Source organism: Corythoichthys intestinalis, chromosome 5 (genome assembly GCF_030265065.1).
Source record: "Corythoichthys intestinalis isolate RoL2023-P3 chromosome 5, ASM3026506v1, whole genome shotgun sequence".
Classification (NCBI taxonomy): Eukaryota; Metazoa; Chordata; class Actinopteri; order Syngnathiformes; family Syngnathidae; genus Corythoichthys; species Corythoichthys intestinalis.
Genome location: NC_080399.1, coordinates 35264759 through 35336847, shown reverse-complemented (window position 1 = coordinate 35336847; position 72089 = coordinate 35264759). Strand labels below are relative to the sequence as shown.

The window sequence follows — 72089 nt, the reverse complement described above, 5'->3', positions numbered from 1 at the left end:
GGTGCAAGGGCAGAAAATGCTATTTCAGCCTGTGTTTTCCGCCATATACATCTTCAAATAATTAATTGGTTGCAATATAAAATGTAATGTTTATTGATAAGGCTACAGTGGGACGGATAATTTTCTCCAGGTTATTTTGCACCTGTCCGCACTAAGTTTTAGGTGCATTTCAGGGCGCTTTCACATTAGACCAAGAGGACTAGTCTCCAGTTGGAGAGCTACCTCACAACAACATTTGCAAATGACTTGTTGAAAAGGTTCAGCATTCACACTGCGGCAACTAAACTTTCCGAGTAGCATCACGTGGATGAAATGTGAACTCATTTATTGGACAAATAGACGAGGAAATACCTCCCTCCTGAAGGGGGGGGGGGGGGGGGGCATGGATCTGCACAACTTGGTGCTGTACTTGGAAACGGCACATAATGTGATTAGCATAGCAAGTCACCTCTTGGCCAATGGCAGGGTCGCTCCCTTCTGGCTCAATACCGAGCAAAGTGGAATATATAAAAATGCATAGTAGAAAATTAAACCACAAAAAGTAACCCTAGGGTACCCCTAGTCACACAAGCAGGTGATCGCTCTCATTTTCAGTAATTTTTGGACTGTCAAATTGTCGCTAATTCCAGGACAGCAAGACTTACTAAACAGCCACCTCGAGAGTCTCCGCCTGTCACTGGCCACTGTCACTTTTACATGGTATGTTCAGGAACAGCATACAAAACACAACCGCCACATTAGAACCTGATTCTGCGTATCAAATGCAACTGATTAGCGCAGCATAACAACATTTGGCCATGGTATCATCCGTCATTTTGCCATTGTTAATTTTGAATAGCGTGCAAGCTGTACTTCCGCTTCCGAGGATGTGTGTAGCGCAGTATCACAGCTCCAAGCCGTGACAACACACATAAAGTAGCAAAGCGCACCCTGCTTCCGTTGCATTCACAAGCGAAGCAGGTTGCGCTTAATTGACTGAGACCCACAATTTTTGAGCGGACCAGAGTTCGGTTGTTTGGCCCGACTAGTGTTCTGATACGAATTCACATTTACAAAACAAAGCGTACTATCTGAGAAAAAGAACTCCCGTCCATTTAAAATGGGACCAAACTGTGCTAGTGTGAAAGCATCCTAAAGCCCCCCCCCCCCCCCCCCCCCCAGCTTATGCAAGGTATGCCTGTATTTGTGTAGACTAAAGCCTGAGTTATACTCCCGCGTTGCGGTGACGGCGCAGTGACTACGGCGTCATTCGACATTCGATAGTTCTGCGGTGAGGGAACGCGTTGCTCTGTAATTCACCGCCAAGCCACTAGAGGGATGTGGCGTTATGTTTGTAGGGTTTTGGGGCATGCTTGTTGACTTCCACTAGTCGGAGAAAAAAATAATGCAAGATGGAACTCTTGAAAGTTAATATTCTGCTCATCAACACTGAATAAATATTGAACATACAAATGTTGAGGGGCAGGCGACGCAGAAGACGGTTTCGAGGCAGTCTGGCCGACTTTTGATGCCGCACAAAGAGTTTTAGACTCGGGTGGAGAGAGCTAGCTGTGGCGGCTAGCTTCAAACTGGCATCGAGCACTGCGTTCAAGGTCTGCAAAGCCCTCCAGCCCGATTTGTTTGCCGTGTCCTACAACCAGCCAGTGGGAAGCTATAGCAGATTTCTGGCGCCTATGGAACTTCCCAAACTGCGTTGGGAGCCTTGATTTTAACGTTATTATAAAAAGCACCGAGGCACTCTCAATCAGTGATGATGTATCGTGTGTGAACTGTCTGTTATTGAAAATTAAAGATCAAAACAACTCTTTTGACACCAAATCTGTGCTTTATTCTTCATATACTTGAAGTGTGACACATAAATAAGTCACAGACTCACAGCAAACATATGTACACAATAAATGATGAAGTGCACCAACCAAAAATACGACATAAAGTGATAAAAAATTGGCAGTTTTTGGCCGACTGGGTCATCGCTTCGTGTGGCCACTTGATTCCAAACACACACGTCTCGGTGGTTCTTCCATTTTTTTTTTTTTTTTTTCCAATCGCCAACCTTGCCATTTGGCAATCACAATAATGTCTTGCTCCCGTCGGCATGGTCCATTTTTGCGTGCAGAAAATAATGTTTGATTCCATTCTACAATGGCGGTGATTTCGCGCTAAACCGGAAACAACAGTCTGAGCGGACCAATCACAGTCCGTTTTCGCCACGTCATACACGTCTACGCGACGCGAAGGTTAGAAAATTCGAGGGCGCGCATCAGGCTACGGCGTAGGGTCGTAACTTGGGTCTTCCTTGACGGCGCAGGTCTGACGCGGAAGTATAACTCGGCCTTAAGCATGCGTAGAAAGAAGCAGACTCGTGTGTGACGTGATCATCCGCACGGTTTACTGTACCTCTGAACTGGAAAGTCATTCCTCACCGGCAGGAAATTGTGTAATTACTACACACCTTCAAGACCAGAATTTGGGAACTCCGATTTGTGAGCATTGTTTTTTTTTCTTTTGAGAACGCATTTGAACGCATCACGCAGGAGCGACTGTGAAGGGAGGGCATGCTCGGCTTTTACGAGCAAGCACAGAGTTGTGATTGAAATAAAACTGTAGAACAGGCTTCCTCCTGGGGTGACAGCCATGCACACCAATTTGATGTAGAGTGCGGCGTATGGTCTGAGCACTAACAGGCTGACCCCCCCCACCTCTTCAATCTCAGCAGCAATGCTGACAGCACTCCTGTAACGAGTGCATGACATTTTGGAGGGAAAATAACAAGCTCAATTTGGACATTTAGGGATGTACGAGGTTTCTAAAGAGTGTACTCACTTTTGTTGCCAGGGGTTTGGATATTAATGGCTATATTTTGAGTTATTTTGAGGGGGAAATGAATGAACTCTATTATATAAGCTGCACACAGACTACTTTTCATTGTGTCAAAGTGTCATTTTTTCAGTGTTGTCACATGAAAAGATATACTTAAATTTATCTGCAGAAATGCAAGGGGTGTACTCACTTTTGTGATACACTGTAAATGATGAGTATGATATCGTAGTTTTATTCACCCAACCATTTTGTACAGGTGCCACTACGGTTGTAAGGGGGCAATAGATTGGACATCATAGAAGTGAGTCACTAACCGTCAAAATATAGTTGTTTTAGAGGAATCTCGCCATATGAAAATGAATCTCCAGACCCTGGAAAAAATGCTGAAAAAGAACAAATTGCGGCAGAGACTAAATGATTTATTATTAGAATTATGATTATGTTGCTGCAACACATGCTAACTACGAAGCTAGTAGTACTCAGTACATCTAATGTTTATGTTCAATTTGACTACCCAATTATGTGTTTTGCCTCACAGCTGAGACATCATTAACTTTGCTCAGCATAGTTATACAACGATAAAGAAATGCAAAACACTCATATACTTTAGGTCAAACACGAGCTTCTTACGCTAAATATATAAATGCAAGTGTTAAAGTTTTTTGTTCGTTTGCAGGTGGACAACAGTTAGGCACGCGAAGACAACTTGATTTGCCTACAACACTGACTGTGCGTTGATTGACATACCTATATCGACACTACGTGCATTGTACTTTTTACACATGCAGCCTAAAGTTGTGGATGACTTTGATGATGGAAGCTTCCAGTTATGCTCCACCTTCGTTTGTTGTCGTAACTTTATAAATTGTGGTTTATAGACCTGTTTGGCATATGCACTAATTCTTATAAATAAAACAATGGAATTATGTTGTCTAAAAGTTTTACTGTGATCAATATCTTCAATAAAAAAGAATAACATATTACTTGTGTTTACATGGATGATGAGCTCATAATACTCTAATTATAATCTAACAAGGTGAAAAATACCTTGTAGTATTTCTTTGTAACAACAAAATCCGTTGCAGCATTCTGCATTCGACAACTGTCATATTATTTGTAATTTTGTCTCATTTTGGTCACTCACGTGGCCGGCGTATCAAACTACACCTTATATTAACACAGGCTGCACACATTGTTAGAATTTTGTCCACGAATGATCAAATAAGTGATAAGAACATACAGTGGGGCAAATAAGTATTTAGTCGACCACCAACTGTGCAAGTTCTCCTACTTGAAAAGATTAGAGAGGCCTGTAATTGTCAACATGGGTAAATCTCAACCATGAGAGACAGAATGTGGGGGGGGGAAACAAACAGAAATCACATTGTTTGATTTTTAGATAATTTATATCCAAATTAAAGTGGAAAATAAGTATTTGGTCACCTACAAACAAGATTTCTGGCTGTCAAAGAGGTCTAACTTCTTCTCATGAGGTCTAACGAGGCTCCACTCATTACCTGTATTAATGGCACCTGTTTTAACTCATAATAGGTATAAAAGACACTTGTCCACCACCCTCAGTCAGTCACACTCCAAACTCCACTATGGCCAAGACCAAAGAGCTGTCGATGGACTCCAGAAACAAAATTGTAGACCTGCACCAGGCTGGGAAGACTGAATCTGCAATAGGTAAAACGCTTGGTGTAAAGAAATCAACTGTGGGAGCAATTATTAGAAAATGGAAGACATACAAGACCACAGATAATCTCCCTCGATCTGGGGCTCCATTCAAGATGTCACCACGTGGCGTCAAAATGATAACAAGAAAGGTGAGCAAACCTCCCAGAACCACATGGGGGGACCTAATGAATGATCTTCAGAGAGCTGGGACCACAGTAACAAAGGCTACTATCAGTAACACAATGCGCCGCCAGGGACTCAAATCCTGCACTGCCAGACGTGTCCCCCTGCTGAAGCCAGTACACGTCCAGGCCCGTCTGCGGTTCGCTAGAGAGCATTTGGATGATCCAGAAGAGGACTGGGAGAATGTGTTATGGTCAGATGAAACCAAAATAGAACTTTTTGGTAGAAACACAGGTTCTCATGTTTCGAGGAAAAAGCAAACTGAATTGCATCTGAAGAACACCATACCCACTGTGAAGCATGGGGGTGGAAACATCCTGCTTTGGGACTGTTTTTCTGCAAAGGGACAAGGACGACTGATCTGTGTAAAGCACAGGTGTCAAACCGATTCCAGAAATGGCCAAGTGGGTGCAGGTTTGCTTTCCAACCAATGAAAGGACACCTTTTCACCAATTAGATCTTTTACATGTGTAATCAGTTAAACTTTGTCAGGTGCTGCTTTTTTCAGCAGGAAGTTCATTGGTTAAGCTCTCTGCGTTGTATCGGTTAGAACAAAATCCAGCACCCGCTTGGCCCTTTCTGGAATCGGTTTGACACCTGTGGTGTAAAGGAAAGAATGAATGGGGCCATGTATCGAGGGATTTTGAGTGAAAATCTCCTTCCATCAGCAAGGGCATTGAAGATGAGATGTGGCTGGGTCTTTCAGCATGACAACGATCCCAAACACACAGCTAGGGCAACAAAGACGTATTTAGAGGTCCTGGAGTGGCCTAGCCAGTCTCCAGATCTCAACCGCATAAAAAATCTGTGGATTGAGTTGAAAGTCCGTGTTGCCCAACAACAGCCCCAAAACATCACTGCTCTAGAGGAGATCTGCATGGAGGAATGGGCCAAAATACCAGCAACAGTGCGTGAAAAGCTTGTGAAGAGTTACAGAAAACGTTTGGCCTCCGTTATTGCCAACAAAGGGTACATAACAAAATATTGAGATGAACTTTTGGTATTGACCAAATACCTATTTTCCACCATGATTTGCAAATAAATTCTTTAAAAATCAAACAATGTGATTTTCTATTTTTTTCCCCCCATTCCATCTCTCATGGTTGAGGTTGACCCACGTTGACAATTACAGGCCTCTCTAATATTTTCAAGTGGGAGAACTTGCACAATTAGTGGTTGACTAAATACTTATTTGCCCCACTGTATATACAATCTTTTAGTTGGAAGCGAGCTCCATAAATTACTTTATTGTCACTTGCTCACTTCGGTTTAAGGCGTCCACACTGGCGCTTTGTCGGTGGTCGGTGATCAAAACATTCCATTTCCAACCATATACAGTGCCCTCCATAATTATTGGCACCCCTGGTTAAGATGTGTTTTTTAATTTCTAATATTTTTTTTTAATTCAAATAATATGGGACCTTAATGGGGAAAAAAGGGAAAAATCCAACCTTCAATACAAGTGCATTCATTCAGTGGGGAAAAAATCCCACATAAAGAAAATATTTGACATCAAATAATGTGTGTCACAATTATTAGCACCTATGGTGTTAATACTTTGTACAACCCCCTTTTGCCAACAAAACAAGGTCTGGGGACTGAGATGGCCATGGGAGGAGCTTGATTTTGTGTCTGGTGAACCATTTCTGTGTAGATTTGGCCATATGTTTAGGGTCATTGTCTTGCTGAAAGACCCAGTGACAACCCATCTTCAGCTTTCGGGCAGAGGGCAACAGATTTTGATTTAAAATGTCCTAGTATTTCAAAGCATTCATGATGCCATGCGCCCTAAAAAGGTTCCCACGGCCTTTGGAAGCGAAACAGCCCCACAGCATCACTGACTCATCCACATACTTCACAGTGGGTATGGGGTGCTTTTTCAGCATGCGCATCTTTCGTGGCACCCACTTAGAGTGTTTGTTGCCAAAAAGCTCAATCTTGGTCTCAAAAAAATCTCAACTGGGACCCAGTTGAAGCCTGGGACCGTGTGCTTTGGTCAGATGAGACTTTGTTTCAGACCTTGTTTTGTTGGCAAAAGGGAGTTGTACAAAGTATCAACACCAGGGGTGCTAATAATTGTGACACACTTTATTTGATGTCAAATAATTTTTTCTTTATGTGGGATTTTTCCCCACTGAATGAATGCACCTGTATTGAAGGTTGGATTTTTCTCTTTTTTTCCTTTAAGGTCCCATATTATTTGAATCAAAAAAAATTATTAGAAATTAAAAACCACATCTTAACCAGGGACGCCAATAATTATGGAGGGCACTGTATATCACCGCTTCCAGTTGACATAACGACGCACAGCACAGAAAGTCCCAGAGCTTCATCTACGTCGTGCTGAATCCATTTGGAGATTCGGTGGGTTCCTCTGGTTTGATTTTGAGACACGTTGTGCGAAACGGCACTTGTACACAAATGGTTGGGTGAATAAAACTACTATATCGTACCCATCACTTACTTCATTTTGTCAAGAAAAAGTATACGATACCTTCACAAAGTCAGGGATAAGGTTGCCGTTGAGTGCAACATTTACACCGGCTGGTGGTGCGTCCCCTCTTGCCATCCCTGTAGACCGATTGATGGGTGCGTGGGTGGTCCAGGGGACCACCCTGGATCCCGGGGTGGGGGGGACGATGGCTCCTTTGCTGGGCTGCGGGAGGAGGGATGCCCCCCCCCCCGCCTTCCCTCCCTCCCCGGGCTGGCTGGGGCCCGTGGCCCTGGGTTGGCGTCCGCGTGGCATATCCGCTCGTCTGCGTGGCTGTTGCGTGCTTGGTGGGGCTCGCGTGTGGCTCGATGTGATTGGGCGCGCTCGGGTGGGGGGTCCCGGTGCCGGGACTGGCAATGAGGCGGCGTAGGGTCGGTCCCCAACGGGTTTACACTCACAAGGGATTCACACAATTACAGGGTTTTAGATCACAGAGCTGAATTGTGTACACTCTACCCCTTTCAATCACTTAGTTTATAGACTCCCCCACCCCCGTGCCCCTCTTTCCCTGGCCAACAGGCCTCCCACATGTCGTCAACCGGAAATACATTTAGCTGACGATAGCACCAACATGTTAGTAGTTAGTGTAGGCGTTCAATGTATTTGTTGTTGTTTGTGTTTCTTTTCTTTCTTCTCTTGTGTTATTTTTCTTCTGTTCCCCCATAACCCCTTCCTGTCCGCTGCTTTGTCATAATAAACGAGGTATTTTGAATGATCACAATGGCAGTATGTTATACTCTCAATCAAACATTAAAACTGTTCAGACCAACCGGGCACTTTTAGGCTACGTTCATACAACAGGTCTTAATGCACGAATCCGATTTATTGTCATATCTGTTTTTTTGGCGTGCCCGTTCAGACTGCCTTTGTCCATTGAGCCCGTTCAAGTATTACGCATGTGCACTAATTCGCAGTCTGACACGCGCTGAGTAAGAAGACCCGCATGCGCAGAAGCTCAAAACAAATGACTACACATGCTGGCTGTCCTCCGTCATTCCAGAGCGATCATATTTTGATTTCCAAAAAGAGGACACAAATAACAGACATTAACAATCCCCGTTTAGTTTCATTTTCAAAGTTTATATGGACCGATAGAACGCATACACACACACACGCCTTGACGTGTCTGCCTGAAATGACGTGGGTGCTCAGTTTGCCCGGCCATGTGTGCAATAATGAAATATTGTTCATTCAGCGCACAGAATGAAAATCAAAAATTGTAAGGCTTATCCTTTTCTTCATTTTATTTTTTATGACTGTGGTCAAGCCCGCTTCGTGCTTAAAAGCAGAGTTCAAACTAGGCACTAATGCCAACATCAATGCCGTCCTCCGTGCCTCTTGCTATTTGCTGACGTAATTGCTGCATGGATTCCGATTTGGGAGTCGTGACAGTTCAGACTGCCAGTCACGTTCTGAAAAAATGTGGCCCAGATCTGATTTAAACCACATACGAAAGTGACCCAGATCGGATTTGAAATGGTCCACTTCTATGCGACTTGTCACGTTCAGACCATCAAGTTAATGCCTCACTCGAGTCGGAAAAACACGAAAAAATGGATTCGTGCATTAATACCTGTCCTATGAACCTAGCCTTAGACTTCCATTCTCCGTGTGAAACAGCTGAACAGGACAGGTTTAAAAAAATAAAAATAAAAAATAGATATATTTTTTTTTACCTTCAGGAATAGGTTTCATGTTTTGTTGAGGAAAAAAAAAGGTTTCATCATTTTTTTGTTTTTTTTTTTTTATTAGTGGCGGGAATGGGCTTCCATAGATAACAAATCACTGTTAAAAAAAAAAGATGTGAAAGATGATAAAGATGTCAAATTAAAGCCCAGCTTGTACTTCCTTTTAATAATTGAATGATTATTCTAAAGCTACATTTACACCGGCCGCAAAATATCGCGTGACAACGAGTAACGCGTGTGATGCCGACGCCAAAAGCACTTTTGTGTTCACACCAACGTCGCAAGAAGTCAAAGCCACAACAGAAACAGCTGAAACACTGAATACCATCCTCTCCCTGATGTGAGCGGACTTTCTGGCAACAACGCAACACAAGAGGCCACTGCAGTGCGGGAAGCATTCACCGCCTATTTCACAAATGAAGGTGTATTACAGTAGCAAGACTAAATTATTTTAGGGCTGTCAAACGATCAAAATTTTTAATAGTTAATTACATCTTTAAAATTAATTAATCGTAATTAATCGCAATTAATCGCAATTCAAACCATCTATAAAATATGCCATATTTTTCCGTAAATTGTTGTTAAAATGGAAAGATAAGACACAAGATGGATATATACATTCAACATGTGGTACATAGGGACTGTATTTGTTTATTATAACAATAAATTAACAAGATGGCATTAACATTATTAACATTCTGTTAAAGCGATCCATGGATAGAAAGACTTGTAGTTCTTAAAAGATATATGTTAGTACAAGTTATAGAAATTTTATATTAAAACCCATCTTAATGTTTTCGTTTTAATAAAATTTGTAAAAATTTCAATCAAAAAATAAACTAGTAGCCCGTCATTGTTGATGTCAATAATTACTTACACAATGCTTATGGGTGCTGAAGCCTATGAAATCAGTCGCACCCAAGCGCCAGCAGAGGGCGGCAAAACTCCATAAAACACAATTAACATGTGGGCATTTGGCCTGGCATCCTGGACCTCCTCCTGATCGTCGCATTCGGTCGCCAGCCGCCTGGCGTCCAGGGCGTCCTTCAGACTGTTCTGCTCGGACGTCCCGCATCCTGCATCCTGGACGCCCGCCTGATCGTCCGTTCGATCGTCTTCCACTTACACCCCGACCGCACGACCCGACCGTTCCATTCTGTTGATTCGGGTTGCGCCTGGCGTCCTGTGTGGGTGAATTCTAGGAGGACCTGTGTGGTGACCCTTTATTTTGGAACATAATTCACCCACGGAAGTTGTGTATACGTTTGGCCGAGCGCGTTACCGGCTGCGTCGCAGTCACGTGACAGATACTTAATAGCCGTGCGCGTTCCGGCTGAGTTCAGAGTTCCTACCAAGTGACAAGAGACACATGAGCCGCCGAGCCCGGCAACAAGACTCCATCCAGCGTCCTACCGCCACGAGGTATTATAATTGAATATATGATTGAAACAACAAATGTATTCCGTTTAACCACCTGCTAAGAGGTTAAGTACATAAAAATGTTTGTGTGGATAAATATTATAATCAAGTCTTTATATGCTTGTGACAGTTTTCAGCTAATTTGTTTTTTAAACAAACCTCTGACAATGTAATTTTCAATATGTAAATGGAAAAATGCAATGTGTGAGCCATTTCTTCAACTACACTGTGAAATAATTTTTGGTCAAGATTTAATTAAGTCTGATTGTAATTTGGCTCCTTTGATACACCATACATAATAGACCAGACTGCAAGAGATCAATTTGGTACTAATTAAACTATAATTCCCCACTGCAAAATACACACAATATAATAGTTGTAGAAGAAAAATTCACAGTAAAAAATTTTTTTTTTAAATAACTACTCAGAGCTCCCATGTGCCTTCACATCACAAACTCAAACGCAAGCTGATGCAACTTTAATTGAAGCTCTTGCTGCTTCATCTTTGGAAGTGTGTCGAGAAGCTCTTGTATTGCCAGAAGACAGTGGTTTATTTTGTGAGTTGGTGCATTGTTTCCGTGGAATTTGATGGCTTGGAGAATCTCATTCTCCAGGTCTCTCACGGAGTCTCCCACCTTACGCTTTTTACCTGTATTAATAAAAAGAGGTGGTTCATGCCATTACAACACAATCATAGCATGTCCAAGACAAACATCAGTTACGTCGATTAATGAACTTTATACATACATATATATACACATACATACATACATACTTTGTGGTGTGACTGAAATTGATAGAGGTCTTTCTCAATGCTACAAATTTATCAAGGAACGCCATTAATGTCTTGTATTTTCACGTCTTCCACGTCGGCGCCAAACCAGCCGCTGCTCCGCTCAATTATTGTAAACAAATGAAGCATAGCCGTTTTACCGTTTTGTCCAAGTTGTAGTATGTTTTTGGCTCTAAGTACTGTAGCCCGTAATTTAGCGCTTGGTACCTATTTTGCTTTAGCTGCGGCGTTAAATACTTACCAGAAACATTGAGCGCATCGCTTATTTCCCTCCAGGTGGCATCCTTCTTGTTCGGTCTTTATATGTGGGCAACGTGGTGTTGTAAAGGACAGTATGGTCACTCACAGCAATTATCAAAGCGCCTTCCATTTTACTGAATAGTTCGAAATGTTTGGACTTGTGTTCATTGGAAGTAGCGGCAGGTTTCAAAACCACTGTTGGAAATATCTACAGCATGACATGCAGTCATACATTTAAGCTAAAAAATGATAAAACAAATCCTTTATTACGGTTACTTTGGATAATTCCATCACTATTTTATTATTCTATTTTATCATTATTCAAAAATAATCATAACAACAAAAATAAGGCTGTGATACACGCAGGCAGACAACAACATAACCAGCATTGGTTTATAGCATCAACTCCAGGCGAAGTTAAGATCAATTCCGCATGGAAAGGCAACAAAGCAGATAACATATTTACAGTACATTCTTCCATTTGTCTTGATGTTAACCTGTACTGTTTTAATTTGGTGCAGTGCACATAACCGCTATTGAAGCAATACTGAAGATACCCTCGTATTGCTAACGTGGAACTCATCCAGATGTTGGCTGACATCACCTTGAGTAGGGCTAATTATTATTTCTCTGCAGCACGGTAGCAAATGGATGCAAATTGTACTATACTGATGTTGATTTGATACCAAGATACTGCATTTGCATTTTAAGGAAGGAACGGCATCAGACTGTTTGAAAATTTATTACATCATTACTTCATTCCATCAGATGAAAAACAAATCACTTGTACAAACAGCACCTTGAGCAGTTGTCAAGGTGCTAATTTGGAGGGCTTAAACTCAGCAACATTTTTCAGCTTCTGTCCCAGTGGACGTATAAACACACAATTCTCCAAATTGGAAGTGCAATAATTTAATGCAATGACACATTATATAAGGTCACTACCATAAGTAATAATATTTGGTTGTTATACAAAAAGCATCTTAAAGCCATTAGTAAATTAGAAAGCAATTTAAAGCCCAAAGTACTATTTTGTTTAGAAATAATTTTGAACACGATGTATTTTTGACAACATCATTTAACAATTTAATGGTTTAGGCTGTTTGACCTCCATTACACTGGGTAACAATTTGTGAGAAAAACATTCAGTTGAGTTGGATTTTTATGCTGATTACAACTACATCGGGATGCTAATCCAAAATTGCAATCATTTTTTTCCCCTTGCACATCAAGTTCTTTCTCCTCAGTTTACCCACTTACAATGTTGTTAATACTGTGTTATCAACACAGTTACTGAATGCTGTCATTAACATGCAGTAATAGTGTTAAATAAACATTGCAGTCATGCCCGTTTCCTTAATGTCATTGTTTCTTTTTTGTTCAAAAAATAAAAATAAAAAAGTACACATGTTAAGTAGGGATGCACCGAAATGAAAATTCTTGTTTGAAACCAAAAACCAAATGAGAAAACAGATGCGACCGAAAAGTCTAACAACTGTTTAAAATATATATTGTTTTAAATTTATCCTTTTTATATTAATGGAAAGATAACCACACCTTGCCATGGGCTCACTAAGGAGGTCAGGTGCGTAGGCAGTTGGGTGGCAGCCAAAGGAGGGGTGATTGGCGGTCCGATCCCCAGCTGCAGAAGTTGGCTGTTGAGACGTGAATGTCACTTCTCTGGTTGGAAAGGAGCCAGCGCGACTGCGTGAGGTTGAGAAGTTCCGACTCGATGCGGTCCGGCTCACCTTTACGCACAGCTCGACATCTGGTACCACTCCTGGGTGGTTGGTCACTCTTCCACTCTGGAGTTGCCCACAGTGGGAGGTGACGAGAAGGTGTGGGCATACTTATTGTTATTATACACCTACTTGCTGCCTGTACATTTGGGTTCAACCCGATAGACGAGAGGGTAGCCTCTGTCTGCCTTCAGGTGGGGGGACGGGTCCTAACCGTTGTTTGTGCTTATGCACCAAACAGCAGCTCAGAGTACACACCCATTTCTGAGTCCTTGGAGGTGGTCCTGGAGAGTGCCTTCTCTTGGGACTCCCTCATTCTGCTGGGGGACTTCACTGCTCACGTGGGCAATGACGGGATGGGCATTATTGGCAAGAACCCCACCCCCCCGATCAGAACCCAAGCGGTGCTCTCTCAATAATGAACACCATGTTCAGGCATAAGGGTGTCCATTAGCGTTTTCACACTTGTAGGAAGTAGGGACCAAGAACTCAGGTTTTAGTTTCATTGTCTAAGGTAGGGACTTTCAGTGGGGCCTTAGGAACTCGATTACGTTAGTGTTTGGTGAATTACTGAAATCAGGAGCTACGCTCCTTTCATACTCGCGCGTCTCGAGAAGCCGCCATATCTAAAAACACTTACCTGTACTAAATCTGTGTGCTGCTCCAGTCTCGTCGTTAGATGCTGGATTGACTCGCCACTGAAAACTACTCCCTTTGAACATGCAAGAATTACCGCCCTGTCCTCGACGTTCATTTATTTCATTGTTTTACGTTCAGCTTAGTTTTCAAAGTGAGTGTGACAAGTAAATAATACGTCACTAGCGCAGACACAAACGTCACAGCAGTTCATATCAGGCACAGGACCCATGTCTGAAAATGACTGCCTGATGTTGGATAGTCCCTATTACTGGAGGATAGTTACAGGAACTAAGAACTCAGGTTCCCGCGGTCCGAAAGCGCCTCATATGTGCACTTTGCACCAGAACACCCTACACCGCAGTTCAATGTTTGATTTTGTAGTCGTATCACCGGACTTGCGACCGCAATTTCTTTGATACTCAAGTGAAGAGAGGGGTGGAGCTGTCAACCAATCACTACCTGGTGGTGAGTTGGCTCTGACAGTGGAGGAAGATGCCGGTCCGGTCCAGCAGACTCAAAGGTTTTGTGAGAGTTTGCGGGGAATGCCTAGTGGAGTCCCGTGTCCAAAAGAATTTCAACTCCTATCTCTCGCAAAGCTTCTTCTATGTCCACAAAGAGACGGTGGACATTGAGTCCGAGTGGACATTGTTCCGCGCCTCTATTGCCTAGGCGGCTGACCAAAACTGCAGCCTTCGGGGGTCAATGCCCGTCGTGGCGGCAACTCCAGAAAAGGCTGGTAGACACCAGCGGAGAGGGATGCCGTCAAGCTGAAGAAGGAGTCCTATCACACCTTTTTGGCCTGCGGCACTCTAGAGGCAGCTGATGGGTACCGGCTGGCCAAGCGGCACGAGCCTCTGGCGGTTACCGAGGCAAAAACCTTGGCATGGTAGGAGTCCGGGGTGGGCTATGGAGAATGGCTTCTGGGTGGCTTTAAAGAAATTTTGTTCCTCCATCCGGCGTCTCAGGAGGGGAAAGCAGTGCACCACCAACACTGTTTGTAGTGTGGATGGAGCACTGCTGACGTCGACCTGGGATGTCGTTAGTCTGTGGGCCAAATACTTTGAAGACCTCCTCAACTCCACCGACACGCCTTCCTATGAGGAAGCAGAGCCTGAAGCGGGTCCTTCTATCTCTGGGGTTGAAGTCCCTGAGTGGTTAAAAAGCTCAGCTCAGGGTGAATGAGATCCGCCAGGACTTTCTAAAGCCACTGGATTTTGTAGGGTTGTCATGGTTTATATTTTTAGTCACATTTTGGCCGAAAACTTTAGGCCTCCAAATCTCTGGTGCATCTCCAGTATACTATTGTTCATATCATTTAAGAAAACGAGGATCCTATAGTTCTAAAAATTGACGTGTAAGAGAAAAAACTGAGCTCAGCATTCAACCAGCTGTCCTATCTAACTCAACATAATTGGGTTCCCCAGTGTTATTTAAAATTCTTGTACAAGCAACAGGAAAATAAAATACATTTTGTTCACATTTGCTCAAAATGACATTTCAGTAGTACTGTCATGGAAAAAGCTGCAGTCAAAAGCACAGGAAGGTGGCCCCAAATAGACAATTACGACGTCACTGATTCAAAAGTCAATGAGACCCCACCTACAAGTTATTCAGCCGCATCCAGTTTTTTGACATCTAACAACTACAAGTAGAATTCGGTTCTTTCATTCAGTCACATATTTCATTAATTGTTTTTTTTATTTTCAGCCCGAAACACAGCAGAAATACTACTACAATCCATACTCTTCACGTTCTCCACTCTCTGCACTCCAGGACTATTTTCATCATGTTAACTACTCACAGAATTCTCCAACTGGCCACTACTACACCTGCACCATGTGTCGTATTCTGCAAGTCATTTTTTACTGAGATGGCAGTGAATGAACATGCTTCATTTGACAGCGATAACTGTCCAAATAATTTTGAAATGGATTGGACGTGTATCGCTGCTTATGATGGCATTCTCGCTTATCTCCATTGTGTCGTCCGCAGCAGTGTCTTCCATCTGTACAGCCGCTCCTTGTATATTTGACCTGTGTTAGCATAAGCGCTCACAATAAAACCCCTCACCACAGTGCTCAATACCGGCCGCCCAAGCCAAGCAGCCTGACAGTGTAGGACTTGGTCGGGGACGTCATGTAGCCCAAGAAATGGTGGCGCTGTGCTCCTTGGCCTTCATCCGCAGTGCTGCTATGCTGGAAGACTTGCGGTCCGGATCTACGTTGAGGTCATAGCCGTTTATCCCTCCAACCATTCCAGCTCCTCCAAACAGACCGCCCATCTGCGTCTGTCCCATGTGACTGCTTCCTGGGCTGGGCACACCGAGGAAGTCGGGGACCCCTCCATGACTATGAGGATGAGGGGGCATACAAGGGGGGACACTATCACAAGGCACAATGCAACCTGGTACCGGAGAGGCACCGCTGCTGCCGCTGATCCATGAAGGGTTTTGAATCTGAAAACGAAGAGGAGAAACTGCGAGGTTATAATAAGGTGTTGAATGCATACTGTAAAAAATATAACTTCCTCCTCAGGATCGAAGCACCGTACCGGACAGTTCTGGGCCACTTTCACTCCTTGTTTTGATGGGATTTGCTGCAAATCATCCCATCTAAATAGGAAGTGACAACTAACCTTTGTGGACCCTAAACTGTAAGCATCTAACGATACGTGAAATCGCGAAACAAAGCCACAATTCTGCTGTGTGGTGTAAGACAATCGTGACACAATCTTAAGCACAGTTCGCACCAAGTATCTTTCAGTTGCAAACTCACAAATGCCTGCCTGCCTCCCTGTCTGCATTGAACTAGACTTTCGGAAAAGCAGAGCATGAGAGTAATCCAGGTAAAAACACCTTCATTTTCATCTTGCGGGGGTTTCGCTTAGCGATAAAAAAAAATGACAGCCAAGTGGTTTCACTAAGAAGGGATGGCTTTTACTGACCATGTAACTTACAGTATTTTTAACAATAAATGGCAGTTGTAACTCGCTATTTTCTTCCAAGAACCTTAATACTGCTCTCCTAAAACTAATTAAACGGTATTATATGAATACAATGTGATCATGGTGAGTCAATCAACCTCTTCCCAAAAAGATCTATTCAAGTCATCTGATGGAAATTCTTCTAGTTTTAATATCGCAATATATATATCACAAAACCCCAAAAAGTCGCAAAGTAAATTTTTCCCGATATCGTTCAGCCATAACAGCAAGTCAAATTAATTATCCAAAAAATGTAAAGTTCAACTAACTTTTTTCATAAAGAGTACACCTACTTCTCTAATTACCTGTGCGTAGCTCTCAGGCCGAGTTAGAAGCGGAAGCTCGTAAGCCGTCGAGAAATGCGTTCGAACCTGTTGCATTTGGCCAAAGCGTTCCCTCTTTCTCCACTTGGCTCTGCGGTTTTGGAACCACACCTGCAAAGAAAGCAATTCATCACATGTGGACCAGGTCACCTGTCGACTGAATGCATTGGCATGCAGCCAAAGACATCACCATAGCGTATTGGTGTCCAAACTACGGTCCGCTGCCCCGTTTCTACAGGCCCGTGGCAAATTTAAATATATCATTGAATATGGCCGGCACAAGAAGCTTAAATTCATCCAACATTTTCTTGCACTTCTCAGCTTTAACGCTGAATGGAGGAAGTCACATAAACAGCGCCTCTCCATTAGCTCAGAGGTCAAAACCTGATGTGTTGAAATGAAAAATATAGGAGAATATCTAGTTTTTGTTTTTTAATAGAGAAATAAAAGATGGAATAAACGTTTTAAAAATGAGATTTTTTGTTTTTTTTTTTGTTTTTGTCTTTTCATTTTATAAAGGTCATAAACATTTTTATTTGAAAAAAAAAAAAGTTGAGATTTTTTTTTTTTTAACTATTAGCTCATTCATTTATTGGTAATCTCATTGCAATTCACTTGGAAATGTCACAATACAGAAATACTCGCTTACCATCTTGTACTTGACATAGAAAATCTGTTGAAATGGTCCGAGCTCGTATCTGAGAAATTGTACAAAATGCTGTATAATATATACAGTGCCTTGCAAAAATATTCGGCCCCCTTGAACCTTGCAACATTTCGCCACATTTCAGGCTTCAAAAATAAAGATATAAAATTTTAATTTTTTGTCAAGAATCAACAACAAGTGGGACACAATCGTGAAGTGGAACAAAATTTATTGGATAATTTAAACTTTTTTAACAAATAAAAAACTGAAAAGTGGGGCGTGCAATATTATTCGGCCTCCTTGCGTTAATACTTTGTAGCGCCACCTTTTGCTCCAATTACAGCTGCAAGTTGCTTGGGGTATGTTTCTATCAATTTTGCACATCGAGAGACTGACATTCTTGCCCATTCTTCCTTGCAAAACAGCTCGAGCTCAGTGAGGTTGGATGGAGAGTGTTTGTGAACAGCAGTCTTCAGCTCTTTCCACAGATTCTCGATTGGATTCAGGTCTGGACTTTGACTTGGCCATTCTAACACCTGGATACGTTTATTTTTGAACCATTCCATTGTAGATTTGGCTTTATGTTTTGGATCATTGTCCTGTTGGAAGATAAATCTCCGTCCCAGTCTCAGGTCTTGTGCAGATACCAGCAGGTTTTCTTCCAGAATGTTCCTGTATTTGGCTGCATCCATCTTCCCGTCAATTTTAACCATCTTCCCTGTCCCTGCTGAAGAAAAGCAGGCCCAAACCATGATGCTGCCACCACCATGTTTGACTCTGGGGATGGTGTGTTCACGGTGATGAGCTGTGTTGCTTTTACGCCAAACATATCGTTTTGCATTGTGGCCAAAAAGTTCAATTTTGGTTTCATCTGACCAGAGCACCTTCTTCCACATGTTTGGTGTGTCTCCCAGGTGGCTTGTGGCAAACTTTAAATGAGACTTTTTATGGATATCTTTGAGAAATGGCTTTCTTCTTGCCACTCTTCCATAAAGGCCAGATTTGTGCAGTGTACGACTGATTGTTGTCCTATGGACAGACTCTCCCACCTCAGCTGTAGATCTCTGCAGTTCATCCAGAGTGATCATGGGCCTCTTGGCTGCATCTCTGATCAGTTTTCTCCTTGTTTGAGAAGAAAGTTTGGAAGGACGGCCGCGTCTTGGTAGATTTGCAGTGGTCTGATGCTCCTTCCATTTCAATGTGATGGCTTGCACAGTGTTTCTTGAGATGTTTAAAGCTTGGGAAATCTTTTTGTATCCAAATCCGGCTTTAAACTTCTCCACAACTGTATATCGGACCTGCCTGCTGTGTTCCTTGGTTTTCATAATGCTCTCTGCACTGTAAACAGAACCCTGAGACTATCACAGAGCAGGTGCATTTATACGGAGACTTGATTACACACAGGTGGATTCTATTCATCATCATCGGTCATTTAGGACAACATTGGATCATTCAGAGATCCTCACTGAACTTCTGGAGTGAGTTTGCTGCACTGAAAGTAAAGGGGCCGAATAATATTGCACGCCCCACTTTTCAGTTTTTTATTTGTTAAAAAAGTTTAAATCATCCAATAAATGTTGTTCCACTTCACGATTGTGTCCCACTTGTTGTTGATTCTTGACAAAAAAATTAAATTTCACATTTTTATGTTTGAAGCCTGAAATGTGGCGAAAGGTTGCAAGATTCAAGGGGGCCGAATACTTTTGCAAGGCACTGTAATGTATAGCTTTGTATTGTACTTAAATTTCTTTCAAATGAGTACTATATCTGTAAATCTACCAATATATCCTGCGACAATATATATTGTAATAATGGCAAACAGGGTTGAATTGTAATTAAATTTCCTTCAAAAGAATCTGTGAATCTGTGTTCAAACCTTACCAATATATCTTGCAAAGTTTTTGAAGACAGTTGGCCAATTTTTGTAGTTTGAAAGTAGCAATAAACCCTTTAGTTTATGAGCATTGAGAAGCACAAACTTGAGCCTTCAAAGACATGATTTTGGAGTTAGCAACTCAACGATTTTGAGGGATATTAATTAATTAATTTCACTTTTTTTTTTTTTTAATTTATTTTTTGCCTGAACATTATTAAGCACTGGTCCTTATTTGAAACTGTCTTTGTATTACGCAGGAAAACATGTTCTTCTGACCACAAATACAGTCCCCGACAAAAGTCTTGTCGCCTATCCATTTTGTAGAAACAATTGCTAATAAAATGACTTTTTATTATTCAATTGGTTTCGGAAATTGCTCATATGAAACCTAATACCCTCCCAAATGATGTTGAATGTACAAAAATATATTTGTTTCACTGAAAAAAAGATTTTTTATTTAGTGAAGACATAAAGGTCAAATTTTGGCAAGACAAAAGTTTTGTCGCCTACAGAAAGCAGTGTGAAAATAGAACAAAAAATGTACTTCAAATACAAAAATATATTGCATAACATTAGTGAATTTAGTGGTGCTGTGAGATCCAAATTTAATATTTTGTACGACTTCCATGGGCTTGAAGGACTGCATCCATGCAGTCCGGCAAGGATTCATACAATTTGTTGATGAAGTCATCAGGAACATCAAAGAAAGCCGTCTTGCATGCCTCCCAGAGTTCATCAACATTCTTGGGTTTTGTCTTCCATGCTTCCTCTATTATCATGTTCATGTCTGGTGACTGGGCTGGCCAGTCCTGGAGGATCTTGATCTTCTTTGCCTTGAGGAACTTTGAGGTAGAGATTGAAGTATGCGATGGAGCACCATCCTGCTGCAGAATTTTGTCCCTTTTTATGGTTAGGAATGTAAGAGGCAGCTATGATTTGTTGACATTTCAGACTATTTATTTCCTTCCACCCTGCAGATCTTTTCTAAACCCCACACTGGGTGTAGCCCCAGACCATGATTTTGCCACCACGGGTCTTGGCTTTCATATGAGCCATTTTTGAAACCAATTGAATAATTAAAAGTCAGGTTATTAGCAATTTTTTCAAAAAAATGGATAAGCGAAAAGGCTTTTCCAGGGACTGTAGATTGATTTATTTAAAAGAGGAATAGGTATGGACTCCTGTGGCACATATCTTTTTTTTTTTAAGCATATCTTAAAAATGACAATATGAAATCTTACACAGACGTTCCACAGGTCAGCTGGCAAGAATAGTCTTCCAAAGTTGTAAAGCGATAGAGATGGTTGTGACTACCCCCCAATGTGAGAGGCTGTTGGCCTTTGAATTAAATCATATGTTTGCAAGAGGGCTTGGAGTCTGTTTCATCCCTTGAGGTTTGGTAGGGCTGGGGGTGAATTTTGTTTGATGTTGGCCACATTTTTTGTTTTGGTTTGTTCTCAAAACATTACATTTGTATTTGTAAATAGCACATCATTTAATACACAGGGCTCTGATTGAATGGCTTCACACTTGTCTCCAAATACTGTTGGATTTATTCTGTGACCATGCTTGTAAGTCAAAATGGTCATGTCTCAAATCATTTTTCAAATGGCATTCACTTCAAATGGCATGGATGTATATGAGTTACCAAGGGAAAAAAAGCAATCCGCTGTAGGGAAAAGTGAGGTTGGTTGCCCCAGTTTTTCTTTTACATGATCATTTTCTCAACTATTCTCTTTGAATAGTAATTCATTTATGACAGATAAACTTAATATCTTGGTTTGAATTTGGAATCTTTTTTTCTTTCAACAATTTTCTTCTTACAGTAAATTATTATTCATGAAAGACATCCTGTCACTTTGCACAAACCATCCCCATTGCAGGGTTAGTTGTCACTTCTTATTTCGATTGGAGGATTTTCAGCAAATTCCATCAAAATAAGGGGTAAAAGTGACCCAGTACGGTCCGGTACAGTGCTTCGATCCTGAAAAGGCTGCCAGTGACACACACGCATCTCCAAGAAGAAAACAATCTACTGACATCAGATTTACAGCCACAAGTGCTAATAACAAGTCTAATCCGTTTCCACCGATATTTATTACCTATTTATTCCACTGATTCTGTCCACCAGTTCCATCTCAATGTATCTTACGAGTTGCGTCGATGTGTGCAATCGTAGCAAACCACCCAGAACTCAGTTGTCCTTTCAACTGGCTGACAGACCGACATGTGATCAGTATGGATAGTTCGCAATGATTAGTTCAAATGCACAAGTGTTTTCTGCAACAACAAATAAAGGAAAAACAAACCAGTGCGGTAACGAGTTAATTGATATATTCATTTTATTTTATTTGCTTTGATGGGGAGGTTCAGAACATCTTACATGTTAATGTGCACATTTGGACTTATTTTTGTTCATTTATTTTAGGTTACTTATTTTATTTACTATTATTATCATTTACGATTATATTACTATATTATTTATTTACTACTTTATTAACAGGCAATATTTGTGTTGTCTTTACAACATACTCCATTTCAATGTGCATAATGTAATATCTATATCATTTTTAAAAAGTCAATGTTTACCTTATCTTCAATCTTAATGTACCTCCTATGTTTTAGGATATGTTCTATAGCAGTGTTTTTCAACCGCAGAGATCGTCAGGTGTACCGCGAGCAATGGCGCCACCAGGAGGGTGGCCAGGGGTGGCCACGGCCCCACCTATAAATTTTTTGGCCACCCTACTGGCCACCCCAGAGGCCAGTATAACAGTGGGGCGAGAAGTGGGATGTTGAGGGTTCTGCAGCACCCTCTGGTGTTAAACCGAGGCTTATTGGACCTTTTATTTTTTAAATGTGTTCATGTGTCATTGCCGTCTAGCTGCAGGGAATTGCGTTATAGACCCTACTCACGTGACGTCACAGCCACGCCCCCGCGCCATGTTGTCCGTATACTCGTCATGTTAATGCATTAGCGCTTCGTAAATTCCTCCTATTATGGCGTGTTTTTCTGCTCGTTAACAATAATAATCAAAATGGTGAAGTCGTGTGTGGCGGTCGGTTGCAAAAACAGAGAAGATAGACGGAGAGACTTGAAGTTTTAACGTATTCCGAGAGACCCGGAGAGGAGAGCGAGATTGACTGCTGCAATTCGACGAGAAAACTGGGCTCCAAACGACTACCACAGATTATGTAGTAGTCATTTTATATCTGGTAAAATGCATTTAATATATATTTAGAGGGTTTTGGGCTGACAACCACAATTAACGTCATTGCTAGGCTAATCGTCGACAACATACACTCAGACGTTGTGAATGAACTACCTGAAAATATATAAGGGGATAATCAGACAGTTGTCATACAATTAATTTACAATTTCACTATTGAGGTCAAAAGCCAAAAAATAAATTCAACTAGGGACAATCTGGACTAGTGCTATCGCACTTCATATTTATTACATATTATATATGTATGTAGTTAGAGTGCTATCGCCAAACCATATAAACATTCAAAGCCCTAGCTCCATTGACAAATGACATGAAATACATTAGACTTGACAGTGGATGTTGGCAAGAACAAAAGATTTTGAATTGAAAATTTCGTAACTCACCTTCCCGAGCACAAGATTCCTGCCGAATTTTCGTGTACGAGGACCTGTTTCACCCAACCAGCAACGTAGCATTTATAAGCCTCCAAACTCTTAAAGTTTTTCAAACTTTCGTGAGAATAGGCTGATTTTGTGTGGACAAGATAGTTGTAAATATCAGGGTCAGGCAAAGACGGCAAAGACAGCGGGTCGAAAAACATCGATTAAGGCATCAAATATGGATCTGGCGAATGGATGGACTGAAGCTTTTCCACATAACGCCTTTTATGCAACGCATCCAATGAGTTTACGGCGTCAGATAACACCGGGGCTTCCATGAATTGCTCTATAACTTGCACGACTAATTGAAAACAATGAGAATAGGTCTAAAAAATACGGACAATATGGCGGCCGGATACAGCGACACGTCATTTTGTGACGTAGGTGAGTAGGGTCTATAGTACACGGGTGTTTTTATTTCCAATACAAAAACTCCAACACACACTGTCGGTGAAATAGAATGCTATCTTTGTAGTAGCCTACAGTAGTAGTAGTACGTAAACTATCAAGCATGTATAGAGAAAAGGCGCAATCACGACAAATGTGGACCAAAACGGCTCTTCTTGGATGGGAAAAAATAAAAAAGCTGTGAGTCACTTCCAGCGCCGCTGCAGTATAGTGTCAGATTGTAGTAGCTGTGGAACTCAAAATGTTGACTGTACTGTTTAGGACTATGCACATCAAATCATTAGTAACATTTAATATAGCACAATACACCAAAGTATATCAGTAAGCGTGTGCTTAAGTCTTTCTGATCGTTTTCTTCTGGCTTTTTTACTGCAACAACATAATAAAAACCTGAAATTATGGCTCTTAGTTTTGGTGAGCCACCCCAAGATTTTAAGTGGCCCCATCCGGCCACCCCTATGAACAATTTCTGGAGGCGCCACTAGCCGCGAGAAATTATCGAATGTTGCATTTATATATATTCATTCATTCATTCATTTTCCATGCCGCTTATTCCTCACGAGGGTCGCGGAGGTATAATATATAAATTTGTAATGTCCATAACTGTGTACGGGCCCTTGATGTTGCCATCAAACTGCAGAGTGGTGACGTAGCGGGAAGCAAGCAAGGAGGGAGGGAGTCTCAGGGAGAACGGTGTGAGAGCCAAGTTCACGGTCGCATGTTGCGGATGCCGCTGTTATTTTTTTTATTATTTTCCATTGTTGCCACCATAAAGTGAGTAAGTCATCACTGACTCCTCTCCTTTCTATTTCTCCATTCGGGGCTATTACAATATTGTTTTTTTACGTCGGCGGGCAGAGCTGCAGTAGAAGGAAGGAAGGAGTTGGTGGAAAGTTTGAGAGTTCTCGGTCGTGTGCAGATGAGCGGAGTATCGCTCGTGTCGCGTTCAAAAACTGCTCGGATTTCTAGCCATCAATGACCTTGCTGTCCTCGACAATGTGGACCCCAGCACGTCTTCTGCACATCATTTGGTTAGACTCGTCATGTGTCGATGTAGTCCAAAGTGTGCTTTCTATTATATCCATATGTGATGACCGTCAATCTTCCCCCTGTGTTTTATTCCAACGCATTGTTGAGAACAGCAAGGTGGCTAATGGCTAAAAATCCGAGCAGTTCTTGAACGCGAAACTAGCAGCAATCTCAAAACAGTGCCAAGGTGCCAAGCAAGTTTAAACGTCATCTCCAAACGAAACACTTGTCGCTTCAAAACAAGTCCATGGACTATTTTGTTTGCCTTCGTGAAAACACAGAGAAACAGGCAACTTGATAAAAACTACAAAGGTAAATGAAAAAGCCCTCAAAGCCAGTTACCTTGTTGCTAAATCCAGAAAGTCCCACACTGTGACAGACACATTTAATACTACCTGCCTGCAAAGCCATTGTCTGTGAGATGCTCGTCCCTGATGTGGTTAAAGACATTGCTCAAGTCTCCCTTTCTGATAATTCTGAGCTTTGTCAAACCTAACTGCTATAAAAAAATAATAATAATAATAAAAACAGAGACTGAGAGCGGTTGAAGAATAAGGATATCGACTCTGTGTTTATATAAACAGGCTCAAGTTTCACACTGAGTAAGTATACATATTGAGAAATTATTTTAAATTCTAAATATACTGTGCAGAAAATTATTTTGGAACATTTTTAGTTTGTGGTGTGCTGCGGGATTTTTTCCAATGTAAAAACGTGCCTTGAGTCAAAAAAGGTTGAAAAACACTGTTCTATAGTACCATAGTTAAAATTAGGCTTTTGCATTTAGATTTGAGGAAATGAGGGTAAACAATATGAGGATATGGAGGTTTGGATTACTGTTCTTTTTATTAACTAATATATTGCACATCATTGAAATAAATAAAATTTCCAATGAAAATCAGGTTCTCATACAGTTAGGAAATAAGTATTTGAACACCCAGCAATTTTGAAGAATGATGAGTACCATCCCAAGAACACCATCCCTACTGTGAAGCATTGGGGTGGTAGCATCATGCTTCGGGGGTGTTTTTCTGCACATGGGACTGGACGAATGCACTGTATTAAGGAGAAGATGACCGGGGTCATGTATTGTGAGATTTTGGGGAATAACCTCCTTTCCTCAGTTAGAGCATTGAAAATGGCTCATGTGTAAATATTTCTACTTTTTCTACTATTCGTTGATTCAATAACTTGATTGTTTTATGGTCTGATACAGAATGTTTTATGGTCTGATACAGATTTAAATTGTAGAATATTCTGATTGGGTATCATTCCTTATCAATGTTTTTCTCAAATTGTTTTTTCTATTCCTTGCAAAATATCTACATTTAAATGATACTAATGGGTCCTCTGATTTTTGTCCTAATCCCACCTCTTGTGTCGCCTTTCCCTCCCTCTATGAAGTGACTCATTTTCCTCCCACCTCTTTTTTAAGTCAAAGAAGTGAAGCTGCTATATTGGAAAGTGAGATGGGAGAATGTTCCAACTGGAGTTTGTTTTCAGTTCGTGTTTAATTTCCTGATGCCAAAGCCAGTGGCTTTCCGTGGCCAACCCCTTTGACCTCTCAGAGGCGTGTGGACCAAGGGAGCCCATCAAAAACACACATGCATTTGCATACTGTGTCATTTACAAAAGTCACAATCTATTACCGGCAAAGTTTGAATGCTGTCAACTTAAAAAAAAAAAAAAAAAAGGAAAAAAAAAAGAAAATAAGAAAATAAAGAGCACCCCTCGTCTTGGTTTCGTGTTCTAAGTGAGTCATGTGCTGCTTTGTCTTTGAACGGCAGAAAAAAGGGGACGTGAGCCAAATAGTTTGGAAAAGAGATCATTCAAGGCGCAAGTGTTATGAAGTCATATTTGCCTGTCCAATGCCACACCTTCGAAAGTGGTTGTTCTCAACAAGAACTTACTGAGTTCTCATTATTCTCATACCAGACGATATTAACTCTTTGGCTGCCATTGACAGCGATAACTGTCTAATCCATTTGGACTGAAAGGGGCTTTGTATCAATGCCGGTACTATCTCAGCCAATCACATGTGAGCATCCAAAATGCCCACCCATGCTTTGTCATAATAAAAAGGTATTTTGAATGATCACAATGGGAGTATGTCAGACTCTCCATGTGAAACATTAAAACTGTTCAGAATCCGGGCACTTAGACTTCCATTCTCTGTGTCAAACAGCTGAACAGGACAGGTTTAAAAAAAAAAAAAAAAAAAATGCCCACCCATCCTCCTTACGTCATTAGCCACATTTACATGCTGACTTTTATTCATACCGATTCAAATCATTCCGAATGGAAATTTCACATCAGCTGTTTACATGTCACTTCATCTATTCCGATCCAGCGTTTACATGTGACTGCCTTTATTCCGAAAGGACGTTTGACAACTGCCGTCTGACATGCACAGATTAATCAAAACAAAGCGTCACGTTGCAAAACATGGAGCTCGATCGTCAGATCAGCTGCTGTTTTAACTTTTCGAGTGGAAACAAAACTTCAGAATGATACGCCGTTCATGTAAAAAGTTGTGTGGGTGCGCTGTGCGTGTGCTTGGAAGCCATGTTGCAAGTGACGTTACTTACGTCACCGAGAGACGTCACCACGTCAGTACGGAGCATGCGCAGAAAGAACGCAACCAGACACCATTCCGCTTCCCTGTTTACATGATATAATTTTACTTCTAATCGGTTTGGGAAAAGGAATATTCCACCCCTGTGAATCGGAATGAAATTCCATTCGGTTTGGGCCTGTTCATTCCGAATGAGGTTTTTATATGGAACACATTTATTCGGTTTGAACAAATACTCCGATTGTAATTGGAATATTTGGCTCCATGTAAACGTGGCAATTGTCACATGCACCCATGCTCAAGTTTATCAGTTTGTACAATACAGCAGGGGTTTTCAACCCAGTCCTCAAGGCACACTGTGGGTCCTGGTTTTTGTTCCAGCCGATCCAGCAGAGACAGTTGAACCAATGAGGCTTCTGCTAAAACAAGCCACACCTGACTGCAATCAACTGATTGCACTTGTAAAACACCAGATTGGGGAAAAAGTGTTGTCATCTTGTTTGGTAAGAATGAAATCCTGCACCCACAGTGTGCCTTAGTGGAATAGGTTGGGAACCCCTGCAATACAGTATGTGAATGGGTGCAACTGACATCACAAATGGCTGCGCCTGTAATCAGTGTTATTTTTTGTGTTTAAACATTGTTATTATTATTATTTTTTTTTTTAATTTATTCATTTTTTTGCCGTTGCATTCTTGAATAATTTGAGCCACCATCTTTTACATGAAGGTCATTTATACTAGGTGTTGTCTTTCCTCTTCCTTTCAATTTAGAAGAGTAATAAAGTTGTGGATGATTTTCCTTAGTTTCAGTGTTTTAAGTGGTAATAAGCCAAAGTTACTGTGTAGTCAATCTAAAAACAGTTCAGTTTTAGACCAACTGTGGTTCATTAATCCACGGTGGCTGAGAGGTGTAAGGCAAAATGCAAAGTCCAAACACTGCAAATAGAAAAAAGCATGAACCCTAATCGCAAACGCTTTGCGAAAGAAAAAAAGCATGAATGCAAACTGGCACAACACGACTCCCACTTGCCAAAGCATGACTGCAAGTTAGCAAAAGCAGGAACCCCAATTACCACAACACAAATGCAAATGGCTGGCAACACAAATAAAAATGGCTCGCAAGACGAATGTAAGAAGCCACAGCACGACTGCCAGAGGACAACACCGAAGTAAAAAAAAAAAATTTTTTTTTTAAACACTTTGTATTTTCCTGAATGTGCTTTGTGACCATCTCTACGGACCTCCATGAAGTCGCATCAGACGCAAAATTATATAAAAATAACGTGAATCGTTTGTGCTATAAAAAGTTTTTTTTTGTCCTATCGTTTGAGGTATTTCTAACTCTTTTATAGGGTAACCTGAGGTCAATAAGCCTTCCATTTTGATAAAAAATTGTGTCAATCGTTGTGCTGTAAAAAATGTCGTTTGTGTTGCTATCGTTTTATAGATATTGCGATATTAATTTCGAGTGAAGACGTCATAACTCCCATGCTTTTTGGACCCTTATTGTAAAGTGTAGCACATGTGTCCCTTAACTAAGAAATTATAAATGCTAAGTTAACAAACCCTAACCCTATATAGGCCTATATATCTTTTTAATTTTACCAAACCATTAGTTACTGTCTTGTTATGCATTAACTAATGCATTAACTAATGCATTAGCTAATGCATTCACTAAATGTTAGATAAGCAATTATATTAATTATTGTAATGTTACTTAAACATGAGTTATTTTTTAAAAATGCATTAACTAATGTTAATTAAGGGACCCTTATTGTAAAGTGTTGCCGTATTTATTTTGGTTTACAAAATAAACTCTAAATAAATCTCAAATAGTTCAAAATCAAAATCGTACAGCTCAGTTTTGCAAAAAAAGTTTTAAAAAAATAAAATAAAATAAAAAACAAGAAAAAAAAGTCTCAAAATTGGTTGTGTTAACATTGTCGATGACTCCGCTGTGAATGACGAACTTTATTTTTGTATTAAAGTGTGTCCCCTGGTACCTCCTGCGAAAATGCTTTGTTTACAAATTTTATACAATGCTTTTTTACTAATTTTTGCTCTGTTAACATGGACAAAGTTTCCTTAATTCAATCAGTTTTGGAATATTATGGAAAATTATGATCGGATGCATAGTTTTCATCAACTCTGAAAATATGAATTTGATAAGGGCTTGAGTGTTCACGCGTCACACTGTCGGTCTGAACAAAAAAAATTGACATATACTGGAAATAGCAGTAGAAGAAGAAGCCATACTGACTTCCATGTCAACAAAACATCGCTGTGTCCATTTCTACATAACTACAATATTTTGTGTATTTTACCTGTTTTTCTACCATCAAGTCTTTTGGAAATTTTAAGATCTTTGAATATCTCAAGCTATGTGTTCGTCTCAGATACAGCCCAGTTTAGTCTTGCGTTACCCGGTCTTCTGCTCGCTCTGCTTCTACCAACTTCCAGGAATAAAAGAGACGCATCTAATGTCACGGACAACCTGAGGTGGATAGTAACGCGTTGCATGTACTCCGTCACCTTTACTTGAGTAACATTTTGAAAAAAATTGACTTCTAAGAGTAGTTTTATGAAGCTGTACTTTTTACTTTTACTTGAGTAGATTTGTGAAGAAAAAAACGTTACTCTTACTCCGCTACTTTGCGCTACACAAGAGTCGTTATATTTTTCCTCTTTTCTACATATTAGATTATTTTTTGTTTTTTGCAAGCGATGCCAAGTAGTAGTAGCAGCTGTGGTAGTAGCAAGTAGCTCTTCCAATTTCACCAATGAGATGTCGCAACAATGATCATATGACTCCATTGTACCAAGCTTGCCGTTCTGTCTTCGCGCCAGCCTGTTCAATCATGTGCTGTCTTTAAAGCACCGTGAAAAATGAAGTATTTGATATTAAGGGTGTAACGGTACATGTATTCGTATTGAACCGTTTCGGTACTTGGTGGTCGGTTCGGAATGGAGGCGTACCGAACGAGTTTCTGACGTAATGTAACCCTTACTTTTCAAGGCTGTGAGTCGATCGGGTTACAGTTTCTTTGTGTAGATTATATTTACTCCGTCTTATCTACTATAATGAGGACCAACACGGTAGGACAGTAAGAAACGTCAACGGCACGACAACGTGGCCGCCGCGAGAACGCAGTGAAACGCGGGCGTTAAAGTCAATCAGCCAATAGTGGCTCAACACGACGCACGCAAAAAGAATGGCAGAGCTTATTATTTGACGTGAGACGCGACCCTCCTGCGTCAATATTACTAACTAGCAGACCAGATGTCACTCGTATAAAAATACGGTGGATCCGGTCGATTTTAAAACTAATATGCAATTGTAACTTACTTTTTGAGTCCATCAGATCTCCTGAGTGGTAGATCGGGGCACAGTTGACTTGTCTTTTTTGATTTACTGCTGTCTTCTCTGCTATAATAATAACCAACACGGCCCCGTGTTCAATACAAAGCCCTCCTACCACAACAAAACAAGTAGGAACTAATATTCACATAGGAACTAAAGTTAAACAACATAAAGTTTGCAATATAAAGGAATACTACATCACATTTGTAAAATACAAACACATAATAAAATAAATAGTAGCCCATTTAGATAAAATAAATTGAAATGAGCTAAAATACCTGTAATTAAATAATAAGAATAATAGACAGATCCTGCTTACACAATTAAATTCATCAATTTCTGTGTGGCGCTTTAACTTGAGAAAATCCACCAATAAAGCTTTCATCGAGGCATATCATTTGTAAAATACAGTACATGTTAAAATCTTTGTCATTGGGATTGCTTTTCTCTCTAGCACAGGACTGAAAGGCAAGTTGTTGTTGGATTATTATCTTTAAATACTCACTACATTTTGAGCAGAATTCTAGCTTTGTATAGGCTACTGTTCCTATTGTTGAAAGCACAAAAGTGTGTAATAAACAATTAGCACATTTATATTTTGCATTTTGTTTCCTTACTGTACCGAAAATGAACCGAACCGTGACCTCAAAACCGAGGTACGTACCAAACCGAGATTTTTGTGTACCGTTACACCCCTATTTGATGTAAAGTACTGCCCTCAACATGACTGGAAAGCATGGATTTTAGTTCATAACAAAAAAAAAGAAAATTCATTTAGGCATTTCATTTGTAAAATAGACGTTATAATCTTTGTCATTGCGGTGTTTTTCTCTGTAGCACAGGACTTCTTTTTTCTTTCAGGAAAAATAGCTGACCAATACGTGGGGTCTGAAAAGCAAATGATTGTTGTATTATTGTCTTCAAATACCCGCTACTCTTGCATGATCTTGCAATCCTCGCGTGAACCGATCAAGCCGCTCCACAGACTCTCTGCTCATAAAATGCGTCCTGTGGAAATTGGGGGCGAGCGTCAGTGGTGCGTTGCGTTGGCACAGACAAGTCTGTGTATTACCGGCGTAAGGCTGACAACACAAAAAATCTAAAAAAAAACTCCCCCCACATATACAATGATTAGGTTTGCCTGTGCACTGCTTCGCTCGTGTGAATAGGACTCAAATTCCTCAAGAAGTTGTTTATTTTTTGGGGTCCTTTGATATTCACATGTAACAATTAGGGTTGTTTCGATCATGTTTTTTTGCTCCCGATCGATCCCGATCGTTTTAGTTTGAGTATCTGCCGATCCCGATATTTCCCGATCCGATTGCTTTTTTTTTGCTCCCGATTCAATTCCAATCATTCCCAATAATTTTTCCCGATCATATACATTTTGGCAATGCATTCAGAAAAAAAATGAATAAAACTCGGACGAATAGATACATTCAACATACAGTACATAAGTACTGTATTTGTTTATTATGACAATAAATCCTCAAGATGGCATTTACATTATTAACATTCTTTCTGTGAGAGGGATCCACGGATAGAAAGACTTGTAATTCTTAAAGGATAAATGTGACTTTGTATATTGTGACTAAATATTGCCATCTAGTGTATTTGTTGAGCTTTCAGTAAATGATACTGTAGCCATTTAACTGTTCTGCCCAAATGCATGATGGGAAGTGCAACCATGACTGTGCAAAGTGGCACTAATTGATATATCTTCTCTGCGTTGGGAAATAACATAGGGTGTTAAGAAAAAGATCAACTACTACCTTTCTACCCCACTTTGCTTCCCATGATATTTGTAATTGTTGAGAGAGGGATTGTAAGGCTTTAGCCAATTAAAAAAAGGCTCTAAAGGGTGCCAAAATTCACTCTACTCATTATACGCTGCCTTTTAGCTCTATATATAGGTAAAACGGCGCCATTATAGATTGAACGCGATATTGTGTGAGTGGGTCGTGCAGCGCATGCGTTGATTGCGTTAAATACTTTAACGTGATTAATTCAAAAAAAAATAATTACCGCCCTTAACGCGATAAATTTGATAACCCTACTTTAAGCCAAAACTAAAGACTCTGGATGAGTGTAAGACATTTTGTCTGTAACGTTAATACAATTAGAAAATGATTTAATTAAAAAATATATATATTTTTAAAAGGCATGTCCGATATTTTTTTTGCCGGTTCCAATACTTTGAAAATGATGTGATCGGACCCGATCGATCGGCGTCCCGATCGATCGGGTCCGATCGGGATCTTTAGTAACAATGATTGATTTTAAAAAAGGGTTAGGGTCAGGAGGGCAAACCTCTTAAAACTACCGAAATGCAAAGAAAACTGCTTTTGGCACAGTTATACTAAGGGCGTAGTTTTGTTCTCAACATTGGTGGGTACTATATAACAGCATGACCTGCACGTACGGGACATTAATAAGACCAAACACATTGCGTGAACGGGTGTCAGGGCTACATTTCTTGCAAATATGAACTTAATTAATTGATAGGCTTAATAAACAATGCAAAATAAATCTGTATTGACTTACATACTACAATTTCATATGTATTGGTTCAGGTGATACACCGTTCGATTCAAACTTTTTTTCTTTTTTCAAAGACAACTAAAGAAACATTTTGAAAACTTCCAGAATAAATGCCTGGATTTTATTAGCAAATTTAAATGTTCAGTATTGGAACATAATTTAAATTACATTACAATGCACAATAAAAAAAAACTTGTTAATAATGTCTAACTATCTGTCTATCTAACTGAAAAAAACAAACATTTGTCTTAAGACCACTCAACATTGTCTGTCTAAATAAAGAGATTAAATATAACTGAATAAACTTCTTAATCAGGGAATAACAAAATAAATAAATAAATAAATAAAAATTGAGCCTTCCTTCAGGTAAAACACTACTGCTTCTGTCCACAAGCAGAGCCAAACTGCAAAAAAATGAAAGCTCCTTTGGCCAAATTGGGGTGAAGGTATCAGTACTTGTATCTAAAATTGGATTGGAAGTGGAATGCATCAATGTCAGCCGATGAGTTAATCCCCAAAGTTAGCATCATTGTCGCGGACACATCTGCATAGAAGGAGACTCCGAGCTCAAAGCGATTTGGCAGCGTGACAGTAATAGCTGAAGACGCTGACAGCGAAAGGCAGCTTACAGAACCATTAAGGACCTTTATTTATGCTGCACAGCCAGCAAGCAAAGAAGATGGGGGTCGGGAGGCGAGTGCACAAACTCCAAAAGCAGCTTTGAAGTTGTAGCCTTCCCACCTAATCTCTGTCATCCAGGACCGAAGCGATTGATAGGTTGACTCAGCAGCCACCCTCCTCCACAGCGAGATGGTCGCATTTTTTACTCACGCTGCATGAAATACTCAAACAGCAGAAAAAAGACCTAAACTGTACAGAGACCATGGTTTAACTGGATGAAGACTCTTAGGCATATTGTGGAGAAAACCTGTGTTGTTTCGCAGCTGAAAAGAATTATTATATGGCTTGGCAAGCCAGTGATGCCCTTCAGTATTCCAAAGTTGCATATCCCTGGACTTTGTCCTGACAGACCTTCTCTCACAATTGTGGGATTTAGACTTGATTGCATGCATGTTTGCAGTTTGTTTTGTAGGACACCGGGTCAAACCTCACAGTGACTCAAAAAAGTGGGCTGTATGCCTCTCAGTTGGGAAAGTTAATTATATTCATTTATGGAATAGATGCATCTGTGTGAACCATCATGTTATACTTTTTTTTTTTCTTTCTTTCTTTTAACTGTACCACCACATGGACCGGACAGTCCATGACTTCGTCTCAGACTGCACTTGGAAATTGGAAGTGGCATTTCAATTGCTTTTTATATCCTTCCCAAACAGTCTGATGACTTGGTTTCTCTCAGTGTCCCTCACCTTCTGCCTGCATAGTTTGGTGTGGAAGTAGTTGAAACATAGCTATACAAGAGACAAACCCTTGGCCTCTGACCTTCGCACAACATGTCTGCTGCAAGTAAGCGCTCTGATCTTTGGTTGGCTGGAAGGAAACGGAGATGGAAATGGAGAACACTCGACTTTTCTGTTGTCACACTCTTGTGTGGGTGAAAATTAGCGTTGCTGACAGTCCCGGATTGTGAGGGCCATCCTGGAATTTAGGAAGTTCGGACTGGTACTGCTGGCGGCTTGCCACAGTCGACAGTGGAGAATGCGTGTGTGGCAAGGTACAACTTATGTGTGAAATACCCTGTAAACCCATATCCATTCTAGTGTAGCTGTAGCAATATATTAATTTGATATCTGTTGTCAATGGCACTGAAACATTATCATTCGATGCTAGCCCTCCCAATTCAAAAGGATTGGACGTCTGTCACCGTAAATGACAACAAATTAGTACACAGACAGGGACAACTGCGCAAACATTGTACTGCTGATGTCAATTAAAGCGAAACTCTTTTTGTATGCGATCTGCTCTCACCTGAACACGAGCTTCCGTCAGGTCTGTTCTGAGTGCCAGCTGCTCGCGGGCATATACATCTGGGTAGTGCGTCTTCTGAAAAACCTTTTCCAACTCCTCCAGCTGGTAGCTGGTAAACGTAGTTCGATTGCGCCTCTTCTTGCCTTTGTTGCTCTCTGCCTCATTTTTATCCAAAGGGCTTGAAAGATCTGAGCCCGGATGCTCGGCTGACCCCTTCACTCCCGCGTCCTTTAGATTTAAGTAGCTGCTTTCCATCCCAGGGGGGTCGACACTGGAAGGTAACTCAGACTCTGTCAGGTCGCTGTCCTTTCCTGCATTAACAGATGTAAAGTTAAGATCAGTTTTACCCGGTGTTGGAAAGAATATCTTGTGAATCAAATTGGTTACAATCACAAGTTGCCCCATTGAAAATGGAACAGTCATATTCCATTTCTCTAGCAAAACATTTCATTGTGCAACTCTCTGACCAATTAACGCTGAAGAGAAACAGCGACAGGCAATGAGCAATATGCTCTTTTAAATGTCTGTTGCTTTTGGTGAATGTAACTGCAAAAAAAGAACCCTGTGACTAACGAGTCAGTAATTGCATCTGCACACCATCACATTTTAACATACACACACAGTTGCGGCTACTTTATGCTTACATCACCTCTGTAATGTTTTATTTTGGGGTTCAAAGGCCTAGTCTGTGTATGGTGAATCTACACTTCACTTGTATGTGTTTGAAAGGGTTGTCATGACGCATTGGGGCGACCTGTGACACGGGCTTCTGGGAGGCAGTGCTCACATCTCTCCATCAACGTTGCCTGAAATTCGAGCCGGTGAAAAAAACGGTCTCGTTTTGAGCACTTTATGTCTGTGCGTATGTGGTGGCCCTCATTTGCCTGCTGTCACCCGATACACTTTGGCCCTCACATGTAAACAACATTGTGTTTGTCACTTTCAATTTGGACAGCCCCCCATTTTGTGACAGACCTGGCTCTGTTTCTGTCAGCACATGCCGGCTTTTTTGTTGTTGTTTCCTTTTTGGACATGAAGAAGGCTGTCTCTTCTTCATATAAACATACAAAAGTGTGGATAAATAAGCACGTGCGTATAACTTTGGTGGAAGGCCAGTCACAACGCTTCTCTGTCAGTTTTTCTCTCTGTCTTTGCATTGGCTAGAAAGTTGTGTCCTTTAGTAGTCTCCTCTTTGATGACGTACGCACATTCTTGTATGCATGGAAAAATTCATAATAAATTTGGAATAGAAATTTCTGAAATAAAACCATTGTCATGTATGACAACACAAGAGCTGAACACATTACCATTGAAACAAAGACGATATCTTTTGACTTTTGAGAGTCAAAATGTGACCAAAACCAAGACTATTTTGGGAGTCTAGTTAGAGACCAGACCAAGACCTTCAGAATGTGGTCTTGAACCAAGATTGTGTTACTTTACAACATTGATATATAGAATGTAGGAAACTACATGAACAAGTAATATCACCATTTGATTTTTTATTTTGTTATTATCAGAATTGGGAGTAGTAGTATTTTTACGCAAGGTCCAACAGAAAGGAGCACAGTTTATGCTGTTGTTTATGCCTCTTCTATTTTAAATTTAGAAAATAACATATGTTTGTAAGTAGAGATGTCCCGATATCCCGATAAATCGGGTCCAATCACGTCATTTTCAAAGTATCGGAATCGGTAAAAAAATATCGGACATGCCTTTTTAAAAAAAATTTTAACATTTTTTATTAAATCGTTTTCTAATTGTATTTAACATTACAGACATAATATGTTACACTCATCCAGAGTCTTTAATTTAGGCTTAAGGTAGGGTTATCAAATTTATCACGATAACGGTGGTAATTAATTCTTTTTTAAATGTATCAAGTTATAATATTTAACGCAATTAATGCATATGCTGCACGACCCAGTCACGCATTGTCGCGTTCAATCTGTAATGGCTCCATTTTACCTATAAAGAGAGCTAAAAGGCAGCATAAAATTAATAGAGTGAATTTTGGCAGCCTTTGGAGCCTTTTTTTAATTGGCTAAAGCATTACAATCCCTCTCCTTACGATTAGATACATCGTAAGAAGCAATGTGGGGAAGCAAGGTGGCAATGGATCTTTGTAAATGATCTTTTTCTTAACACCTTACGTTATTTCCCAACGCAGAAAACATATACAGTGCCTTGCAAAAGTATTCGGCCCCCTTGAACCTTGCAACCTTTCGCCACATTTCAGGCTTCAAACATAAAGATATAAAATTTTAATTTTTTGTCAAGAATCAACAACAAGTGGGACACAATCGTGAAGTGGAACAAAATTTATTGGATAATTTAAACTTTTTTAACAAATAAAAAACTGAAAAGTGGGGCGTGCAATATTATTCGGCCCCCTTGCGTTAATACTTTGTAGCGCCACCTTTTGCTCCAATTACAGCTGCAAGTCGCTTGGGGTATGTTTCTATCAGTTTTGCACATCGAGAGACTGACATTCTTGCCCATTCTTCCTTGCAAAACAGCTCGAGCTCAGTGAGGTTGGATGGAGAGTGTTTGTGAACAGCAGTCTTCAGCTCTTTCCACAGATTCTCGATTGGATTCAGGTCTGGACTTTGACTTGGCCATTCTAACACCTGGATAAGTTTATTTTTTAACCATTCCATTGTAGATTTGGCTTTATGTTTTGGATCATTGTCCTGTTGGAAGATAAATCTCCGTCCCAGTCTCAGGTCTTGTGCAGATACCAACAGGTTTTCTTCCAGAATGTTCCTGTATTTGACTGCATCCATCTTCCCGTCAATTTTAACCATCTTCCCTGTCCGTGCTGAAGAAAAGCAGGCCCAAACCATGATGCTGCCACCACCATGTTTGACAGTGGGGATGGTGTGTTCAGGGTGATGAGCTGTGTTGCTTTTACGCCAAACATATCGTTTTGCATTGTGGCCAAAAAGTTCAATTTGGTTTCATCTGACCAGAGCACCTTCTTCCACATGTTTGGTGTGTTTCCCAGGTGGCTTGTGGCAAACTTTAAACAAGACTTTTTATAGATATCTTTGAGAAATGGCTTTCTTCTTGCCACACTTCCATAAAGGCCAGATTTGTGCAGTGTACGACTGATTGTTGTCCTATGGACAGACTCTCCCACCTCAGCTGTAGATCTCTGCAGTTCATCCAGAGTGATCATGGGCCTCTTGGCTGCATCTCTGATCAGTTTTCTCCTTGTTTGAGAAGAAAGTTTGGAAGGACGGCCGGGTCTTGGTAGATTTGCAGTGGTCTGATGCTCCTTCCATTTCAATATGATGGCTTGCACAGTGCTCCTTGAGATGTTTAAAGCTTGGGAAATCTTTTTGTATCCAAATCCGGCTTTAAACTTCTCCACAACAGTATATCGGACCTGCCTGGTGTGTTCCTTGGTTTTCATAATGCTCTCTGCACTGTAAACAGAACCCTGAGACTATCACAGAGCAGGTGCATTTATACGGAGACTTGATTACACACAGGTGGATTCTATTTATCATCATCGGTCATTTAGGACAACATTGGATCATTCAGAGATCCTCACTGAACTTCTGGAGTGAGTTTGCTGCACTGAAAGTAAAGGGGCCGAATAATATTGCACGCCCCACTTTTCAGTTTTTTATTTGTTAAAAAAGTTTAAATTACCCAATAAATGTTGTTCCACTTCACGATTGTGTCCCACTTGTTGTTGACTCTTGACAAAAAAATTAAATTTCATATCTTTATGTATGAAGCCTGAAATGTGGCGAAAGCTTGCAAGATTCAAGGGGGCCGAATACTTTTGCAAGGCACTGTATCAATTGGTAGCACTACGCACAGTCATGGTTGCACTTCCCATCATGCATTTGGGCATGGCTACAGTATCATTTACTGAAAGCTCAACAAATACACTAGATGGCAGTATTTAGTCACAATATCCAAGTCACATTTATCCTTTAAGAATTACAAGTCTTTTTATCGGGAAAAATTATCGGGAATGATTGGAATTGAATCGGGAGCACAAAAAAAAAAAAAGCAATCGGCTTGGGAAATATCGGGATCGGCAGATACTCAAACTAAAACGATCGGGATCGGATGCGAACCTGACAAGGATAAGCACTGTTGGAAATAGATTGATGGATTTACTTGAGTAAAAGTAAAATTACTGTTTTTTAAAACTACTCAAGAAACTACATGTTACACACACACCCCCACACAAAAAAACCTTGTTATAGTTACAAGAGTAAATGTAATTTGTTATTTCCCACCCCTGCTGTTAAGCACCTATTTTCAGCCAATGGAAGCAATGCTTGGTTTGGAGAACCAGAAAGAACTGGTGCTCACCTACAAGCCCAAGCTTAGAATGTGCACCAGCTCGGTGGAAAACAGCCCTTTGACCCTTGGAAAATGACAACCTTGGTTCCAATGTAATGTTGATCTGCTGCTCGACTACATTTGGAGTAATGCTCCGCAGGCATTTTCCTTGCAGCTTTATGTTGACTGCTTTCCGCAGTCCGTCGCCTTAGCAACAAAGTGCATCGTGAGGAAGACTGTTGATATTTTGTGGTGCTGGCGACTCTGGAGGCCATACTTTGAATGTTGAGTAAGCTGGCGGAATAGTTTGGTGGTGATGAAGTTGGGCGGCGGCTGTCTACAACATGCGTGTTTGTTTTCATGAATTAATATTCTCTGGCAATGTGAAGTCAATAGCGGTCCCGCCAATCCACTGCGGCTGCTCTCGGGATCGTGGTCGCTCCGACTAAGACTAATGGAACAACACAGCTTGCCCAGCTGGGGTTCCTGACCTCATATCATTAAGGCCCACCTGTCAGAGCCTTTTACTGTCTCCAAGCACGCAGGCAGATGTTCTGACGTTACCATTCTCTGCTGTGGCTCCCTGAAATGTTTTCATTTAACCACTGAGCGGGAGCATGACTGCAACCTTCAGAAGTGAGATTAGTCCACTCAAAATTTGTGATCGTGCAATCGTGACCTTGAGCAAGGCACATACAGTAAACATGAGGCACAGCTGGGGGTACATATGGCTACGGTTAGGTTTTATGCTCATCCCTACATACAGATCCCACACCCTCAACGTGTACTTTCTTGTCATCAATTCATTTTGTAGCATGCGATTTGTGAGCAAGCGCGACAAGCTAGACTTTTCTTTCTACTCAAGATCAAAAACTCCAATTTTTGCCTTCTTCCAGAAAGCAGAGATTTCATTCAGTGGCACAATGGTGGCCAGGGGTAGCAGTGGCCTCCTGATAAATTTAGTGGCCACCCACTGTCTAGAGTACTGTAGATTTTAATAACTGTACAGTTATTAGTCTGTGCACATTAGATCAATAGTAATTTTTTTAAAAAAGGGTGAAAAAGTATGTAATTCGTGTTACATAGATACAGTGGCGCAAATAAGTATTTAGTCAACCGCTAATAGTGTAAGTTCTCCCACTTGAAAATATTAGAGAGGCCTGTAATTGTCAACATTGGTGAACCTCAACCATGAGAGACAGAATGTGGGACAAAAAAAAACAGAAAATCACATTGTTTGATTTTTAAAGAATTTATTCGGAAATCATGGTGGAAAATAACCATGACAGACAGAATGTAGAAAAAAAAAAAAGAAAATCACATCGTTTGATTTTTAAATAATTTATTTGCATATCAAGGTGGAAAATAAGTATTTGGTCAATACCAAAAGTTCATCTCAATACTTTGTAATGTACACTTTGTTGGCAATAACGGAGGCCAAACGTTTTCTATAACTCTTCACTCTTCGCTTGATGTAAAGAAATCAACTGTGGGAGCAATTATTAGAAAATGGAAGACAAACAAGACCACTGATAATCTCCCTCGATCTGGGGCTCCATGCAAAATCTCACCCTGTGGCGTCAAAATGATAACAAGAACGGTGAGCAAAAATCCCAGAACCACACGGGAGGACCTAGTGAATGACCCACAGAGAGCTGGGACCACAGTAACAAGGCTACTGTCAGTAACACAATGCGCCGCCAGGGACTCAAATCCTGCACTGCCAGACATGTCCCCCTGCTAAAGCCAGTACACCAGGCCCGTCTGCGGTTTGCGAGAGAGCATTTGAATGATCTAGAAGAGGACTGGGAGAATGCGTTATGGTCAGATGAAACCAAAATAGAACTTTTTGGTAGAAACACAGGTTCTCGTGTTTGGAGGAGAAAGAATACTGAATTGCATCCGAAGAACACCATACATACTGTGAAGCATGGGGGTGGAAACATCACGCTTTGGGGCTGTTTTTCTGCAAAGGGACCAGGACGACTGATCTGTGTAAAGGAAAGAATGAATGGGGCCATGTATCGAGAGATTTTGAGTGAAAATCTCCTTTCTCTCCTCTCCCATCAGCAAGGGCATTGAAGATGAGACATGGCTTGGTCTTTCAGCATGACAATGATCCCAAACACACAGCCAGGGCAACAAAGGAGTGGCTTCGTAAGAAGCATTTCAAGGTCCTGGAGTGCCCTAGCCAGTCTTCAGACCACAATAGAAAATCCCATGGAAAATCTGTGGAGGGAGTTGAAATTCCGTGTTGCCCAACGACAGCCTCAAAACATCACTTCTTTAGAGGAGATCTGCATGGAGAAATAGGCCAAAATACCAGCAACAGTGTGTGAAAAGCTTGTGATGAGTTACAGAAAACGTTTGGCCTCCCTTATAGCCAACAAAGGGTACATAACAAAGTATTGAGATGAACGTTTGGTATTGACCAAATACTTATTTTCCACCATGATTTCCGAATAAATTCTTTAAAAATCAAACAATGTGATTTTCTGTTTTTTTTTGTCCCACATTCTGTCTCTCATGGTCGAGGTTCACCCATGTTGACAATTACAGGCCTCTCTAATCTTTTGAAGTAGGAGAACTTGCACAATTGGTGGTGGACTAAATACTTATTTGACCCACTGTATAACACCTAGTATAAATGACCTTCATGTAAAAGATAGTTGCTCAAAGTATTTAAGTATGCAAATGTCAAATTTGCTAATGAAGAAAATAATAAAACAAAAAAATTATACCATGTAGATTTTCAGTGCCTCCATCTGGCCACCCCTGAAAAATTTCACGAAGCGCCACTGCCATGGCAGCAGTTTCATGGAATTCTAAGGAATCTTTTTACTCGACCCGTATCGCGCGTCAACGTACACACATTGGACAAAGTTGACAAACTGCAGATCCCATTTGGTCGGCCGAGGTCACGTGTTTACTAGGGTCAGCCTTTTAATCGCTGCAGAAAACATCAAAGTGTAATTGAACTGGTTGTAATGCAACAAGGCACCCTCTCAGTTTTTATGGAATGGGATGGGGAGGGTCAAGTGAAACCAAATAAGAAACACTATAAATTAGTAACCTGGGGAAGGGTTAATTACCTTGTACTAACGAGGAAGGAGAATGCTTTTAAACGGAGTGTTCTAAGATGTTGCTGTACATCCACTCATCAAACTTCATGAGTAAAATATAAAGAGTGTTTTTATTTGAGTTTTTTTTTTTTCGTTTGTTTGTTTTGTGACTATGGCGCCCTTTTATAGGACTCTTTCCTTGGAAATCTAATTGAAATCACTGCAGAAAGTTTTTTCCCCCTCTCAAAAACGTGTCAATATGACTATATTTAATCTGAATGTGTCATTATAATAAATTGAGATTAAATTTTACAAATGCAATTATCATTAGATTTCCTCGATGAAAGCTTGGACGAAATCATGCTGTTCTGAAAGGCCTTGTCTGTTCACATGCGGTCTGGGCAACAAAAATAACATTGAATCAGGTTTTTGACAAATGACATATGTAGGCGATGCAAAGCTGACTCTGAAAAGGGTATTTTGAATCGGGGACACGGTAGAGGGTAACATAAACGCTGCTGTGGTCCCCAAACTTGAAAAATCAACCAGAAACACACAAAATGCCTTCATGGAGAACTCGGACAATATTTTTGGGAATATTGTTTCCTTTGTTAAAGGAAGGCTCCCAGATGTTCCCGAGGAGAGAGATCTATGGCACCAGCACACAAAGGAATGCCTCTATTCCATGGGAAACCTGCATTCTTTCTGTTTTGTATCAGCGACTGATACTGTAGACTTGACACAGTCATTACCACACCAGTGTCCAAAGACTTTAGGCTTTAGCTGTCACTGTCTCACATCAAAGAGCACAGAAATAGTTTAGGATTATTGTTGAAATGTGGTTCGGAATAAAGTTGCACATCTTCGCCCAAATGGTTATCTAAATATTTGACTACAAAAAGATTTGCTATTGTCCTACAAAATTCTCACGACAAGACTTAAATTTATAAAGGTTGTCACCAAGTCATCCTTTTCCAGTATTCCATCACAATATTGTGACTAACTAGAAACTGCAATTTCGGGAGAAATTACACCTGGGTCTTTCCTCTGTGGAGATACAGATCCCCACTCAGGTCTATCAATAGAATGGACAATAATGCCAGTCAATGGCACTAAACAAAGTAAACGCCATTAGAAATGATTGGGAGAATTGGACGTCCATGTCCGTCAATGGCAGCAACCTCCATAAGTGTCAATGCAATCGGGGACATTTGGGGTAAACGTCCTATTGATATCTGGTCATTTCCTGTTGATTTGGGGATATTGTTTTTTGCCATTGAAAATTAATGGGAAAAAATTTGGACGTCCGTGGACGTCAATGGTATCAACTTACATAGGCGTCAAAGGAATTGGGCAAGTTTGGGGAACACGTCCTATTGATATCTAGTCATTTTCTGTTGATTTGGGGGGGGGGGGGGGGGAATCCCATTGAAAATTAATGGGAAACAATTTGGACGTCCATGGACGTCAATGGTATCAACTTACGTATGTGTCAGTGGAATCTAAGTACATTTGCATCAACAGAATGAAAAAAAATGATGAAATGCCATTGGAAATGAATGGGAAGTTTGGACGTCCATGGACGTCAATGTCATCACCCTATATAAGCGTCAATGCAATCGGGGACATTTGGACTACACGTCCTATTGATATCTGGTCATTTCCTGTTGATTTGGGGAAATTTTGTTTTTTCCCCATTGATAATGAATGGAAAAAATTTGGACGTCCATGGCCGTCAATGAAAGCACCCCCTATAGGCCTCAATGGAGTCGGGGACGTTTGGGGGACACGTCCTATTGATATCTGGTCATTTTCTGTTGATTTGGGGAAATTTTGTTTTTTCCCCATTGAAAATGAATGGGAAACATTTTGGACGTCCATGGCCGTCAATGGCATCGACATTCATATGGTCAATTGAATCCAAGTACATTGGCATCAACAGATTCGACATGCATGGCCGTCAATGGCATCAATGCAATGTAAATTCCATTGGAAATCCCATTGGAAGTGAATGGGAAATTCTCCCATTAGAAATGAATGGGAAAGATTTTGGCAAGTTTCCGGGGAACCGTAATTTTTTTCCAAATTCTGTATACAGCTTTTATGCCCCTAATCGTCCCGAAATTTTTGGATGCCCAAATTATGTGATTTGGTCCAAAATTGTAGGACTAGATACAATTTGAAACTTTTTTTTTTTCGGAAAATTGCCGTTTACAGGCGAACGGAAAATTTTTCGGGGACGTTTGAAAAAGACCCTGCGTCGCGCGAAAATTCCAGTCGTGCCGATACTTGAACGGTGCCGATCGGTTCGGGCTGTGCGGTGCGCCGAAAAAAACGTCGACAATTATTGAATAATAAAAATAAGTACAATAAAGTTGCAGAACAACACTACCTTGGCTTTCCCTTTGGGAAAGACCCAGGTAACTGTGCTTAACCTGATTTTATCTTTTTTTTTTTTTTTTTATCCATTCGAAAATCATTTCAGGGCAGGATCCCAGGTCATCGTTTAGCCATGAACATGGCCAAAATGTGGTAGTCATCATAGCAAATATCCATACATATCCCCTGACATCATTTCCCTCCAATTTCCCCTAGCCATCCAAGTCGAGGACTATATTTTGACAAGATGCTTTTAAAGCTTTGCCAGAACCTCCTTGTGGTCTTGTTTTGTTCACATCCATTGAAAAACATGTTTTACATATCACAGGATGCTCCAATTTCACACTGAGGTCAGAGTGGCTATTTGAACTGCATTATGTGAACATGATCTTACTGAAGAAAAGGCAAAGGAAAATTGGTGCAATCAGTATGTATTATGTGTGTGCTTTTCCTCTATTATCTACTAGTCATCAGTAACAGGCAAAAAAAAAATCTTATCTTACCCAGCTTAAAGATCAATGGTATTTTTTATGACATGATTTATTCGGTGTTCAATATTTGTTATAATCACAGTAACAGGGTTGCAAATCCATACTATTTTTTTTTTTTTTTTTTTTTTTACAGTCGTAGAAACTAGCATTTTAGTTAGCCGTTACTGTTGAACAAAAAGACAAACTCACTTGTATAAATATCGTAGTTTAAAAAAACATGAAAAAAAAAAATTCTCTTATTCTGATCATACGCATAACAGGGTTACATATAGTAAAATGACACATTCAATTAGGCTGTTTCTTCTACAATGATAAAAGGTTATGGTCACAGGGTTATATTTTGTTGGACATATTTGAAAGAGGGAGGAGTTTCAATATCTCGGGATCTTGTTAACAAGTGAGGGTAGGTTCGAGTGGGGGATCGAAAGATGGATTGGTACAGTGTCCGCAGTGCTGTGAGCGCTTGAGAACAGTGTGTTTAGTGAAAAGGGAGATGAGTCGAAAGGCAAATCTCTTGATTTAGTAGTTAATCTACGTTGCTACTCTCACCTATGGCTATGAACTTTGGGTAATGACCGAAAAAGCTGCTGAAATGAGTTTCTTTCGCTGGGTGAATGGGCTCAGTCTTAGAGAGCGCCGTCATCCAGGAGGGACTCAGAGTAGTCTCTGCTCCTCTATGTCAAGGGGAGCCAGCTGAAGTGGTGAGGATGCCCCCTGGACGCCTCCCTAGGGAGGTGTTTCTGGCACGTCCAACTGGGAGGAGACCTCAAGGCCGACCAGACCAGACTAAACACAAAAGAACCTCCTGCTTTTCCCACCTTACTCATTACATATACTGTACATCCAATCTAGCAGGCGGTCGGTCGCCTGTCACGTGCAGGATAACGACGTTCAACAGTCACTTCAGATTTTCCACTTGTGGAAACAGGTTCCGATACCGTTTCAGGTTCCGTTTGTGCATTAGTTGAATTACACATTATTACAGGAGGATTGTTTGGTTTTGACACATCCGGTAAGGTAGACATTTCTGGTATTTTTGGCGCATCCAGTAAGCTAGACATTTCTGGTATAATTACACTGCTAGAATCATCACAATCAATAGGCAGTTCTGGATTAGTGTCTGGTGTTCCCAACAATTGAGCCACATGGCGATGCCAAGCACCTTCAGCTGTCTGAACTGTGTAGGAAACAGGCCCAGTTTGAGCAATGATGGTGGCAGGGGGCCCACTTTTCCTTACTCTGATAACTCCGGGCCATAACAGAGTCACCAGGTGCAAAAACTCGGTTAATGGAATGCAGGTCTCTGTACTTGACTTGTTTCGATTGATCCATTTGAACAGTCTCTCAGGGTTGGTGGTTTCAGCAGGTCCATGCCAGTACGTAGCTATCGAGAAAATATTAGACTCTCTGGCGATACCTTGGTAGTTGCATGCATAGATGTTCGGTATTTGAGGAAAAATTAGCGTAGTCTCTCACGGAGTGTACTTTGCCCTTGGGATGCTTTGAGAGCATGTTTGAGGGTCTGCACAAACCTCTCTGCCAAGCCGTTGGTTGCCAGGTGATAGGGAGCCGACTTGATGTGTTGAACCCCCGTTGGCTTGCAGGAATTCAACCATTTCTTTTGACACAAATTGGGGCCCGTTATCCGACACGAGTTGTGCAGGGGGTCCGAAACGGCTAAACATCTCTCCGAACTTCTCAATTGTCTTTTCCAATGTGGTTGATTTCATGATAGCTACCTCTGGCCACTTACTATGGGCATCCATAGCAACCAACAACATTTGATTTTCCAAAGGCCCCGCAAAGTCAAAGTGAATGCGATGCCAAGGGTCCTGAGGAAAATCCCAAGGATGAAGTGGGCCTGCAGGTGGATTGTTGCGAATCTTCTAGCTAGATGAACACTTTTATACCATCTCTTCAATCTGTTTATCTAATCCTGGCCACCAAAAATAACTTCTCGCCATTTCTTTCATTTTAACAATACCACTGTGACCTGCATGCTGTTGCGCAAGTAATTTACCACGCAGTGACTGTGGCACAATCACTCCCCTCCTCCACAGCAAACAACCCGATTAAACAGAAAGTTCCCACCTTCTATCCAAAAAAGGTTTGAAAGTGGTGTTCTCACACTTGGTTTGTCCTTTATTTACCATGTCCATGACGACTGAAAGTTCGGGGTCGTTCCGAGTTGCACGTTTCACTTGCGAAGCTAAAATTCGTGCATGTTTTACATTTTAGAAATAGAATATGTTCACTGAGGCTGGTTCATGTTTAGTGACAGGAAGCGGCAACCTCGAAAGTCCATCATCATTGCAATGCAAATCAGATTTATGATACTTGATGTCATATGAGTGAACTGATAACAACAAAGCCCAAATCTGAAGACGTGCAATAGCCAGCGAAGGGACTCCTGCAGGAGGTCACAACATCATTGACAGTGGTCTGTGATCCGTTAACAGAGTAAACTTCCTTCCATACAAATATTGGTGGAACTCTGTCACACCAAAAATAATGCTCAATGCTTCTCGTTCCAATTGAGCATAGTTTGACTCTGCTTTGTTAGGTGTTCTCGATGCGAAAGCAATTGGTCTTTCATATCCGTTCTGGAACACATGGGAGATGACAGAACCCACACCATAGGGTGAAGCATCGCATGCCAGCTGTATTGGATATGAAGGGTTGAAATGATTGAGAACCTCTGATGTATTCAGGGCATTTTTCGCATTTTGAAAAACTGTGTTACACTTATTCTTCTATTTCCATTTTACATCGTTGCACAACAGCTCATGCAATGGTTTAAGAAGTGATGCCAAATTGGGAATAAACCGTCCATAATAGTTCAGTAGACCTAAAAAAGATTTAAACTGACTCACATTTTCTGGGGCGGGTGCATCCACAATTGTCTTTGTCTTTGATGGAGCCTTGAGTAGCCCTTCTTGGTCTATCACATGCCCAAGATACTCCACTGATGGTCTCAAAAATTCCCATTTTTCCTTGCACACTCAAAGACAATACTGCCTTAGCCTTTTTAAGACAGCATCCAGGTCGCGAGGATGCTCCTTGTCGTTTGCACCAACGCAGAGAATGTCATCCAAGAAACATTGTACTCCTGGAAATCCACTCAAAAGTTGATCCAAAGCCCGTTGAAACAGAGCAGGAGCAGATGTGATGCTAAAAGGTAATCTTCAATATCTGAAAAGTCCCTTGTGCGTGTTGATTGTCAGCTACACCCATGATTCTTGGTCCACGAGCATCTGCAAATAAGCTTGGTTGAGGTCAATTTTGCTGAATTTTTGACCCCCGCTCAGACCTGCAAACAAATCATCGATCAATGGAAGTGGGCACTGCTCCGCACAAAGCACCGGATTCCAAGTCACTTTAAAAAATCTCCACATGTGCGAATTCCACCATTCTTTTTCGAAACCGGCACAATTGGGTCACCCATTTGATGGTGGTGACTGGTTCCAAAACACCACTTTTGACCAACGAATCCAGGTCAGCCTCGACTTTGTCACGAATAGCATCCAGCACTGTCCTAGCCTTCATAAACACAGGTTTGCTTCCTGGTTTAATGTCCAATTTCACTGTAATATCTATAATGCTGCACAATTCCTCACGAAAAACCTCTTCATGCTTTTCCAGGATGACTTGTAGTTGTGAAGAACAGTCTGATAGCTGCCGAACTTCTTGCTAATGTACACTAAGTGCATTCATCCACAGTCGACCCATGATGGAAGCAAAATTCCATTTTGTGACATAAACTGGAAGTTTGGCAGTCTGCTCATTGCATTGCACAGTAATGTAAGTCATTCCTTTCATGTGCATTTTATGTCCAGTGTACGCTTTGAACATAGTGTCTGACGTTCTTAATGGAAGGTGTCTTAAACACTGTTTATAGACTTTGTAAGACACAAGCGATGCCTTGATACAGGGTCTATTTGCAGTTTGACTGGCTGGCCCTCTAACTTTGGTGTGACCCAGTAACACTCTGAGTTTCAATCCAAGCTCATTACATGCATGGTGTGCACGTCACTGTCATCTTCTGAAGTAGAGGCACTCTCTACTGCTTTGACATATTTGTTTTCTTCTTGTCTTCCATTTTCTTTCCTTTTTCTGTGCTTGTTTTATTCCGACAGGCACGCTCAATTCGGCCCTTCTTTCCGCAATTACGACAGTTCATTTCCTTGCACCAGCAGGAGGAGGCCCCGTTTTACCGCACCTAAAACAGGGACCAGCAACATTACTTTGGGTACTTGCCACTTGGTGTATTCTACTCGTCATGTTCAGTTGTTGAGCCTCCTTTGAAGCCATTTCCATAGCCACACTTACATCAAAGGCTTTCTTTAATGTCAGTCCACTCTCTGAATGTAAATTCTTTTGGGTTGCTTCATTTCTCTGTCCCCATACCAATCTGTCTCTTAATGTGTCTTCTAAAACATCACCAAACTCACAATGTTCAGCCAGCTTCCGCAGCGCAGCTACAAACATAGTGACGGATTCCCCCTCTTCCTAATTTCTCCTGTGAAATCGGAATCTCTGCAATCACAAGTGGCTTGGGTAAAAAAAATGAGCATTAAGAGTTTTCACTATCTCCCTATGCATTCTGCTACCAGGTTTATCAGGTTGAAAAAAAGTTTCTTAGCAAATTGAAAAGTCTCTGGCCCAATAATGCTCAAAAATGTGGGCACCACTTTTTTTTCGCTATTTCGTTAGCTTCCACGAAATAGCCAAACCACTCTGTGTACGAGCTCCACTGTTTCACAAACTCACCAAAAGAACCAACAGAGCCGATAACTCCCGCCGTAGCGCGTGGTTATACAGCACCTTCACGGTCCTTTTGAAATCTCCGCTTGTCCTCCTCCCCACAAATATATTGAAGGATGCATGATGTCCACCTTTGGACACATGGTTAAGCATACATTTCTAGATATTATACAGTACATTACAAACATATTATATTACAAATATGGATTATCTTTCCGTAGATGTTACTGTATATCATAATATACTGTATATATTGTATGTACTGTATACTATATGGCGGAAAACACTCAGGTGACTTGAAGTTCCGCTCTGAGTCCCCAAATTAGCCAACTTTTAAAATTGTCCGATATGCATGTGTGATACATCATTGGAAAGCTTAAAATCTCAATTTTCTGAGGGAAGAAAAAATTTGAACAGGAGGGCATTTTTAAAAAAAGAAAAATGAAACAGCAAAACCCTATCTGTAGGTGAGAGCACGCGAGAGCAGAATTACAGACGCCATGACTTTAACGAGATATTATCGCGTGCTTACCTTGTTTAAATCCAAAAACTCCATGTAGCATGTATCACCAAGTGTCAAGACACAGCTGTGAATGGCCACAGCTGGATTTTGGGGGGATTTCATGGGTGAAACATGGTAATATAACAAGGGTCGCGATGCAGAAATCGCAGGCATCAAGGAGTGGTTGAGATTTTCTTTTTCATATATTTACCCTTTTAAACTTTTTTTTTTTTTCTTCAATTTTTCTTTGTTTGGATCGATTATCATCTAACATATCGGGGAAAATGCAACAGTAACAAAAGAATACAATTTAGCAATAGTTATGAGGTAGATATCCGTGACTTTTTTACAGACGCCATTTTTTTCATTGTAACGTAATTTGCTTGAAAGTTTAAAATATGCGAGTGTATAATTTTTTTAAGTCGTTTTTTTTTTTTTTTTTTTTTTTAACAAAATATTAGACATCAACTAATGATTCTAAGCTAAAAATGACAGACATTTTGAATATTAAATATAATTACTTACCTTGTTTTCATGGCTGGGTTGAAACAAAAACGGTTGCGCGATGTCTGTAAACGGGGGTTTTCAGGGTAAAACGGGCAAATTAAAACTAGTTTGGGGGCATAATGCGCCATAAATCTGCTATGGCAGCATATACACATATTGTTTTATCAAACACAACAGTTCTTTTGGCTTAATATACAGCAGTTTGTTTTAAAGAGGAGTGCAAGAGCAGAAACTTCTTTTTCAGTCTTGTCTGTGTTTTCCGCCATTTTTTTGTTGTTCTTTTTTTTTTTTTTTTTTTTTTTTTTTTTACTTCTGTAGCGCTTTAGTGTTGGATTCAGAGGATATTTACTTGCAGTTACAGCAACTGAAAACTGAATTGACCTCAATCGAGTATGGCAGCAGAGTGCACTCTGCAGGTTACTATGCCGTTAAACCATAGAAACCAATGCATTTGAGAGAAAGGTACATTTCAGTGCCTGTCCATTGTAGTGACCACTATGCACCAGAGAGTTAAGTGTGCACACTTTTTCTACTGTAGAAAAAACACACTTAAATAAAGGGGGGGGGGACCATTTGTTGTACAAGATATCTAAAGTATATCTCCTCAGCATCTTTTCTCCCTGCACAGTTCAAATCGGAGGCAAAATGCAGTATGCTCTCTTCACAGTGTTTTTGTCACTCACTTGAATTTTCTATAAAAACTATAACAAGATACCAGACTGTTTTATCTAACATTGTCTGTTTCTACAGTATATCGGATAGTAAGCCATATCTGCATGGGCTAATGTTTATAACAGTATACACTAATTCAAGATTACCACTGAGCTCTGGGGATTCTTCTTACTACACCTGGGGTTGCACCTTGGTCAAGTCATTGTGCCTACCTTTAAGTCTCAATATTTCTATTTTGTGACACTCTTGCTCATTGAACAACCACCACAGAAAGCTTTACCTTTGAGAGATTTAATTTTCTTGTTTCTACCCATCACTATTACTTTTGAAGGAAAATGGTACTTCTTGTTTGGATTTCAGCTGACAAATTTATACATTGGTTTTGAATTGAAATATTTAGTCAAGAATACTTGATCGACTTGTCTATAAGTGTATGTAAGATATTCCCTCTTTTTTCCCCAGTCCTTTTGGAGCACTTTGCTTGTTTTTACAAGGTCTCGTGTAGAAAGAGGAATGTAAACCAATCGTACTTTATCAGTGCTGCAACTCGTGCTTGACTTAAACTTAGTTTACTGATGATAAACATTTACCTCATTCATGACCATTGTGAGCAATAGACATCCAATCCATTTGGACAGGGTGGCGAACAGCCAGTGATTTAAATATACAGTAAGTTTTTCAAACAAAGAAAAGTGGCTGGTGCTGGATCGCCACTCGTGGGTCTACCTGTGCATCTACCTGCTCATTGGTTGGCATGCACAGCCGCTGAGTCACAACATGTTTTATGAATTGTACATACTGCAATACTATTATTCTTTCTGTTTTTTTCGGGTGGGGGTGGGATTTCCATTGTCGCCGGCCAAATTGTCATTATGGTTTTCTGATTATTGTACATGAACACAAGAAATTACTGGAATTCGAAGTCGTAAAAAATGCAGTTTAATTACTGTTGCAATTTAACCCTTCCATCCATATTTTTCAAAATTGTTTTTTTGTTTTTTCTTAAATGTTTTTATTACATTCAGATCGGACAGGGGTCTCAAACCTGCAGACTGAGGGCCAATTGCGTCCCTCGGGCTAATATTTTAAACAGGAATTAATGATTTAATTGAAAGATACAATTGGGGGGGAGGATCAATAATTTAACTTGTAATAAATACAAAAGAATTTTTTTTTTAAACACAAATTTTAAAAAAAACTCATCAGTTAATAATATATAATTTTCTAAATAAAATAAAGTAATTTGAAAAAAATTAAAATTAAAATAAAACAAATGTTAACAATTTGAAAAAGAAAAAGAAAGACATACTGTAAATTCAAATAAGTGTGGCCCACATGTATTTTGGTTTGGAATTATTGTTGTATTTCTTCCCCTCTCTTGTGACTCTTTGGCTGCCATTGACAGAAATAGACATTCAATCCATTTTAACTGGGAGCGGTTGGATGCAATCATTTGACCGCTTCCAGCTCCTGCCAGTCGTGATGTAAGAGTTTGTTTTGATTGCGTGTCTAAATACTGTTAGTTCAGCCATTATGAACTTCAAGTGCATACAATTTTCAAATCTCCATATGCATTAATATTTCCAGAATGACTGTACAAAGCACATAGCCCACAACAGCTTGGTTGCCATGTAAACAACTTTGCAGATAAGCGCCAAAGTTGGCATACACAACGCTACCTGTATATCACATGAATGTTGTCACTGTGATGCCAATTCATTATCAACTGTGAGCAATATATTTCTTATGTTGGACCACACATAAGATTCCGCTGACACCTGAGGCTTTGACTAGACCCCAAAAGTGTTCTCCTCCTCAGATCCACAGTTCCTTCTTCTGGCTGCAACATTTCAGAGCCTGTTCTGCATAGAGCTGCATAGTCCCTCCCTATATTTTCTGAAAATTAATTTAAGCATGTTAAGAAAGTTTATGTTTCAATCAAATGCCTGAATTGTGAGCCATGATAACTGGTTTTCTGTAACATGATCTACTGTTAGCAAACACAACAAAAGTACCAGTCTGCGTATAGAGAGCTGCAACCACATGTGCTCCAATATCATATTTTAAATCCTTCTGAAGGCTTTAAATATTCTCACAAAATAAAGAGGACATCTATAAATATATGAACACATGATTCTAGTGTAATGTTTGACGGGGAGCAAAGTTACTCTTGACCTGAAATTTCAGGGGCACAAGTAGAACATTTAAATAGTTTTGTTATGTACTTCCTTGATCTAAGTACACGTAAGGCCGAGACTTGAATGGAACAACACTTCTTTATTCAGTGTGCTTCTCAGCATATATGTCACAGAGACATAACAGAGGTTCCCTTTTATACTGTAATACCACACCCACAGGAAGAAAAAACAACAACAATTGGAGATAAAATGGAGGACGAGACTCCGATGTCGTAAAGTCGAAATCACCTAAGTCGGGTAAAAAGTAACCCGGGGGCTTCCTGTATAAATAAAAACTCACTTGTGCATTATCGCTAACAGGGTTTGTCAGCAACCCAAAAGGTTCAAGAACAATAAAATATACACACACACACACACACACACACAAAACAACAACAATACAAAAAAAGGCCAGTATAATTTAATGTAATGTCTGCCAGAATATGACAAATGATCAATTTAGGGATACTCTGAAGCCCTGATAATTTAGTGTGAATGTGTCTATAGAATTTAGAATAAAATTATGGAATGTGAGCTCAATATATTGTCATCATGGTTGTGGTGTACCAATTGACAAAATTATTAAAACACGTTTCTGTTTGTTGCATTTCTGTTAGAGCTTTTACTACTAATTGAACATCATTAATATGCATATTCATATTTTAACCCAATATAGGGTCAATTAACTCATTCGTTGCCATAGACGCCAGACGTCTAATCCTTTTTGACTGGTAGAATCTGGCAGAGAATTAGATCTCGCAGTCAAAATGGATTGGACGTCTATGCAGTAAATAGCACTCAAACACGAGCATTCACAGTCAGGCCGCCTGGTTTAAAGGACATCTATCGTTGTCAGTTCATCGTAAATATGCACCTAACACTTAATTGTTCAAAGGGTTTTTTTCCTCCTTTTTTAATTAAAAAAAAAAAGACGAGAGAGACAAAATATTGTCCTGTTTATTTAATCTTTTTTATTTATTTATTTTAAAAAACTGAAATAAATGAGATTTAAGGCAATTATTATCTTTATTTAAAATTATGTTTGTTTGTTTTTATTAGAAACACAAAAAAATGTTCCATGCTACTTATATTTTTTTTCTTATTTTCAAACTTTAGAGCAGGGTTCACCAAATCCATCGGGGCCCCTTTTCCTGTCGTGTTTTCCCTGCCTCCCTCCTCCAACACATCTGAATCAAATAATCAGGATAATTATAGAGAGCTTGATGATGACATAATCATTTGATTTAGGTGTATTAATGGAGACAGACATGGAAAACACGACATGATATGTGGCATCGAGGTCCGGATTTGGTGAACCCTGCTTTATAGTGTTATTGGTGGCCTTAAGCAGAGTCTATTTCTGTTTTTAACATTTTATTTATACATCATGTTATTTACTCATAATAGATATTATATGATGATTAATCATTTTGAAATATATTATCTGGCCTCGCGTTCACATACATGGACATCACATGTTGGGTCACATATATCGTGCCCTATACATGACCTAAAATGTGATGTCCACATGGACGCCAGATTTGTATGAGTTTATTTTTTTAATTACCGAAAATATAGTCACTTGCCCTATATATAAAGGGTGAAATTCTATGAATATCAACATCTTGTTTTATGAGGCATGGGATCTTTGGATATGCAGCATGTATAAGAAAATGCCACTCACCGTAGAGGATGCCATTGTGGCCCCCGTCCGAGTGCAACTTGCCGCCCTCAGGGGGGGTCTTGCAGGTGGGCCTGTGCATGAAGAGCTGGTACTTGTGGAAGGGGCCCTCTCCCTCTGCGCCGTCCTGTAGCGACGGGCACTCAGTGTGAAAAGGACTCCTAGACTTCTCCCCGTATCCTGGCGCTTTACTCGCCGCGAACGTGGGACTGAATTTGGCTTCGCTGGGGCCGAAAGTCCTAAACGGATTCGCCTGGTGCTCTCTGCCTTGAGAGGCGGACGCATTGTAATACGAATCCAACGAGGTCATGTCGCAGTATGAGACGCACGTATCTGCGTTCATACTTACAAAAAAGTATTTTTTTTTTTGAAAAATTATTATTTATTTTTTTTTAATGGCACAATCCGCGCTGGTCTTCTCGTCCTTCCTCCTAAACGTCTCTCCCCGAACTTCTACACTGACGCGCTCTTGCTCGCTCCAAGTGGCGCATCTGGGACTGTTTTACAGAAGGAAAAAAGAAGAAATGCTGAAAACCCCTCTGTGTGAAGGGGTGCCTGAGTATAGTAAGCCCACCGCGCAGAACTGCACTGACCTTCAAGCCTCAAGCATGCACTCGTAGTAGGGCCGCTCGGCTCTGACTTATTATGCACAGATGGGAGGTCAAAAGCAAGAAACGGAGTGGAGGGGGCTGCACAGGGGCATCGTTTTCTTCTTCTTCTTTTTGTGCCGTTAAACACGTGGGAAACGCAACACATGACATTAATGCCATTAAGAGATGAAGGGAGCGACTTTGATTGCGTGCGCTAAATCAGACTTATTGTTGCTCGCTGCTGTTTTGGGGATTTACATTTGTACTCAGAAAAGATTAAATAACAGGATCAAGAGCGGTCTTTCCACTGTAAAGTCAATATTGTCTGCGATGTATTTGTTTGGCAAGTCTTTATTAACCCTTATAGGTAAAGTGACTAATTTTGGAGAATTAAAAAGAACATTTTCAAACCCATAAAGACATTGCGTCCTCATACTTTCGGTTAGACGCCACGAAATTAACTTTTTGTATCCAAACAGGATGACTTAAAATTTGAGGTCCACCTATATTGCCACGTCTCAATTATAATTAGAATATTGTTTTAATTATTTGTCATTTTTAAAATATAATTTATGATTTAAAGCATCCCGAATAATCAAATATTAATGGAAACAAATTTAAAATGAATGAAAACAAAACAAATGCACTATTTCTGGCCCACAATAACAAGCTAAAGATGATTTATTTAAATATGTAGTAGCTTATTGTCTTTCATAGACAACGATAGACGTCTAATTTATTTAAACTAACAGCACTGACTGTGAATGCTCATCTTTAGTGGCATTGACGGCGCCAAACGTCCAATACATCTTAACTGGAAGGGCTGGCAGCGATCTGCATCTCTCATCAATGGCAGCCAATTAGTTAGACGAGTGCCATAAAGGGTTAAAACAAACTTGAGGCCGCGGCCTAAATTGTGCAGCATGCATGCGCACAAACGACCACTTGATTTATTTGGACGAGCATTAGTCTAAATATTTAATTGTATTGCTAGTTGAAATATTTGGCTTGTCGTACTAAGCCACGCGGGCTCAAATCGGTTAGGAGACAAGTTCGCTCTGTAGCCAAATTGAATAAATCTCAATCGCGTCCTTAATTAGACCGAAAGTCAATGAAGGTAATGACTTGTGTCAACAGAAATTAAAACCATTGAGATTAATCACTTTTAGGAAACTCTCCAACAATGTTGAGGTTGATTTTATTTATTTATTTATTTATTAGGTGAGAGGGGCGACTATAGGCCTCTTAAAATACGATTAGAATGTGATTTATATTCCTTTAAAATGCATTCTGCTTTTAATTTTAATAATCTTGTGGTCTGATAATTAAATAATAATCCGATGAAGTAGTTCACATATAGTCATTTAAGTTTGAATATACTTTGTTATGAGATGTTTGCATTGTTTTGTTTTTTATTTTTTACTACTTTTTTTCAGTCATTTTTTCCGTGAGTAAATTTACCTGTCCTGAGAACCAGTCTTAAAAAATAAATAAATAAATAAAACAACCACAAAGAGAAAAGAATGTTTGAAAATAGTTTTTTAAAGAATTAAGTACCCCCTGAAATGGCATTTTTCTGTTGTCCCACCCCTTTTAATAATCAAATTAAATCTCAAATAAAACTTGAAATTAAAATTTTGATTTTTGGGTATCATTTGATTGGATGCCCCTTGTGAGAACATTTGTTTTAATAAACATCTCATTTGTTTTAATAAACATCTCAAATCTTAATTATTGTTCGTGGATCTAGAGTACAGTATGTCCCACAGCATGCAACCGGTCCGTGTCTCATATTTATCATGGTAAAATAAAGTGAATTACATGATATGCTGTAGACTAAACGTCATCAAACAGACTCTTAGTTTCAAGCAAATTTGTGCCCTCACTTCAACTTTTCATGTTCATAAAAACACTTGTCATTGCTTGAATGTCTAACTCTACCTCCTGTGATCATGTTAAGCATTTGATCAGAATAAGACTTTTTTTTTAATCCCAATTATTTTATTGTTTATTGACTTGGGTTGGCCTCTTTGTTGACATGACAGCTAGCTCAACAGCTTGCTTAACTTCTACACTTGAGAAAAAAACTAATGGATTTGCAAACTTGTTTTACTTAAATTATAAATATCTAATAAATAATCAAATAAAAAATTGCCATTGATATGGAAGATGGGCTAATCAAGCTTTAGCTTATTAGATGAATATGGAACGGATGACCAGAGAATTAAAGGCCTATGTTTGTCAACAATTTTGAAGCCAAAATGTCCTCCAATTGTTAATCTGTATCTGAAAACTAAAATCAAACTGATGAAACAAGAAGATAAAACAGAAAAAGAAAAAAAACTTCAGTTAATAAAAAACAAAATAATAATAATAAGTATTATTACGTTTTGCCAATTTATTTTTAAATTGGGTTGTTGTTATCTGGTAGCTGCTGAGACAGTAAACAGAAGTTATTAGTTTAATAGTATTTGAGTTTTGTAGTAAATAATTTCATAAGTATTTTACGAGTGTGTGTATGGGGGTGGGGGTGTAATAAGATCAGCGATGTGACATTAGAGGTTGTCACAGGTAACCAAATGCTTGTGTGAGTGACAGCTTGGTCTCTACTGGCCTCCAATCCAGTGTTCTGTTTTAATCGGAACCAGTCGTGTGCTTGGGGCTGCTGGCTCGTTGTCAGAGATACGCATCGCCCCTTCATAGCATTTCCTCTAAAAGGTTTTTGCTACATGGTATTTTGCCTATTTAACCTCTAACAGGACCCACGTCCAGTTTGCACCAATCCCAGCCCCTAACTCCCTATAGAAGTAACATGATGGGGCATCTTGTGACACGGTTTAAAAAACAACAACAGCAAAAGGTTGTGTCTGAAATTTGCACTCATGACCAGATAAAAGAGAAAGTTGCACAAAACTGGAGCTGCACTTGAATATATTCAGGCATGTTGAAACTTGAAGAAATAATTTTAAAATAGGATTTTGGGATTAATCACTGAAGAATTGTCTAGATTTGTAGAAACTCTGTGGATTTGATTGATGATTGCTATGATTGTGTGTGTGTGTGTGGGGGGGGTGCTTGTGGGTGTGTGTGGGTGTGTGTGTATTAACACGTTTAAGCCTTTAAGGGACAGTGGTCACTCCAGTGGACAGCAATTCAGTTCATTCAATTCATTTCAGTTGCCACTTAAAGTACCTAAGCAGCAAAAAGCATGTTTATTTCATATTTTCTGTAGTATTTTATGCTCCTCGATGAAATGGACCGCTTGGATGTTTGTGGAAGCGATTGCTATATTTATTTAGTTTTTTGAATCCCATGCCATGAAAATGAGTGACTTCCAGCTCCAGTCTCGAGTTGAGAAAGCGGGCGCTGTGACGTGTACGGTAGAAAGAGTGCTCTTCACTATCCAGCCGTACTGTTGTATGAGAAGGACTAAGGATTTAGCTGATTTTGCTGATTAATTCGTTTCTTTTTCGCATCACGCCAGCCAAACGGCTGCAGAAAAATGTTGCTGCACCATGAAGAGGTGTGTGAGCCTTTTTGCGGTTCCCATTCACCGGTGGATATTGGCCAAAACAAGCCCAGCTACTGTGGGATCATTGGACTTACGTGGAAGTGAGAAAACATTGTGTTTTGTATTATGTCAAATACTGGGAATATTTTAATACGTAGGTGGCTTGCATTTTGTGACTGACATGTTCCTTGACCACTCGGCCGACGACCGAGTCGCACTTCCCCCCGCCGGGAGAGCACTATACTCGGTTTATTGCCCTCTTCATGTGCCCGGTGTTCCGTGAAATTTTCAACCCCATCAGAAATTTCAACTTTGTGTTAAAAATAGCCGCAAATACAGCGATTACAAAGTAAACACTACAAACTTTCTTTAAATAAAGGACTATTTACTTACGTTTCATCATGGATGGGCATGTAGAAAAGATCTCCTAAGACGCATTCTGTATGTCATGTTAGCTGCACAACAACTGCACGCCGCTAGTTTTGTGTGATTTTCGCTTTGAAAACCTAAAAATAAGACTTTGAGACGTCACTCGGTTTGTGTTTGCATGTCGGCTAGCTGTCACGCCTCTTGGTTTATATAGACCCTACTCACCTACGTCACAAAATGACGTGTTGCTGTATCCGGCCACCATATTGTCCGTCATTTTTTAGCCCTATTCTCAATGGTTTCAATTAGTCGTGCTATTTATAGAGCAATTCATGGAAGCCCCGGTGTTATCTGACGCTGTAAACTCATTGGATGCGTTGCATAAAAGGCGTTATGTGGAAAAGCTTCAGTTTATCCATTCGCCAGATCCATATTTGATGCCTAAACCGATGTTTTTCGACCTGCTGTCTTCGCCGTCTCTGCCTGACATCTGCTACCCTGATATTTACAACTATCTTGTCCACACAAAATCAGCCTATTCTCACGAAAGTTTGAAAAACTTTAAGAGCTTGGAGGCTTATAAATACTTTGTTGCTGGTTGGGTGAAACAGGTCCTCGACCACGAAAATTCGGCAGGAATCTATCTTGTGCTCGGGAAGGTGAGTTACGAAATTTTCAATTCAAAATCTTTTGTTCTTGCCAACATCCACTGTCAAGTCTAATGTATTTCATGTCAATGGAGTATTTTGTCAATGGAGCTAGGGCTTTTAATGTTTATATGGTTTAGCGATAGCACTCTCACTACATATATATATATATAATATGTAATAAATATGAAGTGCGATAGCACTACTCCAGATTGTCCCTAGTTAAATTTATTTTTTGGCTTTTGACCTCAATAGTGAAAATGTAAATTAATTGTATGACAACTGTCTTATTATCCCCTTATAATTATATACTTTCAGGTAGTTCATTCACAACGTCTGAGTGTATGTTGTCGGCGATTAGCCTAGCAATGATCTTAATTGTGGTTGTCAGCTCAAAACCCTCTAAATATATATTAAATGCATCTTACCAGATATAAAATGACTACTACATAATCTGTGGTAATCGTTTGGAGCCCAGTTTTCTCGTCGAATTGCAGCAGCCCATCTCGCTCTCCCCTCCGGTTCTCTCGGAATCCGGTAGAACTTCAAGTCTCTCCGTCTATCTTCTCTGTTATTGCAACCGACCGCCACACACGCCTTCACCATTTTGATTATTAATGTTAACGAGCAGAAAAACACGCCATAATAGGAGGAATTTACGTAGCGGTAATGCATCAACAGTGACGAGTTGACGGACAATATGGCGCGGGGGCGTGGTTGTGACGTCATGTGAGTAGGGTCTATTGGCTTTCTATTCTGTTATTGTTATGCGACTGTTCTGTCATTTTGACATGTACTTGCTAGCACAGCACTAAAAGTGGGTGTTTGCAGTCGGATTGGATGAAATAATATATGAAATGGTAGAAGACAGCGAGTTTTGAATGCAAAATTGTCTCCTACATGTAAAATTACAATAATGTATAGTCATTTTGATTTTTTGACATTTGCACAATTTCATAGTGCCTTTAAGACCTTTCACCCTTAGAGAGGAAGCGACTATTTTTAGCATTTTGGGAAGGGGGGACACTCACGACCTTTAACCCTTAAAAGGGCAAGTAACTTTTGGTCATTTAAAAAATATATATTTGCAATTGTTATTATATGTTTTTTCAATATTTTTTAAGATTAATCATCATTAATGTGTTTTTTATGCTTTGAAAAATAACTTTAGATAAATATATAAATAAACACAATGCTGGAGCAAACTAAATTAATTAAAGTGATCCCTTGTTTTCGCGGTTAATGGAGACCGCCGCCCCGCCCTACACCCACCCCGAAAAAATTGAAAATCCAAAAAGTAGAGGCGGACATTATTTACATTATTTATTTATTATGTGTTCAATGTATTTTTTCAGATTTAACAGCATTGGAAATAGATACATATAAGACATGTTTTTCCGTTTTTTCCCCAAATTATAGTTAAAAGAAAAAAAAAATTGAATGTACTGTATATGCATATTTTGATAAGAGTGTTTTTGCACTGCAAATGTAATAAGTTTGATATAAATTACATGTATATAAAAGAAAATGATTTGTAGATGTATACTTGCTTATATCTTAACATTTTTAAATAAAATAGTGTATTCATTATTTTTTTTGATTGAAAAAAATTTGCAATGGACTAAGGGCGTGAAGTTTGAAGCGCGAAGTAGCGAGGTTTCATTGTATTATAATTAATAAAAAACAGAAATACACATTGGTTACAGCCCAACTAACACTCTCCAAAGTAGATTTTTTGTTCATAATATTAAACTTACTGCATGCCATATGTGGTGATAGATATACAGATCATATAAATCAGGGAGACTGGCTGTGAATGCTCACGTTTCTGGGCCAATGATGACACTAGACGTCCAATCGATTTTGACTGGAAGGGATTAATAAGCATTCGTTAATTGGACGTGTAGCATCGTCATTAGCTGTCAATTGCCACGTTTACATGGAGCCAAATATTCCAATTACAATCGGAATATTTGTTCAAACCGAATAAATGTGTTCCATATAAACACCTCATTCGGAATGAACAGGCCCAAACCGAATGGAATTTCATTCCGATTCACAGGGGTGGAATATTCCTTTTCCCAAACCGATTAGAAGTAAAATTATATCATGTAAACAGGGAAGCGGAATGGTGTCTGGTTGCGTTCTTTCTGCACATGCACCGTACTGACGTGGTGACGTCACTTGGTGACGTAAGTAACGTCACTTGCAACATGGCTTCCAAGCACAGCGCACCTAATTGGAGTCCGGCGGAAGGATTGTATTTAATTCAAACTTTAAAAGCATTGAATATAATTGCTCGCTTAGACGGGCGTAAAACGAGGAACAGTGAACTATTTTAAAAAATTCACAAGAGGTTACACGAAGCCGGAATAGACCGGAGCGTTGACCAGATTAGAAATCGGTGGAAAACGCTGACAACCGGCTACTACAAGGCAAAAGAGCAAAACAGCAGAAGCGGATACGACCCCACAAACACAACAAGTGGGTTTAAGTTAAAGCAGCAGCACTCTGACGATCGATCTCCATGTTTTGCAACGTGACGCTTTGTTTTGATTAATCCGCACATGTCAGACGGCAGTTGTCAAACGTCCTTTCGGAATAAAGGCAGACACATGTAAACGATGGATCGGAATAGATGAAGTGACATGTAAACAGCTGATCTGAAATTTCCATTCGGAATGATTTGAATCGGTATGAATAAAAGTCAGCATGTAAACATGGCTATTGAGTTAAATAAGTGCCCTGTAAGGGTCTGGTTGGAGAGCTAAATGACATAATTGAAAAGGTTCAGTATTTACACTACGGCAACCAAACTTTCCGAGTAACATCACATAGACAAAAGACGCACTTATCGATTGGACAAATATAGAAGAGGAAATACTTCCCTCCTTGGAGAGGAGGGAGCGTGGACCTTCACAGCAGCTGCATGTAATGTAGCATAAGCTCACCCTGGTCTGCTTGTATTCACAAGTGAAGCAGGGTGCACTTAAAGTGGACCGAGACCCACGATTTAGAGTGGACCAGAATTCGTTTGTTTGGTCCGAACTAGAGTTGTGATGCGCGTTCACATTTACAAAACGAAGCGGATTATCTGAGAAAAATAAGTAATCCGTTTAAAAAGGACCAAACAGTGCTAGTGTGAAAGTGGCGTAAAAGGTTAAAAAAAAATTTAAATAAAATAATCATCACGTGTTCATGAAATGGTCTGCGACACCATGACAACACACTGTCTATGAGCGCCATCCCGTCAGTGCAGTAGAGTCTTACATATGTTTTTCTCCATAGCATTTAGTGGAGGTCTTTTCAAAGCCAAACTTTAGTAATGATATAATACAATATTTGAACTGTTTTATATTCTAAACCAGTGGTTCTTAACTGGGGTTCGATCAAACCCCAGGGGTTCGGTGAGTAAGCCTCAGGGGTTCGGTGAAGGTTAAGAAACGCAGAACCCTAATTTGTATGCTGACGAAATCTATGCAAAGTGGCATTTTATAGCAGGTTTTGGACTGGATTGCCCTCAATTTAAATTTAAAATTTAAATTTAAATTCAATTTCTTCCAAATGCTAGCCCTCTATCTAATGGGAGGTGAAATCGGTTTGCTCAGTGGAAAGTTGACTGGCACTTGGTATGGAGAAGTATAACAGACCTACAGACAGCGGGAACTGCGTAGATAACTGGGAAAAAGTGTCATTTTACGCCATAAAAATGGTATCTGAAGCAAGGATGCGACAATAAAATGAGAATGTATACCGTAATTTCTGGACTATAAGGCGCACCTGACTATAAGCCGCCACCCACCAAATTTGACATGAAAATGGCATCTGTTCATAGATAAGCCGCACTGGACTATAAGCCGCAGTTGTCCTCATTGTATTATGGGATATTTACACCAAAAGATGTTAACTGGTAACACTTCATTTGACAATGGCATCATAAGACTGTCATGAGACCAAATGAACCACCATTAAGCTTTGAACCAATTGGGTGCAAAGCCTTATTGTTTCTAAAAGCTTCATTTGGCCATCACTGCTCCCTTGCTTTCAACACTGTTGTCATCCAACATTCCTCCTAGCATGCATTGCAGCGCTACAGATGTAAATAACAATCATGTTCTGTGCTAATTATTTCTTCAGTTACTGTTCCAGTGGTTTCATTAATTGTTAGTTATGGTATTTGGTAACATTTTCTTGGATATTGGTGCCATAATACTGCCATATGACAGTCATAATTATTACATGATGATAATGTCATAAGCATTAATGAATGCTTATAATAAAGATCGGTTAGTGTCATCCAGCACATTATCTCACTTTTGAATGGCCGTAAAAGATCTGAGCTGGACATAAATGGAGTGAAATAATATGCCACATGACACATATTGACATCTGTCATAAGCATTCAGTAATGCCAATGATAGTGTCATGTCATAATTATGATGTTCTTATGACAGTCTTATGATGCCGCTGTCAAATAAAGTGTTGCCTATTAACCCAAATAAATCATCAAATAAGCCGCACTGGACTATAAGCCGCAGGATTCAAAATGAGGGAAAAAAGTAGCGGCTTATAGTCCGAAAATTAGGGTACATGAAACAAAAAAAAAAGGAACCGTGTGAAATGAAATGAGTTTGATTTCACTTACCAATGTGAAAATCAACAGCAAAAGGCAAAATTATTTGTAGTAAATTTGAAAATTTTGACAGGAATTCATTTACTGTAGATGTTAGCTTGCTAGGTTTTGAATTTGTTAAAAAAAAAAAAAAGGCTTTACTGTGAAATTCCGAAGGGTTCGGTGAATGCACCTGTTAAACTCGCGGGGTTCGGTACCTTTAGAATGGTTAAGAACCACTGTTCTAAATAAACCTAGCTTTTTTACAATTATTAGGTAGAGTAGGTTGATTGCAGTCAGGTGCTTCTTGTTTCCACTGTACCCTTCATTGGTTAAACTGCCTATGCTAATGCAACAAAGACCAGGACCCACTGCAGCCCTTGAGGACCAGTTTGCCCACCCCTGGTCTCTCCACTCTATTATGGTGTAGGTAACACATACAGTGGGGGGGGGGGGGGGGGGGGGGGGGGGTTTAAATCACCAGTTTCTTCATAATGTTGTATCAATTCTTTATACATTGTCTATATTACAAAATCAGCCACAATTCTATTTGTATTGTATTCGATTTGATGGCCCTCAATGGATTTATTACAATATTGTGTACACATTTATACTAACCCGTTACATTTTATCTGAAGCATGGCAATTTTGTCACTGAAACATTTCAGAGATTTGAATGAAAACCATTCGTTTTAACAAAAGTGCATATGTAAAAGGTGATAATGTCGATCGATATTATGCGTTTTCATAGATCCGAAATGATTCTTGCTTACTCAGGCAATATAGCAATCCAAATTCATATACAGTATCGTTTTAACCCCTAATAAACAGTGGTCCTTGCCATTTTCACCCGTGAACACGCCATCAATATGATTAGCTAATTAGTTATGTAAATCGATAATCGTTGGTCTCAGCAACACCACACCCCAAATGTGTACCACGGGCACACTGCAGTTGTACGTGGAGCTTCAAATTGGTTTCACATGAGTCGAATGCACACTGCATCAGCAGATTCTCTGATCAAATTAAACAGAGATGAGAGGAGAGGAAAAAAGAGGCAGTAGTTGTACCGATGTGTAATTCAATAAACGAAACCAAAAACAAACAGAGGAGATGCTGTGCCGTCTTCATCTTACATCTTCTATGTTTAACTATGCTTTGTTAACTCAACATCAAACCCATAAGCGGATTTTAAGCCCCCCCCCCCCGGTGGCCGAAAAGTGTCATTGCATGAAATTGACTTTCCTATAGACCCTACTCACATGACGTCACAACCACGCCTCCGCGCCATATTGTCCGTCAGCTCGTCGGGTTTAAGCATTACCGTTACGTAAATTCCTCCTATTATGGCGTGTTTTTCTGCTCGTTAACATTAATAATCAAAATGGTGAAGGCGTGTGTGGCGGTTGGTTGCAATAACAGAGAAGATAGACGGAGAGACTTGAAGTTCTACCGTATTCCGAGAGACCCGGAGAGGAGAGCGAGATGGACTGCTGCAATTCGACGAGAAAACTGGGCACCAAACGATCACTACAGATTATGTAGTAGTCATTTTTTATCTGGTAAGATGCATTTAATGTATATTTAGAGGGTTTGGGGCTGACAACCACAATTAAGATCATTGCGAGGCTAATCGCCAACAACATACAGTTTCAAATTCAAGATGCTTATTTCTTCCACCATCATTAGTTTTTGAATAATATTTAGCTGGTACCAAGTGAAAGAAGTTAAACAGGTGTGTCCAAACCTTTTGCAAAGGGGGCCAGATTTGGTGTGGTAAAAATGCGGGGGGCTACCTTGGCTGATTTACATAGAACAATATATTTAAACAAATTTTAGCAAGCCCTTCTGTGTGTAACATTTGCTTTATAATTTTTTAAATTCTTACTGTAATTTCAACAATCTCGTCTTTGTGGCGTTCTCTTTCGACACTCGGGCTCTTGCGAAATACTGCTGCTGTGAAATTAAACTAGCTTCAAGTTGCTATAATTTCTCGCTGCGTATCTTCCCTGTAATGTTGTCGTACATGTTAGCGTGTCTTGTTCAGTAATATCATTATCGCGTCACATCGAACTCTTTGAAAACAGCGACTGTCTCTTTGCAAATGAGGCAGACACTGTTGTTGCGTGTTTTACTGAAGAAATAGTCCAATATCCACCTATCCTTGAAGCGTCGGCCATCGCAGTCAACTTTTTTTTTTTGATTGATGGTCGCCATTTTAGAAAATTGGAAGTAAAGGGTCACACGGGGTAATGTTGCTTAGAGTGCTGCTCTTAAAGTTTTTCAAACTTTCGTGAGAATAGGTTGATTTTGTGTGGACAAGATAGTTGTAGATATCAGGGTAGCAGATGTCAGGCAGAGAGGGCGAAGACAGCAGGTCGAAAAATATCGATTTAGGCATCAAATATGGATCTGGCGAATGGATAGACTGAAGCTTTTCCACATAACGCCTTTTATGCAACGCATCCAATGAGTTTACAGTGTCTGAACGCACCAGGGCTTCCATGAATTGCACTATAAATTGCACGACAAATTGAAACCATTGGGAATACGGATAAACACTGACGGACAATATGGCGGCCGAATACAGCGACACTTCATTCTGTGATGTTGGTGAGTAGGGTCTATAGACCCCAATCACCAACGTCACACAATCACGTGATCGCTGTATTTTGCCACCATATTGTCCGTCATTGTGTGTCCGTATTGTCAATGATCGCAGTTTCTAAAGGTGGATTCACTTGCAAATTATGGAAGCCCCAGTGCTTTCAGACATTGTAAACTCATTGGATGAGTTGCATAAAAGCTGTTATTTGGAAAAGCTTCGGTCGATCCAGTCGCCGGATCCATATTTGATGCCCAAATCGATGTTTCCTCCCGTCCGGTCCCGTCCTGTGCGTCAGAGCTCGTCCTAAGACCACAAAATTTCCAGTCATACCCCAGTTTATGTCACGACGCTGAGTCGGGTACCCAAAATCGGCACCGGCCCGAATATAAACCGACATTTGGGCAGCTGAGCGTCACCATTGTCACGATTGTAAAATGAAACTTGATCAGCGGTTCGACAACGGGCCGTTGTGTGCCGAAAAATGGCCGTCCCGCGTGAAATGTCCCTCCTGACGGGAGCGCTTATTTATAACGCTTTATTGAAGTGAAAACATCAAATGTTTTCATGGACGCATTACAGTAATGGATTTACGACTGTAAAATCAGTTTTAAATAAATAATGAAATTACACAAAATATTAGTACTGTATTTTAGTAACATCGTGGACTGGGCCACATAACCATCTTTGAACTGAAATGTATTAATCTACAGGTTTTCAGACCATATCCCAATGACAATCACACAGGTATGGCATTTATTAGTTCAAGCAGAGTAAAATAATACATATTCACAGTACAAGATTTATTAGTTCAAGCAGAGTAAAATAATACATCTTCACGGTACAAGAAAGTCGTTTCCGTGTGGGCACTCCCGTCAGGGGGGACATTTCATGCGGGGCGGCTATTTTTCGGCATAAACACCTGTTGTTGCGCTCACTTTCTTGCTGCGCGACCGTGGCGACGAGCTTCGTAGTCTCCATCTGATGATGTCTGCGATCGTGTTGGCATCACGACTATTGATGTTTTCGTCGCTGTCTGACGGCTGTCGACACAAACACAACATGGATCGGGATAAACAAACCATGCTGCTTTAGAGATTTGCCCTTTTAACAATTGGCACACAGCAACTACTAAAATGACCGTTTATCTTCTCTGTTACTGCAACCAACTGCCACACATGCCTTCACCATTTTGATTAATCAATGTTAACGATTGTCAGGAAGGTTTTTGGGTTCGTTTACTCGGCGGTGATTCCTTAGACAAGCAGAAAAACACGCAGTAATTGAAGGAATGTACGTAGTGGTAATATGTAAACACGATGAGCTGACGGACAATATGGCGGCACAAGTCAGGGGAGCGGTGTTGTGACGTATATAAAAGTTGTAAAGCCATAAAACTGCAACAAAAATGAATGAAAAGAACAAAAAAAAAGTATATTTTTATAATGGTAAAAAAATTTTTTTTTTCAAGCAGTTCATGTGACTAGGACCTTAGATGGTCATTTGCTTTACTTATAATTTTCAACAACAACAAAAAAAAAACATTGGGGAAGGGCAATTTTATTTTTCAAATGATTTTTTTCTTTGATTGAAAATACATATATATATGTTTTTTTATTGAAGCAACTTTTTTGGGATTGAATGATTTAGAAACAAATGCCCTACCCATAATATGGCCCAAACACAAAAAGGATTGCTTCAATCAAACTTTTACAATGAAAAATTAACTGTTCAAATGCAAATTTTTCAATCTCAAATATTTTTTCGCGTTCAAAAATGTTTTTTATGATTGAATTTTTTCTTTTTTTGATTGAAGTGATTTTGCTTTTTGAAAATATATTTTTTGAAGCAACTTATTTTTTGATTGAATAATAAAGAAAAGAACGTGGCCAATCGGCCAAAATGTGGCCCAAACACATATGAACATTATTTCAATCCCCAAAAAAATTTTAAGAAAAATAGCATTTTTTTGAATTTCAAATTTATTTTTGCCTTCAAACATTTTTTTTAATTGAGCGACTTTTTTTTTATTGAAAATATATACAGTATTTTGATTGAAGCAACTTTTTTTATTGAAGCAACTTTTTTTCTGATTGAATAATAAAGACACAAATCTACCTCCATATGGCTCCACCCAGGGGATACAATTTTTGACTGGGGTAACTACAGTGGCACGACACCGGCGGGAGTACTATATTCAGTGGACGACGATCTTGGCGAAAAGTATAGCTGTCCTAAGCAGCCTGATTCCCCTCAAGAATGATGGGAAACAAAAAACTGTCACGGCGGGGCACACACGGCTGAACTCAAATGCACGAGCAGAGAGGATTGCAATGTCCAAAAAGTATTTAATTCACAAAAGGAAATGTAAAACAGGCTTCAAAGTACAACACAAAACAGGCAATGGCAAAAACATATCTTGAATGACGGTGGTGACGTGATGGCCTACTGATCTCCAAAACATTGAAAACGCACTGGCAAATGGCAACAAACAAGAGGAGTATTTAAGGAGTACAGCTAATGGAGAACAGGTGTTGGCACTCAGGTGATTAGGGGAGGAAGACAAAGCTGACTTAAGTGAACACAAAGTAACCTACCAAAATAAAACAGGATATGGAAAGACTAAATCAATGCCGCTGACGGCGGCTTGTAACAGTACCCCCCCCACCAGGTCCGGCTCCTGACGGACCATGCCGAGAAGAGGCAGCACGGTCAAAATCCTTGATGAGGGTCTTGTCCACGATGTAGCTGGCCGGTACCCACGACCTCTCCTCAGGCCCATATCCCTCCCAGTCGACCAAGAACTGACGGCCCCTGCCGCGGTTGCGGGCAGCCAAGAGCTTTCGGACGGTGTAGACCGGGCCGCCGTCCACCATCCTCGGCGGAGGAGGGGGCGCGACAGGCGGCACCAAGGAGCTCTCACACACGGGCTTGAGTCGGCTAACGTGGAAAGTTGGGTGAACGCGGAGAGACCTGGGCAGGCGAAGGCGGACAGAGACAGGGTTAATGACCTTTGAAATGGGGAAGGGTCCCACAAACCTCGGCGCAAGCTTTTTGGAATCTACTCGCAAAGGTAGATCCTTGGTGGAGAGCCATACACGCTGCCCTGGTTTGTATCCCGGTGCCAGACGTCGCCGGCGATCCGCTGCAGCCTTCATGCGGGCGACCCCCTGCATCAAGACCTTGGAAGCAGCCGCCCACACCCGCCGGCATCTCCTGACCATAGCATGCGCAGATGGCACCCGCACCTCCCTCTCGCAGCTGGGGAACGTGGGAGGCTGGAAGCCCAGGACGCAATGGAAAGGGGAAAGACCAGTGGCGGCTGTAGGCAGAGAATTGTGGGCATACTCCACCCACAACAAGTGTTCACTCCATGAGGTGGGGTTCTGTGACACCAGGCAGCGGAGGCTGGTTTCCAGGTCCTGGTTGATACGCTCTGTCTGACCGTTCGACTCCGGGTGGTAGCCAGATGTTAGGCTGACCGAGGCCCCCAGGAGGGAACAGAACTCCTTCCAGAACTTGGATGTGAATTGGGGGCCTCTGTCCGAGACGATGTCCGTTGGTATTCCATGGATCCGCACCACATGACTGAGAACCACCTGAGCTGTCTCTTTGGCCGAAGGTAACTTAGACAGGGGGACAAAATGGACCATTTTTGAAAACCGGTCTACGATAGTCATGATTACGGTATTCCCCTTGGAAGGGGGCAAACCTGTGACAAAGTCAACAGAGATGTGTGACCATGGCCTGCTGGGAACTGGAAGAGGTTGGAGTAGTCCGTAGGCTCGCTTTGTCGATGTTTTGTTGCGAGCACACACTGTGCAGGCTGCAACATACTCCTTGACATCACGCCGCAGGCCAGGCCACCAAAAACGCTGCTCCAGAAAATAAGCAGTTCTTTGGGAACCAGGATGACAAGTAAGCAGCGAGGTGTGAGCCCAATGAATGACCTGCGACCTCATACCATTGGGTACATACAGTCGTCCAGGGGGGCAACCCCTGGGTACCGGGCTCGCACCGAGTTCGCGTTTTACCTGGTCTTCTATAGGCCAAGACACCGCTCCGACCACACGGGAAGGTGGAAGGATGGGTTCGGGGTCTTTGGCCATAGGTGTCGGGTCATGGAGGCGTGAGAGGGCATCCGGCTTCCCATTCTTAGAGCCGGGCCTGTAAGACAGAACAAAGTTGAAACGACTAAA

At 40.4% G+C, this 72089-nt stretch overlaps 1 protein-coding gene across 1 annotated transcript; it reads right to left on the bottom strand.

The window, feature by feature from the left end:
• Window positions 1–12103: 12103 nt before the first annotated feature.
• alx4b (ALX homeobox 4b) lies at window positions 12104–56151 on the bottom strand. The gene is made up of 4 exons (XM_057837928.1): window positions 55560–56151; window positions 35014–35324; window positions 16980–17108; window positions 12104–16147 (listed from the first exon to the last, which is right to left on the bottom strand). The coding sequence occupies exons 1-4, from the start codon at window positions 55897–55899 to the stop codon at window positions 15827–15829; spliced, it is 1101 nt and encodes a 366-aa protein (XP_057693911.1). The 5' UTR covers window positions 55900–56151; the 3' UTR covers window positions 12104–15826.
• Between the last annotated feature and the right edge of the window lie 15938 nt (window positions 56152–72089).

Coding starts and splice junctions, on each gene's coding strand:
- alx4b (XM_057837928.1), bottom strand. CDS start 55,899: ATGAACGCAGATACGTGCGTCTCATACTGCGACATGACCTCGTTGGAT. Junction 35,325..55,559: donor CCACAATGGCATCCTCTACG/GTGAGTGGCATT, acceptor CTGTTAATGCAG/GAAAGGACAGCGACCTGACA. Junction 16,148..16,979: donor GGCCTGAGAGCTACGCACAG/GTAATTAGAGAA, acceptor CTTCGTTTTCAG/ATTCAAAACCCTTCATGGAT.